We start from the raw sequence: 71,663 nt of genomic DNA, 5'->3' as shown, positions 1-71,663 counted from the left end.
GACCTTGCTCCCATAATGGGAAATTTGGTAGAGCAAGTGTTTGCGCCGGATGCGCTCCATGACGAAATGGCCATAAATTATATTTATACGGGGGAGTCCCTGAACCGAGCAACGGTGATTGTCGACATCAACTTTGCTACGAAAATTGCCTCAATCATAGATCTTGACCCTGAGCCTAACACGCTCGCTGATTGCAAGAAAAGGTCGGATTGGAAAGATTGGCAGCAGGCAATTACTGCCGAATTATTATCTCTCAACAAAAGGAAGGTGTTCGGACCAGTTTGTCGAACTCCTCCCCACATTCGCCCTGTTGGCCATAGGTGGGTTTTTGTTCGAAAGAGAGATGAAAATAATAAGGTAGTACGGTACAAAGCAAGGCTCGTCGCTCAAGGGTTCACTCAACGACCAGGTGTCGATTTTGAGGAGACTTATTCCCCGGTCATGGATGGAGTTACCTTTAGATACTTGATCTCGATGGCAGTAAACATGGGCTTGAAAATGAAACTAATGGATGTTGTCACTGCTTACCTGTATGGTAACTTGGATTCGAACATATACATGAAGGTTCCAGAAGGTATCCCTGTTCCGAACCATGATAGAGCAAACAGGGGTCTATACAGTGTTCAACTTCAAAAGGCACTGTACGGACTCAGACAGTCTGGTAGAATGTGGTACAATCGCTTAAGTGATTTCCTTCATGAGAAGGGCTACACGAGCAATAAAGATTGCCCATGTGTTTTTATACGGCGATCCCAAGATGGATTCTGTATAATCTCGGTGTACGTGGACGATTTAAACATAATCGGTACGCCTGAGGATATTGAGGAAGCGAGTTCCTACCTGATGTCGGAATTCGAGATGAAGGATTTGGGTAAAACCAAGTTCTGTCTAGGTCTGCAACTTGAACATTCCCCTGATGGGATTCTAGTGCACCAGTCGGCCTACACCCAGAAGGTGTTGGAAAGATTTGGATTTGATAAGGCATATCCTTCTAAGACCCCGATGGTCGGAAGATCTTTACAGCCAGACAAGGACCCGTTCAGGCCAAAGGAAGAGGGGGAGGAAACTCTGGGACCAGAGGTTCCTTACCTGAGTGCAGTTGGAGCACTCATGTACCTCGCAAACTGTACACGGCCAGACATTGCGTTCGCCGTCAGTTTGCTTGCTCGGTACAGTTCTGAACCTACCAAGAGGCATTGGAAAGGTGTCAAGGACGTCTTCCGTTACCTGCAAGGGACCAAAGATCTTGGCCTGTTTTATAAGAGGAATCAAGACCTATCTATTATAGGCTATGCCGATGCAGGGTACCTATCAGACCCGCATGATTGCAAATCGCAGACTGGATATGTTTTCCTTTGTGGTGGAACTGCGTTTTCCTGGAAATCGTCCAAGCAAACACTTGTGTCGACTTCCACGAACCACTCGGAAATCATGGCACTATTTGAAGCGTCAAAAGAGTGTGTATCGCTTCGGCGGATGATCGGCCACATTCAGCAGACATGTGGACTGAGCACCGTACAAACTCCTACCATTATCTATGAAGATAATGCTGCTTGTGTTGCACAAGTCCAGATGGGTTATGTGAAGAGTAACCTCACAAAGCATATTAGTCCCAAGTTCTTCTATGCACATGAGCTGCAACAGTTGAACGAGGTGAGAGTTTTGCATACTAAGTCCTGTGACAATCTTGCTGATATGTTCACTAAATCATTACCGGCATCAACCTTAGAGAGGTGTGTGCGTGGAATCGGTATGATGAGACTTAGAGAGATGCAAGGTTCAGGGGGAGAAACTTCACAAACTCGTCGCTAAAATCTCAATCCTGATGATCGAGTACTCAACTTGATGGTTGAGTGGATTGTACTCTTTTTCCCTTGAGTGAGTTTTCCTGATGTTTCTCACATGAGGTTTTTGACGAGGCAATTCGTGCGATACAACAATGTATACCGTGTGCTCTTTCTCCATATTTTTTTCCACTGGGTTTTTCGGAGTTTTGAGGCATGGATATACGGATAATTACCCAAGGGGGAGTGTTGGGAAACCGGGGCCACCGAGGGGTGGCGGCGGCCTCGTGCGTATCGCACGGGCTAGCCCCTCCCGTTTCCCCCATTTTACGTTAAGTGGGTACTTATCCCTTGACCCCCTACCCCCTATATAAAGCAACGAGGAGCCATCACTGTAACCCCTGATCATTGATTAATAAAGCTGGTCTCCTCCATACTTCTCTGTGTCATTTACTTTCGCGTGTTCGACTACTTCGTCTACGACGCTCGCCCTCACTCCGCAACCTCGGACCGGACTCGCCGGCGGAGTTGCGGAACAGAGGGTAGTTGAGAAGATAAGGTTGGAGGGGAGGGGATAGACAACGGTGCGACGCGTCGCCTGCGCGAGATGGTTGGTGTGGACACCCGAATGGGCTGGAATGGACACGGGAGCACTTGATTAAATTGGCCAGATTCTGTAATTAATAATAAATACCTAGGTAGATTAACTTTTTTTTTGAAAACACCTAGGTAGATTAACTAGGAACACGCTCCCTTTACCAATAAAATAGCTTGATTCTCTATATGCATGCATTCTTTGTCTTCTCCGAATCTACATGCACATATTGACTATATAGGTCATGACATAAGTTATCTCCGGGCGATTTTGGTTTATACGAGTGCATAATAAACCATCGATGCCATAGGCATCTACAGGTCATGTCATGGCCATCGAGTTTTAATCTCTATTCTGCTAATAAAGTGGCTATTGCTTCTGACGATATGTCCTGAAAATTGCCCCTGAATTTGCCATAAATTAACCACTACGCCACCCATAAGTAAGAAGAAATGATTTGATTTTTTCCTAAGTTGTTGCACCTGGATTTGCCTTAAGAAGCGACCCGCAAATGTACAACATTGATGAAGTAGCCCACTGGCTAGAGCGCCAAGCTTCTCCCTGAGAGACTCAGGTTTGAGTCCACACTATCCCCACTTTTCTACCTTTTTATATAATTTTCTTTTATCGGCCTGATTCAAATACGTTTTAAAATATTCACATCTTTTAAATTCTAACTCGAAATTTAACATACTATATATAGAAATTTCCTCAAAGAATGTGCAGATTTCAAATATGCTATTATCTTGCGTGTCAATCATTTTTAAAAACCCATTTTTTTCTTTTTTGTTTATTTTTTTATCGGGTAGATTATTTTTGTTGTCTAATAAATTGAAAACATCTTGAGTACATTTCAAAATCAGCCCACATTTATGTTTTTGTGCAACACCACTTATTATATTGTTTGTCGTGCAGCATCTTGAAAGATTTTAACGAATTTGCTGATGACGATGACTGGGTGTATTAGGAATGATTTTTTTCTCCCGGTGCAACGCACGGGCATGCTTGCTAGTAAAAAATAAAATACCTGAAGTGTTTCCCAAAAATCTTTTCCTATTTTTTTTTCTCCCTAATAATAAAGCACGGATTGACTTTGTCGGGTTCACCGTCACAATACGCTTCTTCCTGTGAATTTACGCTTTCAGTTTAAATTTAAAACATATATGCGAGGCGGTACTATTTCGGAAACCGTTTCATCTGTCGATTTTTGTGGTCACCAGCAGGCTCAACCGGCTGGGCCTCGACCTGAAGCGAGTACTTCCTTCGGGCCGCGTCCCTGTGGTTTTAGAAATCAACCCGCAGTCCACCGTAGCCCAAACATAAGTGTAAAAAACAGTTCGTACGCAGCCCTGACTCGCCCGTCGCTGAAATTGCTGCCCCGCACGAGGGTTTCTTCCGCCGCCGCGCCCCCATCCCTCCGCCGCCGCCGTCCCTCCACCCTGTGGTACCCGTCCTCGATCCGTGGTCACCAAATCTGGACGAGATCGGCAGGATCCGCCGCATGTCCCGCGACACCTAGCCGCAGCTGCTCGTCGGCCATGCGGGGAGCACGGACGAGCTGCTCGTCGACGTCCATCCCGCAGCCCCGCTGACGACCGTGCCCAGCCTCCTCGACAGCGCGCCTCTCCAACTTGCCGCATGGTATGTCTCCCTGTTGCATAGATGATTGACAAGCACCGGCACCGCCAAGATCTGTTGACTTGACCCCTACCCCATCTCCGCAGTTGTCAATGATTAAATATTTCTGATTGCAGCCAAATTTTAGTAGGGGAAGGATGGATACCGCAAGGCTTTCATATGTGTTTTGATTTTGCCGATAGGGATTTCTAATATTCTGACAAGAGTCAAACTAGCAATCGTGAAGATGGAGAATTCATGCAACTCCATCTTACTTCAACCCTCAGGTTTGTCTTTTCCCATCCTTAATCACATGTATTTTTTCGAGATTGATTAATCACATGTATGTGTTTCTACAATCTTGATCATGCATGAATAGAATTACTAGACGGAAGATGTTTGAAGTGCAAACTAATATAATGTTTAGGTTCAGATTTGGTGAGAAAGTGAGAACATGAACACATCAGAGATCAGACTCTATGCTCTGTAGCCAATCGCTTTTTTCATGTAATTATATTAAGAAAAGAGAAACCATAGCATGCAATGCCTACCAACCATCTGCTAATAAGCACCTTCCAGAGCTCCTGTGAATGTCTACTCTCAGCACACGGTCGCACTGTCATTGGGGCAGTCCTACAGTTTATAGATGGGGGCATGGGGCATAATTGCCCACTTAATACTATAGAAATAAATTAAGATTCCAGTTACTAATCTTTTGTGCATTATATCATAAAGCATAGACATCAGGTTTCAGTTTGACTCATGCATGAACAGATTCCCTATAGCTTCACTACACACATACTGCCACCACTGCGTACACCTCAGTACCCACGACTGGTCGATCAGGTGTCCACGAAGTACACAACGGGGAGCTCTCAGATTAACCTTAGGTTTCAAACTTCATGCCTGCATCTACCGCCCAGTTCTGGTTGCTCGAGATCACAGCCCGCACCTTGGCCCCCAGCCTGCGTGGAGGAATAGAGCAGTCTTGATCTAGAATTTCTTCCTGCGGTTGTGGGCCTTGTGGCAGCAGAATTTCAGTTTTTTCCGATTGTTGTTGGATCTTACAGTTGTAGTCCTTGAGTTCTATCTAAAGGTGTTTACATATACGTATGCATGCATGTGATACCTAATCAGAATAGGTTTTTAGAATTAATTCATAGTTTGTTAACGAAATTGGTATACCATTGCAGCCATCTAATTGGTGGTATGGTGTGCTTCTGATGGTATTTCACGGCGTTTGTACCAGCAGCATAGTAAAAAACTCCCGTCAACACGGCTTATTTATCGTTTCTGGAGGGCCTCACAGATGAACTATTCATCGGCGGCACCCTGCCAGTCATTTAGAGGATCTGCGGGAACAAATAAACAAGCAGAGCGTCATCAGTCAGGGACCAACATCCATGCCAACTGCCCAAGATGACTGCTAAGGCAATTAATATTCTCTCTCAATCTTCAGCCACCATCTGATGTTAATTGATCTTGATCTTCCCCACTCGCCAATTCTGAAGACACTTCGGATCTCACATTAACTTCATTCAGTCTTTAAGAATAATCAAAGGTATGTTGTACAATAATTTTACAACTAAACAAACCTTCCAAATGTATCGATATCATTTTCACTAATATGCATAGTCTTCTGTTGGTAGAATAGACATATGGATCTCAAAGCTATGGATCATGCGCCCATACAAAAAAGGACAACTGACTAGATTGATGATACGTTATGGCAAGAAGGCTATATATTCATGGTATTCTTAACCCTACTCTTGACATTTTAACCGATGCCCATAGGAAACATAATTAGGCATTTTCAACTATCAAAGTTTCTTTCAGCATGCTTTCCATAATATATTGAAATTTGACAACAAAATTGTTTTCTGTGATGTTATGTAATCAATTCAGAGTGTGTAGAAGATGTTGTCCTGGTTGTGTAGAGTATGCGGTGCGTAGCTTCTTGTGTGTGTGTGTGCATATATGTTAATTGGTGGCTGTGCATATATGTTAATTGGTGGCTGGTGTGTGTGCAGGGTGCAAACGGGGCCAGTGAGTAGGCGGCGAGTATACTACGCCGAGAAGCGATACAGGGGCATGAATCTTGAGCCGGTGTGCGCAACGACCTGCGCTACTGCACTAATAGCCTTGACAGAGCACTAGGGCCGGCTCGACAGGGCATGCAGCCCGCCGGTGGACGCCTGAATGTGCGCGACGGAGATGAACCCCGCGTCGTCGCCTCTGTAGCCTGGACAGAGCTCCGCCAGTGCTCGTGATGAACCCCATGTATGTGCTGGTGATGGCGCTCTCCGTCTACTTTCTCCACCGGCTATCAGAGAGTAGAGATCACATTGTGGATTTGTGCTTTCTTCAGAGATGTGCTCCTGTCGTTGTTGGTTGTCAAATTTGTGATGCAATCCGTCCCTATGTCGATGTCTTAACCACTTCGTACTACCGCACAATTAGCAGAACAGAGCAGATGCCGCAGTTTACCCATTGATTTCTTGGAGTGATTCAAACCTAGGAAAGCCTGCTACTTGTGCAAGCAACAGGGTAAGAAGTTTCACTTTTCTTACTAATGCACCTCAATTTGTAAGGTTAGAACAATGTCAGATTACTTTATGTTGGTTTTCAAATTTCTACATATTCCTTTCTTACAGACTTTGCCTTCAAGCAATTCTAATTATCTAGGTAGTATGGAAAGCAGGCAAATTATGTATCTATTTGGGTGTACTCGTGCTCTGCTATGTCAAATTGAGGAGAAATAATTATTTTATTCACCCATCCTATTTTTTATCTATAATGATGATCATTTTTCCATGTTGTGATCTTTGCTCCAGTTGTGCTAATACCATGTTTATCATGTTTACCATGTTTTATCTTAAAAATTGGCTTCTATTTTGTTTCTAACCTATATCTCAGCATGGTTACTTTCTCCAAACATGCTTTAGCTGCAGCATTGGTCAACTGGCTTGAGCACAGCTCACATGAGTCATCGCCAAATGACCCTTTTCTGAAATTCACTGAGAGAGGAGTTACTCCATGTCAGTATGTACATACAGATGCAAGCAATGGATAAACTCATGAAGACCATGTCTATTAGTCCTTCAGTATTTTTTGGAATGAGATGACACGTTGTATGCCAGGTAACAAGCAACTGAAGCAAGGGAAAGAATGAGCCCCTGAACCCAGGATGCATGGCGAAGGATCCAATATGTCAGGACCAATGAGGGAATTGCAGAGCTTCATATACATTTGCCTTCTTCAAGTGTCTAGATTACATGAAACATGTTTCTTCAAGTGTCTACACACTACAGGAAATAAGTTTCTTATGGAAGTAGTCTGGATACCAATTCATTGGAACCATTATATTCCTTATAGAAGTAATGCAATATATTCTCTCTCTTGTGCCTACTTGAAATACCGTTGTGGCTCTGTACTTTGCTTCTCATATTGCAAGGGTAACACATTGTATGCCTATTCTCTCTCAGCTGTAGCAAGGATGGAGCAGGAAAGTGTGGTGGACCTTCTAACATTCATATTGTACATGTACGAGCTATGGGCCATTATTGGTTATCATATGGATTGTAAATGTAGTGACACTGAAGTTTATATCATATCCGCAAATTTCTTTATTTTAAAAGTGATGATATACTGACACATTATGTTGATCTAAAAATCTGGTAGCCGTGACCTTGATATTCCCTGTAGAGCCAGCAAAAAATTAGAATAAAAAGGTTTATTAGAGAATTATTACAATTGGCGATTGAATGCAAGTGGCAGTGATTTTACATCTATGTGTGGGAACTTGATGAAAGATTACTTGCAAAGTATATATACAAGTGAAAAATAACATTTATTTAGATGAGCTATTACCGGAGCAGATATATTGTATTTCTAGCTGAAGTTAACATTGCTATGCTAAACTATTTCACTATGCAACAACTCCAGGGAAAGAAACATACATATAAGCCTAATCTTAAATGTATGGAAATGTTGAAGCTTCAACGCCGTGGTCCAGCTTTCGTGGAGGACTTGCACCATTTGGGACTTCTGTTGGATGAGGGGTTGGCCACGAACATAGCATAGGTCGACGGCGGGGAGGGGGTCTATGTTGGTGAAGAGGGTGACACTAGGAAGGAGGCCAATGGTGTGAAAGAGGGTGATGGAGGGAGGAGGACGACGGGAGGAGAGGGAGGCAATGGTGGGGCGACGACACAAATAGAATTGAGGTGGAGGGCTGGTGGCTGGACAGTGGTGAGCTTGTGAGAATGGAACAATGGCGACGCCATCGATAGCGCTTCGTGGCGGACTTGTGATAAGGAAACAATCCAACGTCATGGATAGTGCTTCGACGGGGTTCATGAAAGTTCATGAAAATGGAGATACACAAGTAAGTGTAAAGCCAGTTGGCGATGGCACTGTCATCGTAAATATATTAAGCTCTGTGATTTCGACTTCACGAAGATAAGCTTCGGCAACTTCACCAAATTGTACTATGAGAGGCCTCTGATTCGTGTAGTTGGTGAAGCATGGCGTTGAAGGAGATCCGAACAACCCCTAAACTAAAATTGTGCTCTTGGACATCAACATATCAAACTGAAAAAAGACTGATTGATGCGCCTAAGCAGTCAATGGTTAAATAAAATTTTGTAGGTCTACCTCATGATACTATCCATGCATTCCATCTTTAAGAAGTCATTCAAGTAACTTAATCATTTGTTCGATTAGTTTAGCTGCATTGTCACCCGTAGCAACGCACGGGCATATTTACTAGTTATATTATATTTATATATCTCTCCCTAATAATAAAGCACGGATCGACTTTGTCGGGTTGTATGGACAAAATCGTAATAAAAACGATATAAACGAGGTGGTACTAATAACTATCTATATATCCCCCGCTGTGTTGTTGTTTTCGTCCCTCTTCCACCGATTTTTTCGTCGGTTTTTTTACCCCGCGTATCTCACGTTGATCTGGCCCACGAGCGTACCTAGAAACCAAGAGACCAAGTCCAACAATCATGCCCTCGCTCTCGGCGCACATCGCTCTCCCTACCCCGGATGCTCACGCCTCCCTTAACCGACCAACACGGTCCAACCCCTCTCGCTCCTCCCTCACCCCGGTCGCCGGCGCCAACGCACCGCACTGCACACCGCCAATCCATCTCCCTCTATTCCGTGGTCGGCTCCGGCGGTGGTGACCATGGCACACGGGCGGCTTCCAGTCAACGACCACACCAGTATCTCTACTGCCTGCAACGTGTGGTGATGTGGTCCACAAGCATGACCGGCAGCCATGGCAGATCGTGCGACGATGAGGCTCCATCAATGGGTAGGCACCATGCCGCGTTGGCATCCCCATCCGCCTCAGTCTCCGCTGGCAACACACATAGATCACGCCGACCTACCCTCCCGCAGCCTCATGGTCCCTCACGGCCGTTGCTAGCGCAGCAACTCGATGCCGCCAGATCGGCTTGGCCGCTGCTTCCGCCCCAATACTTTTCGGGCAGCCAACGATGCACGTGTCATCGCAGACTTGTTGGCCTTGATGAACAACACTCCTTGCGCGGACGCGTCGGCCTCATCGGTCATCGCCCCACTGAACAACAGCATGTAAGACACCACGGCTACCGGTCTGGCATGATGCTATGGTCTGACGACGTCAAGGTACTGTATTATTTTTACTTGATCCAGGTACTTAATCTTTGCCTACTAAAGATGGGTTGATCCATGTAGTAATCTGGTTGGTTTGATCCATGAATTAATCTTTGTTGATCCATGTAGTAATATATAAGAGATCCGTGTAGTCGGATGGGTTGATCCATGTAGTAATCTGGTTGGTTTGATCCATGAATTAATCTTTGTTGATCCATGTAGTAATATGTAAGAGATCCATGTAGTCGGATGGGTTGATCCATATGCATGTAGTAATCTGTTAGCTAGAGATGTATGATCTTAGTATTGATCAGAGAGCCCGCCTGCATAAAACTGCTTTCAATTATATTCTGCCGGATTTGTTCCTCATAGGACTGTACAGGGATATTATTTGCAGGGGATACAGTATATACAGGGAGATCATCTTATAGGACAGGGAGATTATCTACCATTGTTCACATATAGCAGATATGCAACAGAAGAAGTTCCTCCACTGCTACTCCGAAAATTAAGCAAAAATGATCTCCATCCTTGGTAATGTTGAGAAGCCCAAAATATTATTTACCCGTCGTGTAACTATTATTTATTTGACCACTACATGTATAGATGCCAGGAGAACATGTATAGCTGCATATCTATTATATCTGAACAATGACAGATTTGACGATTACACGTAGGAGTATATAGCTGCCAGGTGAATTGGACCCAATCCTTAGGTGAACTCACATAGCCTGCCACGCTTCTGGATGGATCCTCCGCCCCGCCCTCGAGCTTCAGGTTGTATACAGTCCCCGTCAGAAGCCCAGTTGCTATATTGCTCCCGTACCATGGTCCCAGGCTGGCAATAGCAAGCATGTCAGCTACGGCAAGGTTGGAGGCAAGTTACCCCCTACATCCATCAGCGTTGTTCTTCTTTACAGTCTAAGATGGAATGGAATATATGAATGACACGAACTGCTCCATTGACTGATTGGAAACGTCCGACGTTGTAGGATAAATCAGTCTGAATTTTGAGGGCTCACCTCTGTATCTTTTGTTTACATGCAGTCTGAAACTTTGAATGTAGTACACATGCATCAAGCCTTGCCAAGGAACCCCTGTGAAAAGTGAGGCAGCGCCGAAGCAGTAGCTAGCATGGGGCGAGTCACGTCTGTGGTATTGTAGGCAATCACCACCATGGACAAGCTCGCTGGAATCAAGTCAGGTGACGACACCGAGCTTCCACATTCCTATTGTTTCTTCCAAATTCAGAAGAGAGAGGTTGAGTTATCATTTCCTTTTCCCAAATTATCTAACCGGGCAGTGAGATAATGACAAATGTGGCATCGATAAGTGATGATTCTCATGATCTGCCTTTTAGTGGTATCTTCTAAGGTATCCCTGTCTTTTTTTAGTTCTTATATTTTTATGATACATTTTTGTTCCTACAAATAGTTCATTTCCTAAATACGGATATCTTAATTGTGTTTGGCCGTAGGAGCGTTGACACCATTAAAATCACATCTTCATGAGATTCTAACCCTGAAGGTAGTGCGCGCCCCATTTTATTATACAGGCTCCAGAATACTAATTATATCTGACAAAATAATGCCTTTTTAGCACGAACATAAATTGATGGGAGGGTATGATCTTCATTGTCCTCAATGCTACTACTTTTTTGAAATATCAATGCTGCTACTTGGTTAGGTTAACAAAGGTTGCCAAAGGAATTTGCAACCTTGGTACTACATATTTGACATAACTGGTGTTGAACACAATACTTTGGCCGGCCCCATTGCAATGCACTGGAACATTAAGTGAGTACTTTTGTAAACTACAAAAACTATTCCATCACATATCATCTATCCTGGTTGGTGAGATTTTTGAATAGAGCCCTATAAACCGGAAGAGAGGTAGTATGATGGGGGTAGGATTCCTCGGCCAAGCATGCACAATTAAAGAAAACATGTTGATTAACGAATGGACTTGTAACAATATATGAGCTAATTAAATGGATCCACGGTGCATGCATAATTAAATGAGGAACATGCAGGATTATGAATGTATTAAAAGTGCCCCTAGGGGGATTGACTACCTACATCATTAAAAATCTTTGATCTATTTCTTTTTGTCATAAATTTGATGTCTCGTGTTGTACACTTTCTTGCATCATTTATTCTTAATTATCAATCTGTAGAATTGATGACATATTGATGCAATTTGCCTGAACTCGAATTGTTTTATTGGGGTCTATAAATTTTATGATTTTTTTGTTGTTCATCCGTTGCAACGCACGGGCACTTTTGCTAGCAATAATAAAGCGCGGATTGACTTTTTAAGTTCATCGTCACAATACGCTTTTTTCTCGTGAATTTACGCTTTCAGTTTAAATCTAAAACGTATAAGCAAGGTAGTACTAATAAAATTTGATACGTCCCGAACGAGCGAGGCGTAGATGCATCCTCATCCTGGCGACGACGGCATCCCCGGTAGGCCGAGCCACGACGGCATTGAGGAAGTCGACAAACCGAAGGCGCTGCTGCCGGCGTCCGCCAGGCCGTACTACATGGCGCTGTGGCAAAGGCATGGGCAGCCACCGCCAGCGCAGCTGCCGCGGATGGCGGTCGACAATCGACGGTACAGGTACGAGCGCGTCCCGGGAGAGTAGAGGACGAGGTTCCCATGGCTGATCCAGGCACCGCGGATGGGCCCGCGCCCGACCGGCAACGGTGGCTTCAGGACGAACACCACAAGGGTCGAGAGCGTCACCACGATCAAGCCAGACGAAGGCGGCGCACCTTACCAAGTGAACGTGCCGGTATCGGGCAACGGGAGCCTGTAGCAGCACCGGCACCATGATCACCAGGGGTCAACCATCGCAAATGCCGCCAGGACATCCCGCTAGACGCCGGGGAGGAGGACTTCGGAAAGGCTCCCCGGGCTTCCTCTCGCTGGAGGCAAAGCGCGGGCAGCTGCCGGCCCTGTTTCACTCTCTGCTGCATCGTGTTCTGGCTGGCGGTGGTCGTCATCGTTGTGGCCGTGCTCACCGTGTACCTCATCTACCGCCCGCAGCCGCCGAAGCTCCGGTGACGGATGCGTCCCTGAACGACGGGTATGTGGACGAGTTGACCGTCCCCAGCGGCCCGGCCCGCGGCCTCGCGCTCAACGCCGACCTCACCGCGCTGGTCGCCATCACACAGCCTGTATCGATCAACGATTCGTTGGCTTATCCTGGTTGCGAAAGTTTGATCAGCCCTTCCACTATTGTGCATCCATAGAATAGTCCCACCTCGCTTCATTAGATCGAATCAGTCCAGTTTATATACATGTTGCTTAGCAAATCAATAAGCAAGCTTGGAAATCAAACAAGTAGAGGGCAGAAAGAGGGATTGGTGTCCAGATGGCGAGCTTCCGGCGGAGGCCGGGGTGATGCAGCGAGGCGGGATGTGTGCTGCCGCGGCAGCGAGCAGGGGGCAAAGGTCAACGGAGGCCTGAGTGGGAGAGAGACAAGTTGATCAGCGGGGTCGGCTCGACGGACGGAGCAAGATGGAGGAGGCGTGCGGGAGAGAGAAGTCGAGCAGCGGGGGCGTCTCGACGGACGGCAGTGCTAACCGGCCACATGAAGCAGAGCAAAGTGGCGTCGGATGGATTTTTGCAGCCTCTGGCTAGCTGAGGCTGACTCGTGGGATTTTTTGCTCCTAATTAAACACCCACGCATGGCCTATGGCCAATCCGAACATCACATACATGTGTGTCATGGCTGATCTGAAACAGAAAAAATCTGGTCGTCATTCCAATAATCAATCAGGCATATATGAGCACGCATCAAATTAGCCTCATCACGTCTCACACGTTGGTAGCTCACCTGAAACGGTGTCCAGAAAAAAAGGTTTACCAGAGACGAACCCTAAATTGCATAGGAATTCTTTCTTAAATATTGGTTTTGTTCTTACCATTTTGTTCCAAACAGTGATTTTACTTTTTTGACTCATCATTTTGTGTTGTTCGACTGTCTTGGATCGGCTTGCTTCTAACCGCTCCCTTAATAAACACACCAGCTACAACGCTTTCAGGTACAGTATGTGAGACCAATTAATTTTACTTTTTTCATTTGTTGGAGATATATTTTAAGGCTAGAGGGACATCAAGCTAGGAGACAACGACTCTGATGCTTGAAGTGTATGAGGCTATCTTTATAGGACCAAAACTACCATGGATGCTTTTATGAAATTAGGCCATGTTGACATTGTAGCCCTTTTAGTTTCAATTGCATTTAAAAGTCCTCATCTCATTTTAGTATATAATTTCAAAGGTTTTTTTTATCTCTAGCACATCTCTATAGCTATTCTTGAGTCTTGAAAACGTGTTCATTTACTAGGAGGACGCGGCCATGCGGGGATAATATTTTTTCACTGCAACGCAAGGGCATATTTTAATTGTACAATTTTGAACAAAAGATTGTAACTTCCACAATTTTCTTCCTCGGTTCCTGATTTTAGCTCATTGTTCATTTTTTCCCCTTTTAGTGAAACTCTGGTAGACACGACAACAATTACATTATGTTCACACAATCACAAGAACAATCATTAGAGAGGAAAGTAGCATTTTTTTGCGGGATGAGTAACCATATTTGTTACTTTTTAAGATATGGAGTGCACTAGATTTTTTTTAAATTATTACCTTCCTTTATCCATATTCATATAGAATTTGTCAAGGTTGGACAGAAGAACGAGCGCTTTGTCAAAATTGACTTGAAGAAGGTGCGCACGAAGCAAGTTGGTGAAATGAACAAGCTTTAACAATTCTCACTAAATTTGAATTCACGTCAAAAAATCTCCCGTTGCAACGCACGGGCATCTGTGCTAGTACATGTACAATCCCCTTAATCCAATATATATCAAGTCCTTGGTCGATTCTTCTTAACAATCCAGCTTTCCACATTGCCTCGCCGGTATCGCCGCTGACGTCAAAAACATCGACCCAGGTATGTACAAATCAAATTTAGAATCAACAATGACCTCATGCTTCTAAGGACAACCATAGGCGTATATGGCCCTCTCCCCCTGTCCTGCTATTGCAATTTGATTAGAATAAAACAATTAATCGTACATTCTTAAAGAGTGATTACATGTTGATCACCGAAGGGATACAATCAATATAACTCAAAACTACTGAGAATATGCATGTCCTACCACTGCATGTTGGGTAACTCTTGTAAATACATGGATCAGATCATGGATTTTATATATTCCTAAAGATATCTACATCAGCATATAGATACGGGAAAGTGAACAGTCGGTTTCACAATATTAGATATCCAGTCCATGAAGGCTCCAACTGAATGAATGCATATTTAGAATACTGTTTATTACTTATAATCACTTCAAGGATTTTTTGATATCTATTCCAAGGCATGAACTGCTTAATTTCACTAACTGAAATGCAAATCAAATAATTCTCTTTTGAAGAAAACAATAGAAACGATAAGAAGCTTAAAATTTCCGCAGAGTTCACCAAGAAGATATCACTAATATAATTCTAAAATGAACAGAACAACACAAAATAAGAAAGGACCAAGGACCCTTGACTCTCTGTAGCAGTTTTCTTTCATGTAACTTGATAAATAATTATTTCCACCATTTTCTAGAGCTCGAGACCTGTGCTGATGCATATATCAATTTTAATTAGTTTATTCTTTTTATTAAATAACACATTAACCACTGTTGCTGATGCATATATCGATTCCAATTAGTTTCTCATTTCTATTAAATAACATATTCTTACACATTCCAAAACTACCGTGCAGGAAAGCCAATTGAGTTTCAATCTCCGTTAATGGATGCCAAGGAACAAAGAAGAAAAAGAGTTAGAGAGCGATATGCACAGATGAGTAATGAAGAAAAGCAGGAAAAACAAAAAAACAACGTGAAGCTTATCAGAGAAACAAGACAAAAATATGCGCACAGAAAAGGCAGAAATATGCAAATATGCAGACAGAAGCAGAGATGACCAATGAAGAAAAGCAGAGAAAGCAGGACAAACGCCGTGAAGCCTATCAGCAAAACAAAACCAAAAAAGGGCACAAAATAGGGAGCTATATGCAAACATGCAACCAGAACAAAAGAAAGCTAGAATACAACAAATTACAGCTAGCCAAGAGTTGAAGCGCAGCACACCAAGCAAAGATTCAATTAAGATGGAGAATACCTGGAGAAAGGCAAACATTGCTACACCGCCGTAGCAAAGAATTCTCGACAAGGCGGATGAAAACTGTTTCTGTATCATCAAAAGAAGATGCATCTATGACAGAAACCGGCAACGATGACACGGAACCTCTACAGCAACCAGAGGTCATGATTTATGGTAATACTCTAAATGTTATACAATACTTGCATTCAAAATAAGATCTTTATGTACGAATAACCATCGTTGTGCGTAGACATCCCCTCGTCAATGTTTCCAAGCATCAAAGAAGCAGATGCCACAACAGAAACAACCTACAACGACAATCACAGCAAGGTGGCTTTGTGGCCAGACATCCCCTCGTCAATGTGTTCAACAATCAAAGAAGTAAATGCACGAATACAATCATTCTATAACGATGATCACGGTAAGGCTATCAATATCATATTTACTTTTATGCAATAGACAAATAATATATTAAAAAAATACTACACAGATAATGATGAAGTCATATGTGAGAAAGACAAAACCATCAAAGAAGTAGATGGACCAAGACAATCAATCTACAACGATGATCACGGTAAGGTTATCAATTTCATATATGAACATTATGCAATACAAAGAAATATAAACAATAAAAAATTACAACATAGGTAATGATGAAGTCATATTTGAAGAAGATACAAATGAGGATGAATACATGTTCTTTGGTGAAGGTATGCTCAATACAATCTTAATATTTTTGCATCATTATATTGCCCCTTCACTAATTTTTGTATGCTACAAATCAAATCAGAAGAGGATGAGGAAGTGGAAATTGAAATCAAGGAAGACGAGGAACTTCACAATCCTGATCCGTATGATTTTGTCTACAGCAACATACCAAAGAACACACACGTGTAAAACGGAAGAAAATTGCAGGTTCTGCAAAGCAACAAAATTCAAGTATGAATCTAAAGGGTTATGCTGCAAGAAAGGGCAAATAAGACTAGCCAATCCAGATACACCACCTGAACTCATGAGACTTTGGACAAGCAACGATTCTGAAGCAAGGCATTTTCGGAACAATATAAGATTTTTCAATGGACACTTCTCATTTACTACTCTATACTGTCACCTTGACAGAGATACAACTGACATTCGAACAACTGGTATTTACACCTTTCGAGCTCATGGTCAGATCTATCACAACATACACTCATTTGGTAATAGTCACTCAGATCCAAAGCATATGGAGCTATACTTCTACGATGATGATCCAAGCTTAGAGCATCGGTACCGCCACTGTCGCGAGGCAATGTAAGAGCAAGACAGGCAGGTGATTGGAATAATAACAGACATTCTACGCAATAACCCATATATACTCTCAACAGTTTAGGAGTTTGGGACAAGCCCAAAACCTTGAGGACTACAGACTCATCTTGAACCTTGACCAAAGATTGGACCAGCGAACATACAACGCACCAATCAATTCAGAGGTAGCTGCAGTGTGGATTGAAGGAAATGAAAGAAGAAATACTTATGACAGGAATGTAATACTACATGGGAACAACAACGAAATAGAGCACATTCGATCATATTACGGGTGCTATGATCCGTTGTCGTATCCTCTATTCTTTCCAAGAGCTGAACTGGGTTAGCATAGGAAAATCCCAAAGAAGGATACACAAGAGGAAGATGTTGGTGCTGAAAATATCAATAATGATGATGATCCAGGTAATATTCAGAACTCAATTTTCATATATGCTTCACTACTACATATTCAACTAAGTTTCCATGATGCAATATTTGCACAGATTCAGTCAGTGGCCTGTGGGTAACCATGAGAGAATACTACTGCTATAAATTCCATACACGACCAAACATATTCAACCCAATATTGCACGGTGGACGGCTTTTCCAGCAGTTTGCTGTAGATACATACATCAAGATTGAAAGCTCCAGATTGGATTATATGTGGCATCATCAGAACAAAATAAGGGCAGATCTATACCAAGGCCTTCTAGACAGCATTCAAGCAGGAGAACAGAATGGAGATGCAGTCGGAAAACGGAGAGTACTTGCCTCATCGTTTATTGGAGGGCCATGAGATAAACTTCGCCGGTATCTAGATGCTATGGCTTTAGTTAGAAAATATGGAAAGCCGGATGTATTCCTCACAATGACCTGCAACCCCAACTGGGAAGAGATCACACGTGAACTACAGTTCGGACAAACACCACAAGATCGCCCAGACATTGTAGTTCGTGTCTTCAGGGCCAAGCTAGAAGAAATGAAGAAGCAACTATTTGAGAAGGCCATTCTTGGAAAGGTTCAGGCATATACATATGTCGTAGAGTTCCAAAAGAGGGGACTACCCCGTGCTCACTTTTTGCTCATCATGACCGGGAAATACAAATACACATGTCCGGAACAGTATGACAGAATTATCTCCGCTGAGCTCCCTGACAAGCACAAGTACCCGGAGCTACACAAAATGGTAGTCAAACATATGATGCATTGTCCTTGCGGTGCATTGAATAAATTTTGTCCATGCACAAAGAATCGTCCGTCATGCAAGAATAATTATCCAAGGCCATTTAACGAAACTACGATTCAAGGCAAGGACTCCTACCCACTTTATAGGAGACGCAATGATGGTCCGACTGAAATGGTCCGCAATTGCCAACTAGATAATAGGTGGGTTGTTCCTTACAACCCCTATCTGTTAAGGATGTTCAACTGCCACATAAATATTGAGATATGCTCAAGCATTAAAGCCGTTAAGTACCTCTTCAAGTACATCTACAAGGGTCATGACCGAGCATCTGTGTCAGTAACTGACAAAGTGGACGAAGTCGAAATCGACGAGATTAAACAATACAGAGACGCACGGTGGGTGACGCCTCCGGAAGCACTGTGGAGAATATATGGCTTTGAACTAAGCAAAATGCACCCACCTGTCTTGCAACTGCAGCTACATCTCCCAAATATGCACATGGTTTCATATCATGGTATGGAAAAAATAAAGAATGTTATCAACCGTGATGGCACAGAAAGATCAATATTGACAGCGTACTTTGAAGCAAACAGCTTATATGAGAAAGCACGAGGCATACTATACAAAGACTTTCCACAATATTATACTTGGCAAAGACGAGGGAAGTTTTGGCAAGAGAGGAAGCGAGCCGCTGTGTTCCAGGTTGGCAGGATCGTCTCAGCACACCTGGCTGAAGGAGAACGATACTATCTTCGAGTTCTCCTAAACCACGTGACAGGCGCCACCAGCTACGAAGACCTACGAACAGTCGATGGACAAGTAATGCCAACCTTCCGTGAAGCTGCAGAAAAACGGGGGCTCATTGAGGCAGACAACACACTAGATGATTGCATGACAGAAGCTGAGTTGTTTCGGATGCCATCATCGCTCAGAAGGTTATTTGCGACAATCTTGGTTTTTTGCGAGCCAAGCGACGTCCGTAACCTCTGGAACAATCACCTAGAGGCAATGTCAGAAGACTACAGCAGAAACTGCAAATGCAAGCACACGGTCAAACAGATGGTTCGGAAAAATATCAGACATGTTGCACTCAATGGGGAAAGACATAGAATCGTTTCCTCTTCCAGATATCGACAAACAGCATGAGACGACAGACGACATACCTAGGGAGATCATTGAGGAGACCTCCATCGAGGTGGACCCTGAGGACGCATCGTTGCATAAAAACCTCAACAACGAGCAGAGGAAGGCCTACGACGAAATCCTAGCCACGGTTGACCGCCAAAGAGGAGGTATATTCTTTGTCGATGGGCCGGGAGGCACAGGAAAAACTTTTCTTTACAGGGCGCTTTTGGCCACAGTGCGCGGACAAGGCAAGATTGCTGTGGCGACGGCCACTTCCGGTGTTGCTGCTTCCATAATGCCTGGAGGGAGAACCGCACACTCGAGGTTTAAGATTCCACTAAAAATAGACAATGGAGCTATTTGTAGGTTCACAAAACAAAGTGGGACAGGAAAGCTACTCCAAGCAGCATCACTAATACTCTGGGATGAAGCATCTATGACTAAGAGGCAGACAGTGGAGGCGTTAGACAAAAGCATGCGGGACATAACGGACAGACCAGATCTTCAATTTGGTGGAAAAACTATTGTATTTGGGGGAGATTTTAGACAAGTGCTACCTATTGTCCGGAAGGGAACCAGAGCCCAAATAGTAGATGCATCACTGCGCAGGTCAGAGCTCTGGAATTGCATGCGTCAATTGAAGCTTGTACGCAACATGAGGGCTCAAAACGACTCTTGGTTCGCAGAATACCTACTACGCATTGGGAACGGAACCGAGGAGACAAATGATGATGGTGAAATACTACTACCTACAAGCATATGTGTGCCAAATAAGACGGATGATAATGGCCTCGATAGACTCATCAACAGTATCTACCAAACAGGCAATGCTTCACTAAAAGATCCAAAGTACATCATATCAAGAGCAATTTTATCCACAAGGAACGATTGCGTAGACAAAATCAACCTAAAAATGATTGATCGCTTCCAGGGGGAGGAGATGGTGTACCACAGCTTTGATTCTGTAGAAGACGACCCACATAACTACTATCCACCAGAATTCCTAAACACCCTAACCCCAAATGGACTGCCTCCGCATATGTTGAAGCTCAAAATTAATTGTCCAATCATACTACTCAGGAACATCGACCCTGCTAATGGACTCTGCAATGGCACGAGGTTGGTCGTACGTGGTTTTCAAAAAAATACAATTGATGCAGAGATTGTGGTGGGACAGCACTCTGGAATGCGAGTTTTTCCTACCTCGGATACCATTATGCCCCTCTGACGATGACATGTTCCCCTTCAATTTCAAAGTTCCCAGTCAGGCTCAGTTTTGCAATGACAATAAACAAATCACAAGGTCAGACGATACCAAATGTTGGGGTCTATCTGCTTGAACCGGTTTTCTCACATGGTCAACTATATGTCGCGCTTTCTAGAGCAACCGCGACATCAAACATAAAGGTACTAACAGGTACACATGATGACAATAAACAGAAGAATAAAAAGACAAGTACAGGCGACACATACTCAAAGGGTGGGAAGAAAAAGAAGAATAAGAAGACCAATACAAGCGGGACGTATACGAAAAATATTGTCTACACTGAAGTCCTAACCAAATAGGTACTGCAACCTTTCAATTTCTTGTTCAAATTTTCAGTTTCTATTTATATTTCACATTGCATTGCTTATTTTCTAACCTTAAATTTATTGCTTGGATTCTACAGAAACATTATAGCCAAGTGACAACTTCGCAGTTAGAATTCAGAACTTTATTGTCTTGAAGGACACTACCTCATTTATGTATATACAAATCAGTCATGATATAATTACTAAACCACTAAATCATTCATGGAATTTTTTATTATGTGTTCACTAACTCATTCATGGATTTTCTATAGAAATAATTCTATGTGTATATGCAAATTTAGCACCAAACTGTGTAACTAAGGGCAAAAGGAGACTTGCAAGTCAAAATAAAAACATATTTCTCTCCCTGGAAATGTTGCTGCTGCACTAATTTTTCGTAACATCACATTCTCTACCTCCCCTGGAACCTGAAATATATCTGTCCAATTTTGTAAAAGTACATATAATTTCATAGCTAAAGATAAACAACCAAACAAACCAGAAAACTATATATATGCACATTTTAGAAAGGATCTAATAGAAAGGGCAGATGAATATAATCCGGTGGATATACTATATAAAATGGAATAACTAGATGGAAGTATACCTAATTTTAATAGTCTCAAAAAGACCCGTGGCCTTCACTGCTGTAGCAATACAAACAGCAGCACCAACACCAATCACAGGTGGATCAACTCCAACTGCAGCTGCTAGGGATCTTGGTGCACAGGTTGAACACGGTGGCAAGGGAACCAGACGACAAGGGCATGTAATTCTGAACTAGGCAACAAGTAACCAGAATAAAAGCTACATCTACAACTATGAAGAAACAGGAGACACCCAGCCGGGAACAGTGACAAGTTTTGTCCTCTCATATTACAGTTCATCTCTACACTCTACATTTTATTCGGAAAAGCATACAAAGAAAGGCAATCCCCAAATGTAGTTTAATCATGCAACAACTAACTGTACTTCCCAAAAGTTAAATAACTGAACCTTCTAACCAGTTCCTTGCACTCTGCTCTGCAAATCTATGGTTCAGTTAGTCCTAAACTTCGCATCTAATAAAATGTTAATGGACGAGGGTATGTTATTGCCCAGATTAACTTCAGTAATCTTTTGTGTAGATTGGTACTAAGTTCGTTGCTGCAGTGCAGTACATGGAAAGAGAGGACAGGGGCGAGAGTGGGGGTGGACCTCCATGGCACCAGCAGCAGTACGTCGGAGGAGCTCGGAGCAGTGGAGCCGTCTCCTCGCCCCTCGCAGGGCCTCGTCGGCGGCGAGCAGGACCACGCCGTGGAACAATCTGCATCCAACTCCTCCTCTACCGGCCAGGAGCCCGCTGCATCCGCGCGAGGAAGCGCTGTAGGCGTCGGACAGGAGCCACCGGGGACGCCGAAGCCGCGCCGTCGACGGTGGCGCGGGCGCGGGCGGAGCTGAAATAAGAGGGAGCCGCGCAAGGTCCCGTTGATAAGCCGGCGCAGGTGGAGGGCACGACGGTACAGCCACATCCTTCGTGCCCTCATCCTCCGAGAACGACGAGAAGACGGGAGGCGGCGGCGCCGCCGCTTGGCCAGCACCAGGAGAGAAAATGGGGAACGGGAAGAGATATCGAGTTCGTGCGTCTCCTTTTCCTTTTTTTAGGAGTAACGTCTCTGTTGTTTTTTTAAGAGTACGCAAAAAGCGTACCTTAGCTTTATAGAAAAAGAGAGAGTATATGTATAAGATATTACAATGGCGAGATAGCGATCCCACACCCCTCCACTCCGGTTTAACTCAGGCGATTACTCACAATATCGATGAACTCTCCCTCTTGCAAGTGCCAATTGCCGGATTTCGGTGAATATAAGCTCCACCATAGCAAGCACACTACAAATGCTTTTTTGTTCTTTTTTGAGAAATTCTCTTTTGTTGTTTAGTAGTAGACATATTATGTTTTTTTAGGGGTAGCAGACATATTTTCTTTTGCTTGGGCCAAGCCAAAAAACAATGCAAAAATAAATACAATTGAAATATACTTTTCCAAGAAAATTGATCGTCAACAAAAAAATGATTAATTTTTTGAATATGTTCTGAAAAATTACAAAAAAAACTTTTCAGAATGTGTTTTACTAAAAAATCAACTAAAAGACTATTCATGCAAAACTATTATTTCATCGGATGATAGTGCGGAGGTGAATTAGGTCGTGACGAACGTCGTCAGGGTGGCTTCTTAATGTCCGAAATTTATGGTCCAAACTGTTATGCTAAAAAAATACAATTGAAATATACTTTTCCAAGAAAATTGATCGTCATAAAAAAATGATCCAATTTTTTGAATATGTTCTGAAAAATTACAAAAAAAAAAACTTTTCAGAATGTGTGTTACTTAAAAAATGAACTAAAAGACTATTCATGCAAAACTATTATTTCATTGAATGATAGTGCGGAGGTCAATTAGGTCCTGACGAACGTCGTCAGGGTGGCTTCTTCACATCCCAAATTTATGGTCCAAACTATTATGCTCAGTGTAACCTTATTTCTGATGATAGCCAAAATTAGATATAAGAAGGGTTGCGTAATATCATGTGAGCATGTATAAAAAAAATTCGCCCGTTGCAACGCACGGGCATTTGTACTAGTTATTTTTTTTAATAATAAAGCATGGATTGACTCCGTGGATTCACCGTCACAATACGCTTCTTCCCGTAAATTTACGCTTTCAATTCGAATTTAAAACATATATACATGAGGTGGTACTAAATATTTCGTCCTTCCAATTTGTTTTCACAGCTTCGTATCACATAGGGCCAGAAAATTTGCGTTGGGCCACGGGCCGCCGCCTACCCGGCTCCAGCCGAACGCGCGCCGGCCGCTCTGGCACGGCGGCGGGTTCAGCCTCGGCGTGGACCTAAACGCTTCATTTTTACGAAAAAAAAACCTATCTTTGTTTGAAATACAGTCCGCAATCCTCTAATTCATCTTATCCAAACTCCTTCCTTTCCAGCGACGGCGGAGCACGGGCAGGTGACGGGCGGCGCCCTTGTCGTCGGACGGCTACAACCGCGGTGGAGGAGAAGGCAGACGTCGTGGGTGCGTGCTTGGGTAAGGGAGGCCACCCTTGCTGTGCTCGTGGGCGTTCATGGAGGATGGAAGGGGGGACAGCTTCCTGTGGGTGCGCCGGCTGTGCTCGTGGGCGTTCATGGAGGATGGAAGGTGGGACAGCATCCTGTGGGTACGCCGGCCGTTCGCCGCCAGCACCGGCCGTCCGCAGCCGCCAGTCCTCTCCGGACTCCTCTGCCGTATCCGTCTCAACCTCCGACTTACTGCTGCTGTGTTGTGATTTGGATAGGAAATTGGAGGCCTGACCTGTCCTTCTCCAACACAAATTGATGGAGCGCCCGACCTGGATTTGATTGGCTGCTATTAGTAAGGGTCCTCGGCCGGAATCTCCATCAGGTCGTGCCCTGGGACCATAATCTCCATCATCCCGTCGAAATTGCAATTTTTGACCAAACGTCCAATGTCACCGCCAAGTTCGCCGGAGGAAAAAGCGCCGAGTTCGCCGGAGGAACAAGAACATCCGTCGAGCCGTGCAATGTCTCCTATGGAGGCTACACGAGAGGTACGTATCCCCTTGAAAGCTAATCACTCGATGGTATCCCCTGTTTTAGTCATTGTTTCTGTCCCATCACTCGAGGGAGTACTAAACAACTTTTCTCTCTGTAGTTTCTGGGGTTGTCCAACATGTGTTTCTCAGATTAATGCCTTCAACACCCCTCTTTCCACATGCATGCATGTAGTAGCAGATTGCCTGATCTGTTGGCCTAAATATTCTCTTTGCAGTGCTCTTATTATTAGTTCAGACTTGCAGACCCATGTTTTTTGCTCAAATCAATCTGTCAAAACTCCATTACAGTTGCACAAGACCTGATATGCAAACGTTTGCGTGGAGCTAACTTCTTTGGGCATGCGGCCAGTGTGTATGTGCATATTTTTCAGTAGAATTAAGTGCCTGGTGCCACTTGAAAGAATAAAATAATGATCAGCTATTTTTTGTTACAGTTACGATTTAGTCAACATTGATGTCCTTCTGCAAAAAGCTTATTTTGATCTGGAGTTGCAAAGATTTTTTACAAGCATTTGTAGAATGGGATGCGCCGTCGCCGCCGCCAGCACGGTCCCAACAGCTGCCGCGAGTCTCCACGATCGACGTCGCCGTCCGTCTGTGCCCCGAGCTCGACGGTTCTCCGGCTGACAAGCATTCGTTCATGTCCCCGCCAGTGTTAGGCGTTGCTCGCCACCGCCCCAGATCGCTTTCGTGCGTCATCGCCGCCCCAAGCTCCATGAGCTAATTGAAGAGGGAGTGCTTGGCCTGCTTCATGTATTGTCTCAAAACAACTTGCCGTGCCATATTTCTGTGCTTCATGTATTGTCTGAATACTTGAGAGTTTCAAGGATCCCAGATGTTCCAAAGGATGAGCAAAGTCATGAAACGCTTCGAATTGATGATTTCCTGCCAGTTTGGAGTATGCCAGTACCACACCAAACAACTTTGCTGTAGGACACTGAATGAATAGACGAGAGCAAGTTTCTGTGGCTTGGAGACACATGGGGCAGATATCTGAATCAAGTATGGTCTTGTGTAAATTTCGAAATGTGTTCATTCTTCCGTTATGCAGTAGCCATCCAAAAAGAATACATTGTTGGGCACCCTTGAGGACCAAACCAGAGAGAGACTGGGATCATCAATTCGTTGGTATCTCTATCCCCAACCAAACTATGGATCATCCAACCTTCGGTCAGGTTCACTATCTTCAATCTTAGTGCTGCATATTCCTATTTGAATGATACTTGGTGCATAAAATTAGTGATTCAGAAAAAACATTTTTTCTTTGTTACGAACAAATATGCAACTCTCCCAGATAGAAGATTACCACTAAAAGAGAACAACTATTAGTCATGGTAGGTGAAGTCAGATTGTGTACTGGCATTGTTGTAATCTCTGTATCCTATTTCTTGCCACTGTTTGTGTTATTTTGCTTACACAGAATGGCCATGTTTATCTTAAATTTCCTTTGTCAATTGCCTTTAAACTAACAAATCAGGGTAATAAATAGAATGTGTTTGTTCCATTACACAAAACTGTACCATTATCTATTATTGAATAGTTGGATCATAAACTTTTCATAATCTTTTGTTGTAGAAGAGCAATGTTCTACCTACTTATAACTATATGTTATTCTTGAGTTGTTATTTGTAGAGTTAACTACCCATATCTTTTATAACTATACATTATTTGCTTATAACTATACATTATTTGCTTATACTTGCCAGTAGTGTAGCTTTCTGCTGGACCATATATCCTGCCAGGAGAAGTTTCAGTGACCAATGGAAGCTTTGATGTATTCTTTTCAAGCAAAAGTAATTGTCTATTACCCATGTCAGGTTTCGACTCAAATTGTGGTGCTTCTGTTCTATGCAATTTTATTTTCTTACTGATGCTATGTTCTGGCATTCCTTATCTTTTATGCGTGATGTGTGTCTTAGTGCTAATAAGACCTATTCTTTTCCCAATGGTAAATCCACCTTTTCCCCATCATGTGACTTAAAACTAACCTGTTTCGGTGTAGTTTTTCTTCTCTTTCTTTTACTGTAACATAGACCATGCTCACATGGTCGCAACTTGTAAACAGAGATGGAAACGTGCATACATATCTCTCAAGCATGCAATATTTTTCCAGGGTGACAATTTTTTTACATGGCTTCATATCTGAAGACACCTTTTGGTTGGCTCTATTTGTTGTATATAAGTTATATCTGAGTATTCCTTTGGATGCTTATACCATAACTGATGGCCCTGGATAAGTTATATCTGAAGATACCTTTGGTGACCCCTTTCTATGTTCATTGTTGAATAATAGCGGAAAAAACTTGAATGAAACCATGAGACGACATAGAGGAAGACTACTTGGGGCAGTACAATGTTATAGTAGTCGCTTTGTTGAGAGGTGAGCAAATACATAAAGCCATCAGAGCGAGGGTGGGTGAATCATGACTAGCTCTGATTTACTTTGATGTCTCAGTGCTCAATTTATCTTTTCTGTACGATTATTTTCCCTGCTCTTGCAATTCTCACACTTTATGTGACAGAAGATCCCACAAGAATTATCATTGTTTGTGTTTAAGAGAGCCATAAGATTTTTATCCATATCATGGTGAGGCATTGAGTTACGTATTTGCTATAGACTAGATGACTGAATCTCAGTCAAGTTTTTCAAACATGCAAATTATATCACCGTTCATTCTTCATTCTTCAGCAAGGGAGACAAGGGGACTACATGGAGCAACAACACCAGAATCTTTTTATGCATTTGCAAGATAACTGAATCCCGGGCGACTTTTCAAACATGCAAATTATGTTACGGTTCATGTTGCAACGCATGGGCAATTAAATGAAGAGGGGCAATTATTCGTTTACTAGGGATAGTGAGATGGGGAACGGGAAGAGAGACAACGTGGGCAGTTCTTCTCACAATGACATTGTCTTCTTTTTCTTACAGCGTGCGTGTTTGTGTAGGCAAGTCCTTATGTTTGGGCCAAGCCCAAATAGTGCAAAAAATAATTACAAATAGAATATAATTTTCAAAAAGACAAAACATTATTACAAAAACATCTGTTAAAAATTCCTTTTTAAAGAAATGTTCCAATTTAGTAAAAATGTTAACTATTCTTTAAAAAGTGTCCCGATTTTTATGTAAACATTAACTTTTATTAAAAATAAGAAAATTCCCATATTTAACCTTCTCATCGACAATTATTAAAATTGGATATAAAAAATGATGCATAATGACACATGAAGCAGGTTTTTTTAGGCTAACTACACGCTCTATTTATTGCTCAATAATGTTTGAAGGAACACACTTTTTTTTTGCACATGAAGCATGTTGTGCCTCTTTTTTCGCCCGGTGCAACGCATGGGCATTTGTACTAGTTTTTTTTAATAATAAAGCACGGATTGATTTTGTCGGGTTCACTGTCACAATACGTTTCTTTTTGTGAATTTATGCTTTTAGTCTAAATATAAAAGATATACACGAGGTGGTACTAATTGGTTAGTCCCTAATTTTTGTCCTTATGGGCCGTGCGTAACCAAAATTCCCCGCATGGGCCGCACATAGCTTATTTTGTGCATCCCCGCATGGGCGAAGGTGGGCCTGGTCGGATATTTTGGCAAAAAAATAAATTTACTTGCGTCAGGAATTGAACTGGCGATCTCTCAGACCATACCATACACACCTACCAACTCGCGAATCTCGCATGTGTAGTCAAGACGTTTACTTTTCTTATTCAATAGTACCACCTCGCCCCCTTACAACTGAAAGCACCAACATATATACGTCTTAGAGTTACACTTTATCAACCACCTCAATAAGTCGGCTAAGGAAGGAAGGAAAATGAGTCCAGGAAAGGAAAGATATATACATCCATACTATGTGGGCTAATTAAAATGAAACGAAGGAAGAAGGGAAGGAAGAAAATTAGTGGGCAAATGAGTCCTGGGAAGGAAAGACGAAATTCGGGCTAATTAACTTGTGGGAAATTAATGAGATTCATAATGCCATGCTTGCTGCATAAATTTAAAAGAGGGCGTTTAAGAAAACAAGTATTAAAGGAGATTAGATGAAATTGCTAATTGATGATTGTTCAAGAAAAAAACAAGAAACCCCCTAATTAAAGGAGAGTTTTTTAAAGGCACCCAAGTGTATTTGTGTGGAGGGCCTTCCTGTAATTGGCGTGGAGGGCGGCCGCTATCCGGCCCTGCTTGGATCCTAACCAAATACAACTAGATCGGGTAGGCGCGAGGGTGCCGGTCCGAACGTTTTGGTCAAGCGTGTAATGTTAAGTTAGTAGTAACCCAGGCTGCTATTCCGACGATAAGAAGAGGCAATGAAAGCATGATATTATCACCATGTGTTTAAATGGGACTAACGTATGAAGTAACTGAAGCTGTAAATAGATGGCCGATAAAATGCACCTAAAAATACTGGTATTCGCTTAATATCACCTATTCATAATGCAGCCTCAGAAACCTCCAAACACCCATCTATGAAGTTGTTGTATATATAAATAAAGATAAATATTATATCTTGAGTGCGTGAGGTAAAAGGGTGCATGTCAAGTTGTTCTAAACAAAACAAACTACAAAATAGTGACGTCAGGAGTTGATTATAAAGTTATTAATTGTAAGTACGCTAAAACAGAATGAAACGAAACCATATCAATAAGTTAAATGGAGACGAAGATACAGCAGGAAGTCAAATGGAAATAAAGATCTAATCAGAATCAAAATGATCGAAGCAAGTACTGCCCCTTACCTAACACAAGAGCGTAGAAAGCATCATAGGAGAGTAAGCATACACGGTGCAATGCATTTTCAGCTATGATAAAAAACGAACTACCGAAGAACCAGTCGGAAGCACAGCTTGATCATATGCAGATCCGAGCAGGTAATCTGCCAGTGACCCCAGCCCTTGGTAAGCCCATTGACCCGCAAATTCCTTTTTTCCACCTTAGCCTTCAGATCTCTGATCTTCCTGTCTTTCTCGTCGACACTGCCCGACAGGTACTTCATCTCGGTCTTAATTTTCTGCATTTGAGGGCAGTCAAATTCAATATCCATGGTGGCCTGAAGATGCTCCAAGCACCGAGGAGCAGCATTTTGCATGGCCCATTGGCATCCACAGCTGGGTCGCCATTGATCCTCATATGCTCTGCCGCTGCAGATGAACGCGACTGTGATGGAGTAGCCGCCACACGGCCACGGTAAGATGCGCAGGTCTTGTACTTCACCTCGGGTAAACCATCTTCAGCAAGAACGGCGCTAAGCATAGCCTTCGGCCTAACCGTGACAGAATGCTTCATCTATTAAAATATGTAGAGTGGTAAGTCATTTACACATAGTACAGACCACAACAGGAATACGCGGAAATATCATGCTACTAAAGCAATAGAAACATGGAAATGCATTAGCCTTTATCGGTGACGGGTTCAGGACAAGCAAAGCAAACGTGCAACAGAAGCCCGAAAAACAAACCAGAGATCTGCAGCAACACAACGACTATGTAAACATGCTTTTAAGTAAGGCAGGGCACATTCTTTAAAGGCAGGTCACAAACATCAATCGTGTTGTGTGTTGATCATGATTGGCAAACGCAAGCAGGTAAACTACAGAAGCCAAACGGCATGATACACGGGAGACCACAGATCAAGCATGAACCCGGTAAAAAAATGGCTATTCACGGGATCTAAAGAATCTGATACACAGTGGACTGCACAGCAAGCATCGACAGAGTTAATACGACCATTCTACTACAAATCACATATAAAAAATATGCTCTGCGTGTCGTTGATCAACGACATGCCCAATTGCATAAATCTCGAACAAGTCTAGCACATGCATGTTTTAGAGTTGACCAAGCAAATGGGGTCTACCTTGCTAGCTGGTGACGGTGTGGAACGGAGATCACGGTCATTGTTCATCGCACCAATGAAGAAGAGCTCCCTCCGTGTGCCTGATGCCATCGCGCGAAGAAAAGCTTGGGTGCCTGGGTGCCCAGATCAACGGTACTGTAAGAACATCTCCACGTTATGGACTAAATTCGCGGAAGCTAGGGATTTTGAGAGATAAAAAAGGAGCAAGGATCTCGCCTTCTACAGAAGAGGAGGGGAGAGCGCCGCCGTATATATGAACTTGAAATACACATCTAAACAACCTAGAAAAACACCGAAGAGGGAAGGCGAGAGGAAAGAATCACCTGCAAGGAAACCAGTGAAGCAACTTCGAGCAGCACAGCCCAGGAGCCAAGAGAACAAGCAGACCCCAGCCAAGACAAATCAACCAGCAAACCTTAGACAAATCCCTAAAAAACAACAAATCCCTGGATGAGCGCATGTACAGCACAAACGAGAAGACAATCAGAGGAGCGAAGAACCACCTCAGCCATCTCAGAAGCCTCTCCGGTGTACTCCCACTCCGGTCAACTCGCAAGACAGCCCTTCCGGCACGCCACCGTCCCAACTGCGACACATCCAGAAAGATGAGGAACACGGGAAGAAACAAGCAGAATAAAAGACAGGACCCATCCACGTCCGAATCAAATCATACCGGCAAGGCAAATATTCATGCACACCTAGTATCAATTGGCTCAACAGTACTACTGCAAATAGAAAGTGTCACTGTTAGAGCATGTCCCTATTTTTAGTGCAGCCAACAAATCAGAAAATATGGTAGTTCATGTAGCTTTGAAGCTTAGATTAAAGAAGATTTTATTACACGGATAATCTGATTAGCAGTTCATGTGGTCTTACTTAGAAGTACAATTTGCAACCCAGCATATAACTCACCTACTTATTGCCATCTGGCACAGTGCAGTAAGTAAATAACCAAGGGGAAAATGTCAATTTGGTACTACTTAGTCCAGACCAAACCGTTGTTTTTAACATAATTAAAATCAAATGTATCTTTGCAGTATTTTTGAAAAATGTGGGCACAAAAGCGGGTGGTTACGACCACTCAACACTGTAATTGTTGATACCTGCACCCGTGCCTTCTGATCAATAAAAATGGAAATCCAGAGAAATAATCTCTGAAAAACAAATAATTCAAACATGTGGTGGTCCATCGGTGCTTGAAGTAGGCAATATAAAATCAAACTTACGCCAATGCAGGTTGTAGGAACAAAAGAAAGTGAATGGTTAGTGGCCACAAAAGAGAGAGCTGGGTGCATAGTGTTTGTTATTCTTGGAAGCATGAAACCATACATATGAATATTCCAACTGTAATGCAGATATACAGATCGTTTTATTAGAAAATCGACACTTGATACATGCATTTTGAAGTACAAAGGCAATTCATACCACACAACACAAACAACCCTACAGCCGGAGTCTAAATTCAGACATCCAATGAGAGATGACATATATAGAGAACCACGACATTTCAATAGTAAGTAATTTGACTAACAATGAATATTAGAGCACTTAGTCTGAAACTCACGTAAGCATATTGTTACAATCAGCAGCTCAACTACTACTAATAATGAATAGATCTAGTTTGAACTTCCAAAACTATATATCCCTGATAACACTATCTAATTAAAATAGAAGGGACATAAATATAGACCATCTCATTATTTTGGCAGGAGATAAAATAAATGGTTCATCTGTTTATTCAGAATATCTCATAAAGGGATAACCTTAATTTATATGGCTAATAGTTAGTTAAAAATACAAGGATTTTTTTTCCAGAATATCTTTGAAAAAATGAACGGCTCAGAGTATGATCATCCATCAACTTACAGTGTTCCCTGGCGCATATCTGGTTCATCGGTTTCTATTGAATCAACAAGTCTTGACAAACCAAGATCTGCAATCTTGGGGGTCATAGTTTTATCCAGCAAAATATTACCAGGCTTTAAGTTCAGCTGGTAAATATGCCTTTCCTGGGAATTGTGAAGGTAATTTATTCCCTCACAAGTCCCTTTAATATCTTGTAACATGTGGGCCACTCAAGCCTGCAAGCTTCATCTGTGATTAGTAGCAAAAGACGTATAAAATAAGCTGTTGAATCACTCATCTTGATAGGCAAACTAATATATGTAGGCAATTGTCAACCATATATATTTGAAGATAAGGGAAACTTCCATTGATTATTTGAGCAGTATCAAGATGAAACTGTCGGGGAACATAGTAATTTCAAAAAAATTCCTACACACACGCAAGATCATGGTGATGCATAGCAACGAGAGGGGAGAGTGTTGTCCACGTACCCTCGTAGACCGAAAGCGGAAGCGTTAGCACAACGCGGTTGATGTAGTCGTACGTCTTCCCGATCCGACCGATCAAGTACCGAACGCACGACACCTCCGAGTTCAGCACACGTTCAGCCCGATGACGTCCCTCGAACTCCGATCCAGCCGAGTGTTGAGGAAGAGTTTCGTCAGCATGACGTCGTGGTGACGATGATGATGTTCTACTGACGCAGGGCTTCGCCTAAGCACTGCTACAGTATTATCGAGGTGTACTATGATGGAGGGGGGCACCGCACACGGCTGAAAGACCAAACGATCAATTGTTGTGTCTATGGGGTGCCCCTTTCCCCCGTATATAAAGGAGTGGAGGAGGGGGGAGAGGGCCGGCCCCTATGGCGCGCCCTGGAGGAGTCCTACTCCCACCGGGAGTAGGATTCCCCCCCTTCCAAGTAGTAGGAGTAGGAGTCAAGGAAAGGGAAGAGGGAAGAGAAGGAAGGAGGGGGCACCACCCCTCCCCCTAGTCCAATTCGGACTAGTCAATGGGGGGGCGCGCGGCCTGCCTCTCCCTCTCCCCTAAAGCCCAATAAGGCCCATATACTTCTTCCCCCGTATTCCCGTAACTCCCCGGTACTCCAAAAAATACCCGAACCACTCGGAACCTTTCCGATGTCCGAATATAGTCGTCCAATATATCGATCTTTATGTCTCGACCATTTCGAGACTCCTCGTCATGTCCCCGATCTCATCCGGGACTCCGGACTACCTTCGGTACATCAAATCACATAAACTCATAATACAATCGTCATCGAACTTTAAGCGTGCGAACCCTACGGGTTCGAGAACTATGTAGACATGACCGAGACACGTCTCCGGTCAATAACCAATAGCGGAACCTGGATGCTCATATTGGCTCCCACATATTCTACGAAGATCTTTATCGGTCAAACCGCATAACAACATACGTTGTTCCCTTTGTTATCGGTATGTTACTTGCCCGAGATTCGATCGTCGTCTCAATACCTACTTCAATCTCGTTACCGGCAAGTCTTTTTACTCGTTCCGTAATACATCATCCCGCAACTAACTCATTAGTTGCAATGCTTGCAAGGCTTAAGTGATGTGCATTACCGAGTGGGCCCAGAGATACCTCTCCGACAATCGGAGTGACAAATCCTAATCTCGAAATACGCCAACCCAACAAGTACCTTCGGAGACACCTGTAGAGCACCTTTATAATCACCCAGTTACGTTGTGACGTTTGGTAGCACACAAAGTGTTCCTCCGGTAAACGGGAGTTGCATAATCTCATAGTCATAGGAACATGTATAAGTCATGAAGAAAGCAATAGCAGAATACTAAACGATCGTGTGCTAAGCTAACAGAATGGGTCAAGTCAATCACATCATTCTTCCAATGATGTGATCCCGTTAATCAAATGACAACTCATGTCAATGGCTAGGAAACATAACCATCTTTGACAAACGAGTTAGTCAAGTAGAGGCATACTAGTGACACTCTGTTTGTCTATGTATTCACACATGTATCATGTTTCCGGTTAATACAATTCTAGCATGAATAATAAACATTTATCATGATATAAGGAAATAAATAATAACTTTATTATTGCCTCTAGGGCATATTTCCTTCAGTCTCCCACTTGCACTAGAGTCAATAATCTAGTTCACATCACCATGTGATTTAACATCAATAGTTCACATCTTTATGTGGTTAACACCCACAGTTCACATCGACATGTGACCAACACCCAAAGGGTTTACTAGAGTCAGTAATCTAGTTCACATCACTATGTGTTTAACACCCAAAGAGTACTAAGGTGTGATCATGTTTTGCTTGTGAGATAATTTTAGTCAACGGGTGTAAGGGCATATTTATCCCTAAGATGTTTTGGTGATTGATGACAATGCTTTTGCGGACTAATCGTGTGTGTTGAGTGTTTTTCAGAGATTCATCCTTTTGGCACGAGACGATTTCCTCCCCTCGGAGCTTAAAGCGAAGACGGTGTAGTCCTTTCGGATTAATTTGGTGGACTAGTTTCATAGGGATCACCGTACTATCAAGAGGGGGTCCGTTTTGGAAAGGCTAGGGCGGAATCATCACGTACACTTCCTTTGCCCCTCCCTCCGAGCCTTTCCGTTTCGATGATGGGCTTGGTTCTCCTCTCTTTGTGCCCTCTCTGGTCCCTGCGGTAGTACCGCTTGGGTGCTACAAGCGGTAGTACCGCTCTGGAGCGATAGTACTGCCCAGAGCAGTAGTACCGCTAGTAGCCCCCATGTGTGTACTAACTCTGGTCCCAGCGGTAGTACCGCGGGACGGAGCGGTAGTACCGCTTCGGTGCCACAAGCGGTAGTACTGCTCTGGGAGCGGTAGTACCGCTCCAGAGCAGTAGTACCGCTAGTGGCCCCAAGCCGTAGTGCCGCGGTGGTCTCGTGCTAGTACCGCCTCGATTCGAGGGCTCCTTTTTCGTGTCGGGTTTTACGGTACTGGCCGCGGCTGTGGGGGCCGTAGTACCGCTCCTGTGCGGTAGTACCGCCCTCCCTCCGCGGTAGTACCGCTGTGGGCCAAGCGGTAGTACCGCGTTGTGTAGCGGTAGTACCGCTTATAGTGGCAAGCGGTAGTACCGCTGGCACAGCGGTACTACTGCTCTCTTCGGGGCAGAAGGGGGGTAACGGTTGGTTTGTTCCCCCCACTATATAAAGGGGTCTTCTTCCCCAAAGTTGACCTTACCTCTTCCCCAAAAAGCTCCATTGTTGCTCCAAGCTCCATTTTTGCCCGATCTCTCTCCTTAGCCAATCAAACTTGTTGATTTGCTCGGGATTGGTTGAGAAGGCCACGATCTACACTTCCACCAAGAGAAATTTGATTCCCCCCACTTATCCCTAGCGGATCTTGTTACTCTTGGGTGTTTGAGCACCCTAGACGGTTGAGGTCACCGCGGAGCCATAGTCCATTGTGGTGAAGCTTTGTGGTGTCGTTGGGAGCCTCCAATTAAGTTGTGGAGATTGCCCCAACCTTGTTTGTAAAGGTCCGGTCGCCACCTTCAAGGGCACCAATAGTGGAATCACGGCATCTCGCATTGTGTGAGGGCGTGAGGAGAATACGGTGGCCCTTGTGGCTTCTTGGGGAGCATTGTGCCTCCACACCGCTCCAACGGAGACGTACTTCCCCTCAAAAGGAAGGAACTTCGGTAACACATCCTCGTCTTCACCGGCTCCACTCTTGGTTATCTCGTTCCTTTACTTTAGCTAGTTTACTTGTGTTATATCTCGTACTTGCTTGTGTGCTTGTTGTCGTTGCATCATATAGGTTGCTCACTTAGTTGCATATCTAGACAACCTATTTTGATGCAAACTTTAATTTGGTAAAGAAAAGCTAAAAATTGTTAGTTGCCTATTCACCCCCCCCTCTAGTCAACTATATCGATCCTTTCAATTGGTATCAGAGCCTCATCTCTTATTAAGGACTTTACCGTCCAAGTATGGTTGACGTCGTAGACGGTGCGGAGGAGCACTCCGGTGAGAATCCAGTCTCGTCTACGGGAGATGGGGGAACCGCGGTCTCTCGTGAGGAATTCAATGTGGCGTTGGACACATTGAAAACCTCCATGACGACCAAGGTCGAAAGCATGTTGAATAAATTCTTAGAAGGGCTTAAACTTACCACCGCACCGTTGAAAGTGGGTGATCCCGCTAACAAGGTGACGGATGCTACCTCCGACAAGGGGGAAGCTTCGAGCGAGAAGGCTCCTTGTTCTAGTGATAAAAATGGGACCGACATCTTTGCCCATGTGGAACCTCCACCTGTCTATGGTGGACCGCTCCCTTCCACTCATTTGAATCATGCCGGCCCGGCCCCTAAGATTGAGAAGAATGTAGATTTTGATTCTTGGGTCTATTGTTTTAAGTGTCATTTAAATCATGTGAACACTAACCTTTGGAGAATCATTGAAGAAGGTTTTTATCCGCATGACCGAAGTAACTTCACTCCTAGAGAAGTTGTGGATCATCAATTCAATGAGAATGCTCTCTTCATCATCCAAGAAGCAATCCCACCCGAAGATCTTCCTCATCTCCGGCCTTACACCGTGGCCAAAGATGCTTGGCTCCAAGTTGTTTCCCTCTATCGGGGAAGCGCAAGCATTCAACGCTCCAACTATGAAGTGGTGCAAGATGAAGCCGACGAGTTTGCAATGAAAGAAGATGAAGAACCTCGTGAGCTTTTTCGGAGAGTAACCAAACTCGCGGTCTCTCTCCGAGATCATGGAAGTAAGGACACGGATGACAATTGGATCAAGCGCAAATTCCTCAAGGCAATGATGCCCTACCACAAAGCCATGTCCTCCGTAATTCGTCAAAGGCCGGACTTCCACACCTTGTCATCAAGTGAAGTGTTGGATGAGTTTGTTGCTATGAGCATCTTGGACAAGACCGCCGACAATGCGGTTCTTCGCTCTCAAATAATAAAGAAGCCCAACCTTGCTCTAAAGGCCAAGGTTAGTATGGAGGAAGAGGATGAAGAGGAAGAAGAGGAGGGCAACCTCGAAGATACGAAGTATGCCTATCATGAACACATGGCTCTTGCTTCAAGGCAATTTTGGAGCAAGAAGAACACGAGGCCAAACTTCAACAAAAGCAACTCAAGTGGCGCAAAGGGCAAGCAACGGATGAGGACTTGCTTCAATTGTGGCAATGTGAGCCACTTTGTTGCGGAGTGCCCTTACGAGAAGAGGGAAGACAATGGTGGCAAGCTCATTAGAAAAGACAAGGCCAAGTCGTTCCCCAACAAGAGCAACTTCACCAAGAAGACTCCTCCCAAGGCGTTGGTGGTTCAAGAAGAGTACAATGAGGATGATGACGATGATGAAGATAGTGAGTCGGTTGCCATGGCCTCCGTTGCCATTGCGAAGACTCCACGGGTGTCTCTCTTCGACTCACCCAATGAGAACATCCCCGCCAAGTGCCTCATGGCTAAAGCCACCAATAAGGTAACCTCCAACATCAAAACTACTATCATTAATCATCCTTCTTCGACGGATAGCATTGATGAACATGAGGGGACAAATGTGGAGGAAAATGAGTTTGAGATCTTTATGGGTAAACTCAAGGGTAAATCCAAGAAGCACTTCGTTGCTCTCTTGGAACAACTTGGTGAAGCCAATGACATGATCGAGGCTCACGAAGATACCATCTCTAAGATGGAGGGGCATAGTCGTGACTATGCCGATGAGATTTCGGATCTTTCCAATGCTCTTGACGAAGAGCGTGGTCTTCGTTTGGCTCTTGAGGAGTCATACAACGATGATCATGCTAAGTTAAAGAAAGATCTTGATCATGCTCTTGTTGTGTCTCGTGTGCTAAACTCCGAGAAGGCAAAACTTGGGGTTGATCTTGCTAGACTCAAAGAGGAGTTTGGCATTCTCGACAAGGCTCACAAAGTCTTGAAGGGTGTTCATGCTAGCCTCAAGGAGTCTCATGATCAATTCCAAGTGAAGCTAACAAAGGAGAAAGCCACCTTTCCTCATATGGTGTTAATTGATAATGCAAATGCTACTAACCCGTGTTGTGAGCATGTGCATCTTGTTGAGGAGAATGCTAAGTTGAAGGAGCAACTTGAGAAAGGCCTTGTGTCATGCATACAAGGTGAGAAGAACCTCAACGACCTCTTGAGCAATCAAAAGGAAGTTGTGGCCAAGGAGGGGATTGGGTTCGCACCCAATCCTAAGAACAAGAAGAAGAATGACAAGACCAAGCGACCTCCTCCTCTCAAGCAAACTTTTGTGAAGGAGGGAGAGGGTGCTTCCAAGGAGAAGAAGAACAATGCGAAGGGTGGCGGTGTCAAGAAGAGCAATGTCACTCCTTCCAACAAAGCCGGCGACTTTAATCCTTCTTATGTGTTATGCCGTGCTAGTGATGGGCATGTTTATGCCAAATTCGTTGGTTCTCCTCATGAGTACATTGAATGGTCTATTTGGGTTCCTAAGACCCTTGTTGCTAACATCAAAGGACCCATTACAAAATGGGAACCTAAAACCAAGCATTGATCTCTTGTAGGTGTTTGCTTCCGGTGGGGGATCATGGTTGCTCGATAGTGGAGCTACAAATCATATGACCGGAGCGGTACTACCGCTTATGTGGCTAAGCGGTACTACCGCTGAGCAGGCACGGTACTACCGCTGGATGCCCAGTTCCATTGTTTCCTACCACATGTTGATCCATCTTTGTTGTGTTTATTTGGTTTTGATCGTTCCTTCTGGTTGTTTCTTGTGTCCGTGTGTTTGGTTCCAGGTGATGAACATCCTGAGCAGCAAGTCCGCCGTGTCAACCCCGGGCGTTCAACGTCGAAGCGGTACCGCTCATCTGAGACTGCAGGTGGTTCTTCCAGTGCTCCACAGCTGGCAGGGGGTGCTTCCTCAAGTGCTAATCCTCCTCGCAAGAAGAAGATTGCCAGCCGACCAAAGCCAAGTGGCAAGAAAGTGACTGAGATGTCTAGCAAGGAATTCTGGGACAGGCGTCGGCGCAACCCCTATGAGGAAGACCAAGAACCCAATCTTGTCAACCGCCCGTTCTGGAACCGGTTTCAGTATGCCACATACTTTGATGTGATCAAGGCTAAGAAGAATCTCTTTGTCAATGTTCATTCCATCAACACGGATGCTATGGAGAAGGACCTTGAGTACTTTGGTGATGCCCTACAGATGTGCTCTCAGTTGAACATTCTCAGGATCATGCAGTTCAACAAGGACTTTGATGCAGATTTGCTGGCACAGTTCTTTGCCACTGTTCACCTAGGAACTGACGCAGACAGGACTCTGACTTGGATGACAAATGGAAAGGTGCTAGCTGTCAAGTGGCAGGCCTTCATGGGGCTGCTTGAGGTGGAAGATCAAGGGCTCGAGACTCCAGTTGGTTTTCGTCCTCACCAAAATGTCACCTCCACTCACAAGCAAGCCCTCTGGCCCTACTGTACTCGGAAGGTCCACCCTGAGACCAGGAAGGAAACCTATGAGTTGTCTACCTATCTGGACATCCTTCACCGTGTCTTCCGCGAGACTCTCTTCCCTCGTATTGGGAATCTGGACATGGTACACTCTTACCTTGTGGACATGCTTCTCTTCTGCCAGCGTGAGAAGGACGCAAACACCGGCGAGTCCCTGGACATCTCTCACGTCATGTGGTCTGAGCTTCTGGCGGCTGTTTCTGAGCGCAAGTGCCCAATTTATGGTCCGTTCATCATGTTGCTTATTGAGAGGGCCTGGAGACATACCTATCCTGAGGAGCAGCTGGAAACTGGAGAGTTGGTCTCTCATGAGATCAAGCGTCTGAGGAAGAAGGATAATTGGGGTAGATCTGGAGCTCCATCTTCTGCTGCTGCCATGGAGACCGAGGACGAGGCTGATGCCGGTGATGATGATGAGGACTATGTGCCTCCAGGGACAGAGCCTTCTGCAGCAGAGCCCTCTTGGGCAAAGAAGCTCAAACGCAAGATGAAGAAACTGTTTTGCATGGAGTCTCATGGTCAGTACATGACTCATGTGGCTGAGAAGAAGGCAAGAGGACGTCACAAGGAGCTGATGCGTCAGATGGGTGCGACAGTCACCAGCGGCTCTGAGGGTCAGATTACTGAGGAGGAGGAGTGGGTCCAGCAGCACTGTCCGTGGACCGACTCAGATGCCGAGCAGTTTCCGGGCGAGGACGGCAGTGCAGATGATCACGCAGAGTCCTGATGTTCGAGATCCGCAGCATGCTCTCACCTGGAGCCGTAGGGTAGCTCTTTGCCCTTTTGGTGTCTCGATGCCAAAGGGGGAGAGAGTTTAGGGATTTGCGTCGTTGTGTTGCGAGTGTGTCTTTGCCTTTGTGCTTTCGTTATGTGCTACTGTGTGCTTTGCTTGGACCTTGTGCTTTGCTTGGTTTTGTGTTCAGTGAGACTTTAGTTCGAGTCATATGGTGTGAGACATATGCTACCCTATCATTATCATATCTTCATCTTTGTCTCTAGTCATTTGATATCTCATGAGTTATATGCTTCATTATGGTCTCTAGTCATATGGTCTCTCGCTTAGGTTATTGGTCTCTAAAATACAGGGGGAGTGTTGATCCTAGTATGTGTGTCGTGCAGTTCAAAGCACTTATCTTGATGGCACACATCTAGGGGCAGCCCGTCTATATTTTAGAGATTTGGGGTTTGCTTATGTCCTTTGTTTTTTTTCCAGTTGTGCAAATCCCGTATTGTCATCAATCCACCAAAAAGGGGGAGATTGTAAGGGCATATTTATCCCTAAGATGTTTTGGTGATTGATGACAATGCTTTTGCAGACTAATCGTGTGCGTTGAGTGTTTTTCAGAGATTCATCCTTTTGGCACGAGACGATTTCCTCCCCTCGGAGCTTAAAGCGAAGACGGTGTAGTCCTTTTGGATTAGTTTGGTGGACTAGTTTCATAGGGATCACCGTACTATCAAGAGGGGGTCCGTTTTGGAAAGGCTAGGGCGGAATCATCACGTACACTTCCTTTGCCCCTCCCTCCGAGCCTTTCCGTTTCGATGATGGGCTTGGTTCTCCTCTCTTTGTGCCCTCTCTGGTCCCTGCGGTAGTACCGCGGGCCAGAGCGGTAGTACCGCTTGGGTGCTACAAGCGGTAGTACCGCCCAGAGTAGTAGTACCGCTAGTAGCCCCCATGTGTGTACTAACTCTGGTCCCAGCGGTAGTACCGCTTGGGTGCCACAAGCGGTAGTACCGCTCCAGAGCAGTAGTACCGCTAGTGGCCCCAAGCCGTAGTACCGCGGTGGTCTCGTGCTAGTACCGCCTCGATTCGAGGGCTCCTTTTTCATGTCGGGTTTTACGGTACTGGCCGCGGCTGTGGGGGGCCGTAGTACCGCTCCTGTGCGGTAGTACCGCCCTCCCTCCGTGGTAGTACCGCTGTGGGCCAAGCGGTAGTACCGCGTTGTGTAGCGGTAGTACCGCTTATAGTGGCAAGCGGTAGTACCGCTGGCACAGCGGTACTACCGCTCTCTTCGGGGCAGAAGGGGGGTAACGGTTGGTTTGTTCCCCCCACTATATAAAGGGGTCTTCTTCCCCAAAGTTGACCTTACCTCTTCCCCAAAAAGCTCCATTGTTGCTCCAAGCTCCATTTTCGCCCGATCTCTCTCCCTAGCCAATCAAACTTGTTGATTTGCTCGGGATTGGTTGAGAAGGCCACGATCTACACTTCCACCAAGAGAAATTTGATTCCCCCCACTTATCCCTAGCGGATCTTGTTACTCTTGGGTGTTTGAGCACCCTAGACGGTTGAGGTCACCGCGGAGCCATAGTCCATTGTGGTGAAGCTTTGTGGTGTCGTTGGGAGCCTCCAATTAAGTTGTGGAGATTGCTCCAACCTTGTTTGTAAAGGTCCGGTCGCCGCCTTCAAGGGCACCAATAGTGGAATCACGGCATCTCGCATTGTGTGAGGGCGTGAGGAGAATACGGTGGCCCTTGTGGCTTCTTGGGGAGCATTGTGCCTCCACACCGCTCCAACGGAGACGTACTTCCCCTCAAAAGGAAGGAACTTCGGTAACACATCCTCGTCTTCACCGGCTCCACTCTTGGTTATCTCGTTCCTTTACTTTAGCTAGTTTACTTGTGTTATATCTCGTACTTGCTTGCGTGCTTGTTGTCGTTGCATCATATAGGTTGCTCACTTAGTTGCATATCTAGACAACCTATTTTGATGCAAACTTTAATTTGGTAAAGAAAAGCTAAAAATTGTTAGTTGCCTATTCACCCCCCCTCTAGTCAACTATATCGATCCTTTCAACGGGTCTGTCACATTCAGATCCGTAAGTATTTTGCAAATTTCTATGTCTACAATGCTCTGCACGGAGCTACTCTAGCTAATAGCTCCCACTTTCAATATGTATTTAGATCGAGACTTAGAGTCATCTAGATCGATGTAAAAGCTTGCATCGACGTAACTCTTTACGACGAACTCTTTATCACCTCCATAATCGAGAAATATATCCTTATTCCACTAAGGATAATTTTGACCGCTGTCCAGTGATCTACTCCTAGATCACTATTGTACTCCCTTGCAAAACTCAGTGTAGGGTATACAATAGATCTGGTACACAGCATGGCATACTTTATAGAACCTATGGCTGAGGCATAGGGAATGACTTTCATTCTCTTTCTATCTTCTTCTGTGGTCGGGTTTTGAGTCTTTACTCAATTTCATACCTTTGCAACACAGGCAAGAACTCCTTCTTTGACTGTTTCATCTTGAACTAATTCAAAAACTTGTCAAGGTACATACTCATTGAAAATCTTATCAAGCGTTTTGATCTATCTCTATAGATCTTGATGCTCAAAATGTAAGCAGCTTCATCAAGGTCTTTCTTTGAAAAACTCTTATTCAAATATCCTTTTATGCTATATAGAAATTCTATATCATTTCCAATCAACAATATGTCATCCACATATAATATCAGAAATGCTACAGAGCTCCCACTCACTTTCTTGTAAATACAGGCTTCTCCAAAAGTCTGTATAAAACCATATGCTTTGATCACACTATCAAAATGTTTATTCCAACTCCGAGAGGCTTGCACCAGTCCATAAATGGATCGCTGGAGCTTGCACACTTTTGTTAGCTCCCTTTGGATTGACAAAACCTTCCGATTGCATCATATACAACTCTTCTTCCAGAAATCCATTCAGGAATGCATTTTTGACATCCATTTGCCAAATTTCATAATCATAAAATGCGGCAATTGCTAACATGATTCGGACAGACTTAAGCATTGCTACGGGTGAGAATGTCTCATCGTAGTCAATCCCTTGAACTTGTCAAAAACCTTTTGCAACAAGTCGAGCTTTATAGACAGTAACATTACCGTCAGCGTCAGTCTTCTTCTTGAAGATCCATTTATTCTCAATGGCTTGCCGATCATCGGGCAAGTCAACCAAAGTCCACACTTTGTTCTCATACATGGATCCCATCTCGGATTTCATGGCCTCAAGCCATTTTGCGGAATCTGGGCTCACCATCGCTTCTTCATAGTTCGTAGGTTCGTCATGGTCTAGTAACATAACCTCCAGAACAGGATTACCGTACCACTCTGGTGCGGATCTTACTCTGGTTGACCTACGAGGTTCAGTAACAACTTGATCTGAAGTTCCATGATCATCATCATTAACTTCCTCACTAATTGGTGTAGGCATCGCAGAAACCGGTTTCTGCGATGAACTACTTTCCAATAAGGGAGCAGGTACAATTACCTCATCAAGTTCTACTTTCCTCCCACTCACTTCTTTCGAGAGAAACTCCTTCTCCAGAAAGATTCCGAATTTAGCAACAAAAGTCTTGCCTTCGGATCTGTGATAGAAGGTGTACCCAACAGTCTCCTTTGGGTATCCTATGAAGACACATTTCTCCGATTTGGGTTCGAGCTTATCAGGTTGAAGTTTTTTCACATAAGCATCGCAGCCCCAAACTTTAAGAAACGACAACTTTGGTTTCTTGCCAAACCACAGTTCATAAGGTGTCGTCTCAACGGATTTTGATGGTGCCCTATTTAACGTGAATGCGGCCGTCTCTAAAGCATAACCCCAAAACAATAGCGGTAAATCAGTAAGAGACATCATAGATCGCACCATATCTAGTAGAGTACGATTACGACGTTCGGACACACCATTACGCTGTGGTGTTCCGGGTGGCGTGAGTGGCGAAACTATTCCGCATTGTTTCAAATGAAGACCAAACTCATAACTCAAATATTCTCCTCCACGATCAGATCGTAGAAACTTTATTTTTCTTGTTACGATGATTTTCAACTTCACTCTGAAATTCTTTGAACTTTTCAAATGTTTCAGACTTATGTTTCATTAAGTAGATATACCCATATCTTCTTAAATCATCTGTGAAGGTGAGAAAATAACGATATCCGCCACGAGCCTCAACATTCATCGGACCACATACATCTGTATGTATGATTTCCAACAAATCTGTTGCTCTCTCCATAGTTCCGGAGAACGTCATTTTAGTCATCTTGTCCATGAGGCACGGTTCGCAAGTACCAAGTGATTCATAATCAAGTGGTTCCAAAAGTCCATCAGTATGGAGTTTCTTCATGCGCTTTACTCCAATATGACTTAAACGGCAGTGCCACAAATAAGTTGCACTATCATTATTAACTTTGCATCTTTAGGCTTCAATATTATGAATATGTGTATCACTGCGATCGAGATCCAACAAACCATTTTCATTGGGTGTATGACCATAGAAGGTTTTATTCATGTAAACAGAACAACAATTATTCTCTAACTTAAATGAATAACCGTGTTGCAATAAACATGATCAAATCATATTCATGCTCAACGCAAACACCAAATAACACTTACTTAGGTTCAACACTAATCTCGAAAGTACAGGGAGTGTGCGATGATGATCATATCAATCTTGGAACTACTTCCAACACACATCGTCACCTTGCCCTTAACTAGTTTCTGTTCATTCTGCAATTCCCGTTTCGAGTTACTACTCTTAGCAAGTGCACCAGTATCAAATACCGAGGGGTTGCTACGAACACTAGTAAAATACACATCAATAATGTATATCAAATATAGCTTGTTCACTTTGCCATCCTTCTTATCCACCACATACTTGGGGTGGTCCCGCTTCTAGTGACCAGTCCCTTTGCAGTAGAAGCAATTAGTCTCAGGCTTAGGTCCAGATTTGGGCTTCTTCACTTGAGCAGCAACTTGCCGTTCTTCTTGAAGTTCCCCTTCTTCCCTTTGCCCTTTTCTTGAAACTAGTGGTCTTGTTAACCATCAACACTTGATGTTTTTCTTGATTTCTACCTTCGTCGATTTCAGCATCACGAAGAGCTTGGGAATTACTTTCGTCATCCCTTGCATATTATAGTTCATCACGAAGTTCTACTAACTTGGTGATGGTGACTAGAGAATTCTGTCAATCACTATTTTATCTGGAAGATTAACTCCCACTTGATTCAAGCGATTGTAGTACCCAGACAATCTGAGCACATGCTCACTGCTTGAGTTATTCTCCTCCATCTTTTAGCTATAGAACTTTTTGGAGACTTCATATCTCTCAACTCGGGTATTTGCTTGAAATATTAACTTCAACTCCTGGAACATCTCATATGGTCCATGACGTTCAAAACGTCTTTGAAGTCCCGATTCTAAGACATTAAGCATGATGCACTAAACTATCAAGTAGTCATCATATTGAGCTAGCCAAACGTTCATAACGTCTGCATCTGCTCCTGCAATAGGTCTGTCACCTAGCGGTGCATTAAGGACATAATTCTTCTGTGCAGCAATGAGGATAAACCTCAGATCACGGATCCAATCCGCATCATTGCTACTAACATCTTTCAACTTAGTTTTCTCTAGGAACATATATAAAACATAGGGAAGCAACAACGCGAGCTATTGATCTACAACATAGATATGCTAATACTACCAAGACTAAGTTCATGATAAATTAAAGTTCAATTAATCATATTACTTAAGAACTCCCACTTAGATAGACATCCCTCTAATCCTCTAAGTGATCACGTGATCCAAATCAATTAAACCATGTCCGATCATCACGTGAGATGGAGTAGTTTCAATGGTGAAGATCACTATGTTGATCATATCTACTATATGATTCACGCTCGACCTTTCGGTCTCAGTGTTCCGAGGCCATATCTGTTATATGCTAGGCTCGTCAAGTTTAACCTGAGTATTCCGCGTGTGCAACTGTTTTGCACCCGTTGTATTTGAACGTAGAGCCTATCACACCCGATCATCACGTGGTGTCTCAGCACGAAGAACTTTCGCAACGGTGCATACTCAGGGAGAACACTTATACTTTGGTAATTTAGTGAGGGATCATCTTATAATGCTACCGTCAATCAAAGCAAGATAAGATGCATAAAAGATAAACATCACATGCAATTAATATAAGTGATATGATATGGCCATCATCATCTTGTGCTTGTGATCTCCATCTCCGAAGCACCGTCATGATCACCATCGTCACCGGTGCGACACCTTGATCTTCATCGTAGCATCGTTGTCGTCTCACCAATCTTATGCTTCTACGACTATCGCTACCGCTTAGTGATAAAGTAAAGCATTACAGGGCGTTGCATTGCATACAATAAAGCGACAACCATATGGCTCCTGCCAGTTGCCGATAACTCGGTTACAAAACATGATCATCTCATACAATAAAATTTAGCATCATGTCTTGACCATATCACATCACAACATGCCCTGCAAAAACAAGTTAGACGTCCTCTACTTTGTTGTTGCAAGTTTTACGTGACTGCTACAGGCTTAGCAAGAACCGTTCTTACCTACACATCAAAACCACACTCGGTTCAACTAAAGTTGGAGAAATTGACACCCGCCAGCCACCTGTGTGCAAAGCACGTCGGTTAGAACCAGTCTCGCGTAAGCGTACGCGTAATGTCGGTCCGGGCCGCTTCATCCAACAATACGGCCGAACCAAAATATGACATGCTGGTAAGCAGTATGACTTATATCGCCCACAACTCACTTGTGTTCTACTCGTGCATATAACATCAACGCATAAAACCTGGCTCTGATACCACTGCTGGGGAACGTAGTAATTTCAAAAAATTCCTACGCACACGCAAGATCATGGTGATGCATAGCAACGAGAGGGGAGAGTGTTGTCCACGTACCCTCGTAGACCGAAAGCGGAAGCGTTAGCACAACGCGGTTGATGTAGTCGTACGTCTTCACGATCCGACCGATCAAGTACCGAACGCACGGCACCTCCGAGTTCAGCACACGTTCAACCCGATGACGTCCCTCGAACTCCATCCAGCCGAGTGTTGAGGGAGAGTTTCGTCAGCACGACGGCGTGGTGACGATGATGATGTTCTACTGACGCAGGGCTTCGCCTAAGCACCGCTACAGTATTATCGAGGTGGACTATGATGGAGGGGGGCACCGCACACGGCTAAAAGATCAAACGATCAATTGTTGTGTCTATGGGGTGCCCCCTTTCCCCCTTATATAAAGGAGTGGAGGAGGGGGGAGAGGGCCGGCCCCTATGGCGCGCCCTGGAGGAGTCCTACTCCCATCGGGAGTAGGATTCCCCCCATCCCAAGTAGTAGGAGTAGGAGTCAAGGAAAGGGAAGAGGGAAGAGAAGGAAGGAGGGGGCGCCGCCCCTCCCCTAGTCCAATTCGGACTAATCAATGGGGGGGGGCGGCCTGCCTCTCCCTCTCCCCTAAAGCCCAATAAGGCCCATATACTTCTTCCCCCGTATTCCCGTAAGTCCCCGGTAATCCGAAAAATACCCGAACCAGTCGGAACCTTTCCGATGTCCGAATATAGTCGTCCAATATATCGATCTTTACGTCTCGACCATTTCGAGACTCCTCGTCATGTCCACGATCTCATCCGGGACTCCGAACTACCTTCGGTACATCAAATCACATAAACTCATAATACAATCGTCATCGAACTTTAAGCGTGCGGACCCTACGGGTTCGAGAACTATGTAGACATGACCGTGACACGTCTCCGGTCAATAACCAATAGCGGAACCTGGATGCTCATATTGGCTCCCACATATTCTACGAAGATCTTTATCGGTCAAACCGCATAACAACATACGTTGTTCCCTTTGTTATCGGTATGTTACTTGCCCGAGATTCGATCGTCGGTATCTCAATACCTAGTTCAATCTTGTTACCGGCAAGTCTCTTTACTCGTTCCGTAATACATCATCCTGCAACTAACTCATTAATTGCAATGCTTGCAAGGCTTAAGTGATGTGCATTACCGAGTGGGCCCAGAGATACCTCTCCGACAATCGGAGTGACAAATCCTAATCTCGAAATACGCCAACCCAACAAGTACCTTCGGAGACACCTGTAGAGCACCTTTATAATCACCCAGTTACGTTGTGACGTTTGGTAGCACACAAAGTGTTCCTCCGGTAAACGGGAGTTGCATAATCTCATAGTCATAGGAACATGTATAAGTCATGAAGAAAGCAATAGCAACATACTAAACGATCAAGTGCTAAGCTAACGGAATGGGTCAATTCAATCACATCATTCTCCTAATGATGTGATCCCGTTTATCAAATGACAACTGATATCTATGGTTAGGAAACATAACCATCTTTGACAAACGAGCTAGTCAAGTAGAGGCATACTAGTGACACTCTGTTTGTCTATGTATTCAAACATGTATCATGTTTCCGGTTAATACAATTCTAGCATGAATAATAAACATTTATCATGATATAAGGAAATAAATAATAACTTTATTATTGCCTCTAGGGCGTATTTCCTTCAGAAACAACTACAGAAGAGTTGAACTCCCACTACATATAAGATACTTAAATCCACACTGATAGTCCTACCTTCAATGTGTTTATCAAGGCTTCCGCCATGCATATATTCAAAGCAGAGCACCCGCTCCATAATTGTCGCGAAGACAAACTCCCCATTATGCTTCATGTATTTGCCTATTTCCCACCCCAGATTCTAGTTGCTAACTTTGCCTATTTCAGTTGCTGATTCTAGAATGCTTCTGCAGGAACTGGGATAAACTCCCCATAAGCATATTCAGACAAAATTACTCATTTTGGTACAAATAAATCAGATAAACTCATAAGAACGGGAACTGGGAGAGAGAGAGAGAGAGAGAGAGAGAGAGAAAGACCTGGACGGAGTGGATAGATGGGGGCGGGGAGGCTCCAGCACCGTCTGTTGCGGGGTCGTCGTCGTCGCCGGGGAGCACGCGGCGAGCACCCCGAGCGCCAGCGCGACCTGCTCGGCGGGGATCTATAGCGCCTCCGCGAGCACCGCGCCACCCACGTGCCCGGCCCCGGCGCCACGAGCTTCGCTAGAGTTTGCATGAAGGTCGGCCTCCGATGCGCCGTCCGCTGCGGGGGCGTCGTCGTCACCGGGGAGCACGGCGGCGAACGCCCCGAGCGCCAGCGCGGCCTGGTCGGCGGGGATCTGCAGCGCCTCCGCGAACATGGCGGTGGGAGATGAAGGGGAGGAGATGCGGGAGCGTCGCGGCGGCTGCACGAGAACGAGGGAAGGGGAGGAGGCGGAGCACGCGGGAGCGGCGGCGACGAGTGCGGGGAAGATGGCGGCGCGATGGGGGAGGACAGGAGCGAAGGAGAGGGGCGCGAGTGGGGGTGGAGGCTAGGGGTCTGAACCAATCGGGCACTCTCCTCGCCCATACGTGAGACCCAGCCATCCACACCACGCCACGCACGACCACACAGGTGAAAAGACGGAAATGCCCTCGGCGGGGCATGGGAATAACGGCGGTGGCACGAGATCTTTACAGCGGGGGGTGAAACTGTTCATTGTAGCAGTGTCGCGGGCTCGATCCGACGGCTGAGGCAATCCGAGGGCAACATCCAACGGTCCAGATCGCATCAAGAAAACGATCCGACGGCCGAGAGTCGCTGAGCTCTGAGAACGCTCATGTTCTCCCAACTAACATAGTAGTCTGATGAAGAACGACTCTTTTGTAGTCTTTTCAGTTTCCTCCTTGGTGTGTACATGTGTGTTGCTGTGAAAAGCTCAATCTCATTAAGTTTCCTATAGCTAGGTACACGAGCTAGGTTCTGCATATGCCAGCTTGATCTGCATGCAGATCTTATAGGAAAGCAACACTGGATCGATTTATCCTAGAACTGTGTACATGTGTAAAGTTGTGCAAAACTGAACACAACATAGTTTCATGTACCTTGGTTTGTTGGTTCTGCATGTCAATGTTGATGATCTCAAACAACTATTTAGTTCTGATTGTTGATGTTACAGGATGGATGTGTGCACAATGAGAGTGCATCATGGAGATAGCAGAAACTAAAGGCCTAATTTGCCTCCACACATGGTTTTGTCTTGTCCAATTTCACAGCTTGACTGGTTAGTAACTTACTATTTTACTGGTCATGGAACAAACTATGTATAGGTCTAGGTCAAGACGAGGTGGATTATTCATCTGCCTAAGTTGGGTAGGGTCCATCAACAACACGAAACTGCTCGGTAAAAGAATATTTCAGAGTTGCGCCTTCAAAAATCAAGCCATGAAGATACTGTCAATTTCTCTGTTTTTTCAAAGGCCTTTGAAAAAACATTATCTCTTTGTGGCACATATTTACCTCATCTTCAACGGTTTCCATGTTAACTGGACCCCATTAAAGATTACATCACGTAGGCGCCAACTCAATATGAGGGCGCTCAAAAACAAGCCGACGAACTTCCACACTTGAGAATTCAAAAAAAAAAAGTTTCATGTCTACCACACTGCACAACCTGATGCTCGTGCCCTGCAAGCTATGTTACTTTAGTTGAAGGAAGGATAATGCAGGGATGCTATTTTCTCCCGTTACAACGCACGGGCAATTTTCCTAGTAAAACAAAAGTGATAAAGAAGGAAGTGCAAGCTAAAGTTATATTGGATTCTCCGTTGATTTATAGACGGACTTGTAGTAGAGGCAAATTATTATGGACACCTTCCCGCAAAAAAGAAAAGAAGAGAAATTGCTATGGACAGAAAAGAAATTGCAATGGACACCAGGCTCGTTGGGCGTTGTGCTATCCGTGTGCAGCTGGGTCGCCGTTTAGGGTTAGGGAAACAAACTCTATCTTCTCTGCTCGATCTGAACTCGGAGTCGATCGGGCCTCCGCCGAAACCAACGTTAAATAGCCACCACCCTCCTCCGTCCGTCCATTGATCCAACACGTTCGCTCCGGCTCCGCTCGCAACTCACGAAAACAACTGCAAGCACAGATTGTATGCTTCGGTCGCCGCCTTCGCATCCATCGCTCGCCGTCGCCGCCGCCGCCGTCAAGACAGGTCTCCCGTCTCTCTCGACAACAACGAGACCGCCGCGCACTTTGATCCTGAACGATGAAGCTCGTCGGAAAAAGCCTCGCCCGCGACGGGCCCGGCTCCGTCAAGCTATTGCCGGAGGTGGATGACGACCTGTGGGACGCGTACAACCTCATCGCCGCCGGCGACGCCGTCGAGGCCGTCACGGTCCGGAAGATCACGAGGTCCGGAGGCCGCGACGCGGAGCGCATCAAGCTGACGCTGGAGGTGGCGGTGGAGTCCACGGACTACGACAAGGACGGCTCCGTCCTGCGCGTCCGCGGCAAGAACCTCTCCAAGAACGAGCACGTCCAGATCGGTCAGTACCACACCTTGGGATAGCAGCGGTCCTTCGTTTTCCCATGCCTGATCTCGACGACATAGAGATGTGATGATAATTGAGGGCTATGCTTATTTTTCTTCTACTACCACTAGGGTGTACTACGCTCTCTGTTTCACTTTTACTTGAACTATGGTTTTAGATGTCTCGAATACACAATTTTGACCACTTATTTCTGTTATGCCATATAAATATTTATGTAACCAGGCAAAGTTTATACATTGTGGAGGTGTTTTTTCCATGGAAAATATCAATGCAGAAATCTACCAAGTTAGTAAGCTCCCAAGAATTGCTGACTCATGGCTTGGTAAACCTAGTGTTGTGGCAGTCTCACCGCCCGCCACGCTGCATCGAGCATTTCTCTCTACGCCGACGACGTCGTCGTGTTTTGCCACCCCTCCCCCCGTGACCTACGGGTCATCCGTGAGCTACTGCGAGTCTTTGGGGCGGCATCCGGGCTTTGCACTAACTTCTCGAAGTGCTCGGCCACGCCCATTCACTGTGGGGAAGAGGAGATCGCACACATCCAGAGCGAGCTGACCTGCGCCGTGGTGAGCTTCCCCATCATCTACCTCGGCATCCTCCTTTCCGTGTGGAAGCCGTCGTCGTCTTCCTTGCTACCCATCGTCGAAAAGCTGTCCAAGAAGCTTTCAACATGGCGCGCAACTCTCCTCTCCTGTGGTGAACGCCTTGCCCTAGTTCGCCATGTGCTATGTGCAATCCCCTCACACATCATGGTCGCCATCGCCATCTGCTCTCCGGTGCTCAAGCAGGTCAATCGCATCATCAGAGAGTTCCTCTGGCACGGCAGGAAGGACACCCAGAGTGGGCATGGCCCCGTCAACTGGCAGCGCGTCTGCCGCCCTCTCGAGCTCGACGGCCTCGGCATCAAAGACCTATACCGCCAAGGCATTGCACTGCGTGTGCGCTGGTTGTGGCTCCAACGCACTGACCCCTTCAGACCTTGGGCACATCTTCATCTCCCGAGCGACCCCGACGCCTCCGCTATCTTCCGGGCCTCGACTTCCTGGGAAGTCGGCGACGGCCGGACCTGCCGGTTCTGGACAGACCACTGGATCAATGGCCAGACTGTGTTTGACGTGGCCCCTTCCCTCCTACCCCTTGTCCCACGACGCCGACGGAAACGCACGGTCGCGGAGGCGCTCCACGATCGCAGCTGGATCGCCGATCTCCGCGGCGCCCTGACCCCTGGTGCACTCGCCGACTATGTGAACCTGTGGAGAATGCTACAGCCGGTTGCACTATCCAGTTCCCCCGACTGCTTGAAATGGAGGTGGACTGCGAATGCCAAGTACTCGGCCAAGTCTTGCTACCTGGCCTTGTACGCTGGCTCCACCCCGGCCCCCTTCTGGCGCCTGACATGGAAATGCTGGGCTCCCCTGCGAGTCAAAATCTTCACTTGGCTCGCCGACCTCGACCGGTGCTGGACCGCAGCCAGACTTGCCCGGCATGGCCTGCCGCACAACGACCGCTGCGTCCTTTGCTATCAGGCCGAGGAGACCATGCAGCACATCATCATTGGCTGCCCTTTCTCGCGGCAAATCTGGCATGATGTGCTCGCCTGGGTGCGTGCGACTACCCACCCTCCGTCTGGAGACGAAGACTTCCTCACCTGGTGCACGACGGCCATCGCTGGATCCCCCCATGGCCTTCGCAAGGGCCTTGCCACGCTAGCCACGCTTACCGCATGGTGCATATGGAAGCACCGCAACCGCTGCGTGTTCGACGGCGATACCCCCTCCATCCGGACCTGGGCTTGAGCTGGTGCTCGCGGACTCAACCTTTTGCTGGCATAAGCGTGTATGTATGTAATATTGTGGGCTGAGCATCCCACCCTCGAAAAGGCTCTCCTGTACCCCCTTCCTATCAATGAAATGATACGCACTTTTGCGTATTCGCGAAAAAAAAAGTGTTGTGGCTGTATGGACTTTGGTCCTTTAAACCTAGTGACGCACGGCAACATCACATGTCAGGTAAACACACACTCAGAGGAATGCGCGCACACGCCACTGGTCCACAACAAAGACACAACGTGTAAACGCACCATATAAAGACACAAAAATAGGTGCACGTTATCCTCAATGAAACTACTAGGAAAACCAAAAAGAAACGGACGCAGTGACAACCGATGAAAATGGTCTGCCCAATTGCAAAGTGTTGTGGGCGATCTACCACATGACACATGTGGTAAGCAATCCAAATAATTTTTTAAAAAAGTGTCGTGGGCGATGTCGTGATATTGTTATCGAGACAGTCGAGGAATAGTGAGCAAACATGCACTCACCCCGATAGCTAACCCATATTCGCAAATACCCGTGCCTTCCTCCCACCGTTTTTCACAAGGTTCTAGAACCTTCCTTGAATCGGGTTTTTTATTTGTGTTTTTATTTTTTTATTTTTTTCTTTCTTCTTCTTACTTTTCTTTTCCTTTTCATTTTTGTTTTTCCGTTCCAAAATTTGGAATAATTTTTTAAATTCATGAGCTTGTTTTTGAATTCATCAATGTTTTTTGATTTTTTGCAATATTTCTTAAATCCATGGAAACATTTTGGTATCGGCGAACATTTTTTGAACCGATGGATATTTTTTGAAATTCGTAAATACTTTTCTGACTTTTAAGAAAATAATTTGATTCGGCAAACTTTTTTGTATCGGCGATCATTTTTTGAATTTGGTATTACTTTTAAAATTGTAAACATTTTTAGATTTATGGACAGTTTTAAAATTTGGAACATATTTTCAATTCATGAATATTTTTTATAATTAAGAATATTTTTAAAATTGTGATTTTAAAAACATGAACTACTTTTGAAATCTAGGAACATTTTTCTAATTAGTAAACACCTTTTTTGAAATTTTGATTTTTTAAAACTCGAGAACATTTTCTGAAAGTTTAAAATTAGTGAATATGTTTATATCTTAATTTTTTTAAAGAAGCAACAAAATGAAAATACAAAAAAAAATAGGGGCGTCCACTCCATATATGGGCAGTTCAAAAGCGCCCGCGTGGGACGGATGGGGGGGGGGGGGGGGGTGGGTTGAGGGTGTGCTTGTATGGGCGTCTTGCGTAGCCTCACGCGCGAATTGCGAATTGCCACTAAATCGCGCTGTGGGCCGAGCCCAGTACATCGCTTGCCTCCAAACAAGCACCAACTCCTCACTCCTGATCTGAAATGTTCACGGATTTAAAAATTCTCTTGAATTTGAGAAAATGTTCAGGAGTATGAAAGAACGCTAATGAATTTAGAAAAATTTCATCAATTTGAAAATTGTAAAACAGTTTTTAAAATGGTCACAAATATAGAAAATGCTTGTAAATTTAAAATATTCATGAATTTGAGAAAATGTTCGTGAATATCAATTAGCACAATTTCCTGCCGTACTAGATGGGCATTCATTAACTATAATTTGACATGATAGTATATCTCAATCCAACTCCGGCCTCTGCGCAAAAAAAAAAAAAACTCTGGCCTGTTCATGCGCATGCAGTTGCCATATCGAGTGCAAATCTTCGAATACAGCTGTTGTGAGTTAATTGCAAGGAAGTACCACACTTGGGGCGGTTGTAACGGAACAGTATCACTATTCAGATTTTTTTCAAGTCAGTACCACGTTTGAGGCTAATCGTTGCAAAACGGGCTAAGCGCCATAGAACGATGTATTGACACTGTATCTGACAGCGCGGCCCCACCTGTCAGGTGGCATATTGTTTTTGCAAATAAGACCCCCGCATTGCACTTAATCACACAAATGCTGCCGCAAAGTTAAAAAAATGAAATTGTGCAAGCAGGGATTTGAACCCGCACCCTCCCTGTTTTGATGGAGAGGCCCTGCCACTACGCTAGGCCCAGTGAGTTGCTTAATAAGGATATTAAGTTCTTATATTATTAGACTGTTAAATAAATAAAACGAACCCAAAAAGTAGCGATCGTAGAGAGGGCGCGCCGCAGACGGGGTTCAAACCAGCGACGAGGGCGACGCAGTGCGCGCTCACTACCGCTGCGCCGCGAGTGTTCCTCTGTTTACATAGCACGCGTAAATATTTTATACTGTGCTTCGTTCTCTTTTTCATATGGTAACAAAAAAGATAAATAGCGCGCGCCGTACATAGTGTGTGTATTGTATATTGTTAAAAAATTACATTGTATACAAAAAATGTAATTTATAAATTTTAAAAAGTACATTGTATAGTAAAAAAATGTTCAATGTATATAACAAAATTGTTCATTTATATTATACAATAATTTTCAATGTATTTTTATGGAATAATGTTCAGTGTGTATTTAAAACCTTTTTTGCAACTAAACCTATATAAAAAACTGTAAAAAAATTGAAAACATGAAAATCCAAAGAATACCAAAGATCTGAAAAAGATAAAAGAAATCAGAAACAAAAAAACACGTACAAAAAAAGGAATTTATGCATTTTTAAAAAAGTTCATCGTATATTTATGTTCAGTGTGTATAACAAAATTGTTCATCGTACATTATACAAGAATGTTCAGTGTTTATTTATATAATAATGTTTAGTTTGTATTTACAAAAAATATTGCATACTAAACCTATATAAAAAGAAATGCGAAACAAAAAACATAATTAAAAATGAAAAATGACCAGGACGTGTCCAAACTAGATAAATGTAAGAATGCCACTAGCCTAATGCGGACATCTTTCTACTGCAGTGGCTGGCGCGTTCTTTCTTTCAGTCGCAGGCGCAGGTTCGAATCAGCGCAAACGCGAGTTTTTTCCGTTAGTTTCATTTATTTAACGGTCACATAATATATGAACCTACTATACTTCTACAACTTCCTTTTTTTTAACATCGCGAGGGCATTTGCGTCATTAAGTGCAATGCGGGGTCTTATCTGCAAAAACAATATGCCACGTGTCACCTGACAGGTGGGGCCGCGTGGTCAGATACTGCGTCAATACGGCGTTTAGTTCGTTTTGCAACGATTAGCCTCAAACGTGGTACTGACTTGCAAAAAATCTAAATAGTGATACTGATTTATTACAACTGTCGCAAGTGTGGTACTTCCTTGCAATTAACTCAGCTGCCGTCGACGCATGGTACTGTTCAATTTAATTAATTACCGCGCGCGGTGGCAGAAGCTTTGCACTGGTTAGGGCAGGTGCCGCAGTTCGTCTTGCCGGAGAGCAGGTCCATGCAGCGCCCGCGGCAGCAGGTCCGGCCGTGCTTGCACGCTCTGTTGCAGCCGACGCAGTGTTGGGCGGTGGCGACAGTGTCCACGCACCGGCCGCTGCAGCGCGCCGTCCCCTCCCGAAGCATGCCTGGCCAACTCCTGGGAGCTGTCGTCGTACGCCGACAAGCAGCAGGAAACACGGCTCTCCTTGCCGGGGACGGCCGGCAGACGGAACCGGCAAACCAGATCTCGGCGACGGCTGGTCTGTTGGCCGATGCTGATTCGCATGTAGATCCGCCAATTCGAGGAGAGGAAGTTAGACGCTCTTTCATCCTTGCCGGGCTACTCTGGTGCACACGACACCACGGTTTGTTCCACGTCCATTTCGCGCCAGCTTTGCCCATCACCATCTGCTATTTTGGTTGTGTTGTCAAAAGAAAAGAAAAAAGGATACAAAAGGTCATGCGCTCACGCTTTGTGCATGAGTCCATCGACACCGACCAACTAGTCTAAACGAACATTCATCCATTTCCCCTCGCCAACGTTTTTCGGTTGTTTTATTAGCTCGAGCTGGTTCTCGTGTGGTGTCGTATGAGTTGCTACTTGCTAGTCATCCGCAAAAGAAAAAAAAAAGCTAGTCTTGTACGAATTTGTTCGCAAAAAGTGTAAAATGTTGTTGTCTCCTATGGTTGGCGAGGTTAGGTCTTAAGACTTCGGGTTGCGCGTGTGCAATGCCGAGATTTGGTGTCACCTACTTCAAATCTATTCAAGGGTTCAACAACGACGATTGCGGTTGCACGGCGCTAGTCCGGCAAGTGCACGAAGACTTCTCGGCTGTCACCCACAAGGTGAGGCTGTCTCCGGTAGAAGAGCGGCAACAGCAGCGCGTTGGCAACTCGTTCTGGTGACGGTAGTTCTCATTTTATGGTCTAAGGACCTTGGTATAATTTTAATTATGTTTTAAGGTACTTTGTGATTTTGGTGAAATTTTATAATAGATCCGGATACTTTACGAAAAAGCTAAAAACTATTAATCCTTCTACTCCTATTGATCCTTTACTAAACTCGTTCCTCACTATTTTTCTATACAACTCGGTGCATCGGTATCTTTTATAAGCTCTCGTCAAACTCTCACCTGGTTTTCGTCTTAGATCACAAACGAAACGTTTTCTATTCAAGTGATTTTCGTCCAAACAAAGATAAGTTAAAAAAGGCTACGCACAATTGTTCCCATGTATTAAAAGTACTGAGCGGGTAAGTTGATATCCATAACATTGCGAGTTTTCTTCCTTCCTGAGAAAGAAAGGAAAGGTGATCTCGCCAAGAGAGACCAAATTTCCAACGCCGTCCTTCGGCGGCTCCCCTCCACCGACAACCTCTCGGTCGTCGGTGGTGAGGGGGAGGGGGGTTGCCGGATCCTAAATGTGCGGATCTGTAGCTTTAGGTAGCTTAAGTTTTGGGTCGCTCGACGTCTTGGCTTCGGCTACACGGTGCTGAATAAAGCAGCTCCATATCCTTTCTCGACGAGGCGTTCTGCTTTTTATGGTTGCTGATGGATTTGGAAACTAGTCTTTTCAGGCAAGGATGGCGTGGCGGCGACGACATTTTTGTGGTTAATTTGTGTCCTCGGACTCCGCCGTTGCGACGACGTGCACTCTGGCGTCGAAGTGGAGCGTGGAAAGTAGTTCAGGAGTGGGTGTCGACGGTTATCTATGTCAGTGGCAGCTAGCCGGAAGACGATGAATTCATGGTTGAAGGCTGGTGGGTCAGGTTTCCTCCTCCAATGTCGTCGCATGGGGTTGTCAGATCTGAAGTTCGATGGCGTGTTTAGGGTGCTGCCTCCACCAGATTCTTTCGATGGCAATGGCTTCGTGTTTTACGAGCTACTTTGGAGGTTCGAAAAGTTGTATATCAGCGTTGGAGCCACATTAAGCTCGGGTAAAGAGCCGTTATGTCCTCTTTTCATTTAGGTGACTATTGTGATGGTGTCGGAGGCGGGTGACGGAGCTCAAGGAATTCATCGGTCTTGATTGTAATTTTTTCCTTGACGGAGAGTTTTTTGGGCTATTGTTAGAATTCTATTGTCCGTCTAATTTGCCGTGTGGATGACTACATGGCATATTTCTCTTTAGTGATATGTATTACCTCAACGTTTCTCTTTGGTGATACGTATTACCTGAAAAAGAAACGGAGCCCTTTTTGAGCTAAAGACGAAGCAACTCAAACAAGTATACCGAAAGCTACTAGGCCACTCACTCAGAGGCGCACGATCTAGATCTAACGGTTGAAAGTCTGGCAGCTCACCCAACCCAAAACGAATACAAGGCATGGCGTACAAGGCAGCCGCTGCCGCCGCTGGACTACTTCGCCCTCGCGCCGCTGCCTCCCGCCCCCGATTCCCCTCGCGACTGCTCTGACTGCACTCTCGCAGATCTCGCCGGCGACTCTACCCGACACGCCCCGCCCCTGCCCGGCGCCACCGCGCCCAGCCCGCAGCCGCCCAGTCCGCACTCGGCGGTAGGCGGCCGGCGCGCGGCGTTGTGCAGCTGCAGCAGGCCAGCAGCCAGCCGCCCAGCCCGATTTGAGGTACGTTTGATGGGATTTCTGCCTGTTCCCCAATTTCTGTCTACTCATCACTCATTGCTCGTCGTGCTACCAGCTGCCGGTTCCTCTCTTACGAATTCAGGTGTAATAGCCCGCATGAGGAATTCAGAGTACTACACAATTTCATCAGCTATCCTCACCTGTTACAGCCGTGGGCAGCCTCTGAATCTTGATGCACATTCCCTTCGTCAGGGCTGCCGGCCATGACATTTGCTTGCCGTGCTCCTTTGTACAGTAGATTGTAATGTACCACTGCTGAATTCTCTCCAGGAATGTCACTACTTACTACTGAATCAATTGTTTCAGTTTGGGTCAAACAATTGATACACTGTTCTCATTTTTCGAATCAATAAATGTCAGTGTCATATTGAAGAACATAATGTCAATCAGGACCACACGACTACATATTATATGCATCAAATGTGGAAGACTGAACACATGGGCTGTCTTCTTTGAACTTTTCAAGGCATGTAGGCTTAGTTTATGCAAAATTAAGACTTATTTGAGAATTTTTCATATGTTCGTGAGACCATATTGATCAATTTCTATTGTGCTATTGGTGATTTTTTTTCAGGGTGGACCACCCTGTTTCCAAATCCTAGATCTGCCACTGGTGATGATGGCCATGACGCTGCTCGCCGGCGCCGTGGGGACTGCCGGAGCCGTGTCCCCTCAGCCTGACTCCGACGCAGGGGCTGTGATGGCTGTATTCAAGTACAACTTTGGTGCGCCTCTCTTGCCTCCCTTTCCTTCGAGGGTTACTTCTGGCTCTGGGTGCTTGGTTTTGGGGATCTAAAGCTCAGTGCTCGGGTTTGTAGCGGCGCAGTTCCTTTCGAGGATCATCCCCTTCCTGTACAACGGCTGGTTCGTGCGCCAGCTCAACGCCGACGACTGCGCGGTGCGGATCTCCCCTGCTCCCTCCTTCCCCCCTTCTCAGTTCAGTGCAGCGAGCAATCGATTTGTTTGATTTCATTCCTCGATGTGGAGCTAGCTAGTTCCATGATGACATTTGGTGCTTTGGAGTTGAAATGCAGTGTCAAGCTTAGTAAGCATTAGTGCGCATTCCATGTGAATTCTAGTCTTTATTGTGGTTAAGTATGACAGTGTCCTCAGTTCATGCCTGCAGTTTTGGATCCTGGCCATGACATGGTTGGGTGGGACTGGAGCTCTTCTGGGAGTGCAAAAGTTGGATGTCTGTCCTAAAGTGTGGATGTGTGGGATGGGATCTGTGTGAAGTCAAGTTCTAATTCTAGTTGCAGCGTGTGTTTGTTTCTCTGTGAATTCGTGATAACTGACGGCACCCCAAACTTTGTTCTTTGAGCTACAGAAGAAAAATGATGCATCTGTTCGACCGCATACTGCCATAATCATAGTGGTTGCTTTCAGTTATTTGAGTCATTCATGTACGTGCATTGTAATGGCTCCCTTGCTATTTTTTGGTTTCTTTACTTGCTAGGAGTTGCCGGATCTTTTCATTTTGGTGAACATTGAATTCCCATGTTATTATTTAAGACAGATCCCGGTTGATCCTTCGTTGTTTGTGTAACAGGCTCAGTATAGTTATCAAATGATGATTGTGCTAAACGGACTTAGTTTTTTTTGGATAGATATCTTTACTTGGTGATTAAGGTTTTAAGGCAGACTGCTTTGGGGACGTGCATCTTCTCCATTAATAATTAAGCATGACTGATTCAGTAAACACGAACACATTGAATAATTATCCCTCTGTTCAGGGTTTGGAAAACCAGCGGCTATCGTTTGGTAAACCACAACCGGACTGGGTATTTCTTTTTGGTGCACAGTATTGGTTCAGTTAGTTCTCTCCCCCACAGCCCAACCGACCCCTCTTTTAAATCTGTGTGTTATACGGACAAGAGTATAGTGGCATGATTTATGATCCATACGCCGAATAGGAAAAATGCGAAGTTCATAAATAAAACATGGAAAACTGACTGGTCTTAACCGGTCTTCTCTGAGAATCGCAAACCCTCCGTTTTTTGCTAAAAAGAAAAGATTTCCTCAGTACCCTGCATCTATGCTTACAGATGTTTCTCGTTGTTAATGGTTTCTAATATGTTTATCATTATCTGGCAGGCATATGCATTGCAGCTTCCACTTTTCATCAATTGTGTCTTATTTTTAAGCCGGGAGGGGTTTCGGCGTGCTTGCTTGCGTAATAATTCTGGGAGGTATTGCAAAATTTACAAACTTTTGAGCTTCATCCATGTACTTTGATTAATCAACAACACTGCAGTTATATAGAATACACAGCACATGTTTATTTGGAGTTTTTCTTTGTCAAATGAGCCACCGAAAGAAAGACACTGCAAATTGCGAAGTGCAAAAGCTCCTCCCACAGTTTTTTTTTCTTAATGCACTACAACATAGATCTACGGAGTACTACATGGCAAGAAGCATGATGTCCATTTGTTACATGAAAAACTTGACCTCTAGTGGCACTCGTGCATTCTTTTTTGGCTAGAAAAAAAATACCGAGAGAAAAATGATTATATCATCTGGCAGGACGATGCAGAGGGGTATTAAGGAATATAAATAGTAAAGATAGCGAGGGAAAATGTGCCCTCTAATAGATGTGGTATATTTCTCATGAAGTTTATAGGGCAAGAAGAAGAGAAAAGGTTATGTTGAATTTTGATGCCACAATTGCCCAACAAACTAAAATATGCAAGTTTAAAATTATTAGGTAAATATTTCATCTGATGCTTTTGGAGCACCCAACACCTATTTGGGGACAGTCTTATACTCCCTCCGTTCCAACTAAAACCACGACGAGTAATTTGGAACGGAGGGAGTACATGCTTAGCACTCGCCTGGGCCATCCTCACTTCGTCCAAGAGGGTTAATCCAGAGTTATTAGTTTTGAACCCTTGTGTATAATGTGTTAGCACTATTTAGTTTAAAAACAAAATGTTGTACTATGGCACCACCACTACACATACAGGCCACATGGGCCACCTCCGAAGTAGTTCATGTGTTTAATAGTGGTATGATAGTCATACATTGTAAGTTGAAGGTGAGTAGAGCTAGCATTTAATGCTTTTGGATGCAAATGGATAACTTTGGATTAACCCTTTAGGAGAAGTGGGGACATAAGCCCAAGTGAGCTGCTACGTGTGAGCACAGCCACATCTAGGGGATGGGCATTGACGAATTGTGTGACAGCTTCACTGTCTGAACTCTGAAGCAATAATTCTTGGATACTTCTCAAGTCCTCATAGTTCATCATCACCAACTTGAAGTGGGGTACATGCAAAAGAAAAAAAATCTTTTGTGATGATGTGTGCCGTTCCTCAGTCGTCACTGCATTCTCATTTTTTGTGTCTGTTAAACTCTGTTGTTATATTCGCATTAAAATTTATGCCAGTTCTGAACCATGTGAAGTTTTAGGAAAACTTTCTCTGATCTTGTAATATTTTTCCTTATACTTGCTCGTTGGAGTATTTCTCAACTGATGATTTAATACTTATATTACAGTGGTGATGTGTTAAGTGACGAAGAGATACTGAAGGTAGCTTGGATGATCATCCCGTTTGGCTTGTTTGTGACTTTTATCGGCAGTCTATTTGTGTTGAGAATAAAGAAACTGAAGTTATCTGACCCTTATGCAAAAGCTACATTGATCATCGGTAAGTCTTCCATGAACCATAATTTACTAATAAGTTATTTGTATATTTGTCCCGAGCAAGATAATTGATATTTCATTGAGGACACCTCTCCAAGAGTTAATTTGTCTGTTAGTTGATTCAGTTTGATTGAGTAGGGGAAAATAACAAGCCTCATTAAATTGTTAGAGCCACTGCAATATTATGTCTTATACAAAAAAGTCCAGTTTTGAACCCTGATCTATTGCAAAAGTTCACTTTTCAACTGTGAACTCTAATACCATTTGAACTGCAACTTTGAAGTACTGAAGACCATCCAGTTTCACCTGCTGTGATCTCCCAAGTAGTTTAGGGTGATGTGTGTGCCACGTCTCTGGTGTGCCACCAAATTTGACTTTTTTGTCTGTTTCCAACATAAAAAATGATCTGAATGGCAGGGTTTCTTCTTGTCATGTTTGTTTGTTAATGGCAGTGACATGGTGGACACATGCATAGTTGCATACATGTCATTTAAAGTCACTTGTGAAGCCACCTGTGGGTGAAAAGTGGATTGTTTCAATTGTTCAAGGTTGCAACTCAAATGGTTTTTTAGTTCAGGGTTGAGAGTGTTTTTTTTTCTGTCTTAGATTAAATGTAAATGCTGAACACCGAGCTCTTTATCTATAAAATGGACAAGCATTTCATGCTGTCATGCAGCTAAATGGAGCATCTTGTAGAATTGCATGCACTAACCAGTTCTCCCAAAAGCTCAAGCTGATGGGAAAAGGTGGGCTATATGCATTTATACTTCAATACATCCCGTATAGATATCCTGCTATTACTCCTACACTAGAGTGCCTTCTCATTTAAATGTTTTGTCCACTTCCCTCACATTGAGATCTGATGTATTTATCTGGTCCAAAATGGCAGGATTGGCATGTATGTTGGAGCTACTGGCAGAACCTTTGTATATTCTTTCCCAAACAAAGAAATACTACATAATAAGAGTGTATACCGAACCTACAGCTACTCTGCTACGTTGCCTAACAACTTATATCTTCATAAAAGGACATATTAAAGTGGTAATGCCACATTAGCCTTCTACTCCAGTTTATTACCGATCACATAAAATGCATACACCCACAATGTTCTCATTGTTTACACCTGATATTTGGGAATCTACGTTGCACACAATTGCCTTGTAATTATACTTGAAAGGATCACAAATCATTCTGAAAAAAGTGACCATTTAGTGCAACTATCTCAATCTCATTATCTTTTTTTTTTGCAGTGAAACCATCTCATTATCATCACAAAGTAAAATATAATTAGTGCAACCATCTAGATGGTCCAACTTTGTGACAAACTAATAATCCAGGACGTTCCAATAGCCAGTCCATACTGTATATCGTATTATTTTGGTATGTGTACCAAGGATAATATTTCTATATATTAGAAGATTTCAACTAATGTATTTTTGTGGTTGGTTAACAAATACAACTGCCCTAATTATAATAAGATAAAATATCGGGAACACTTCCCTTCGCATTCTTTTGTCCTTTGTTGTACTCATCCATTTTAAGTTTATATCTTAAAACATAATAGAGCTTTCCAGGACAAACAGTATAATTTTGCCAAGTAACGTATCCAATTGATAATATTCTCTTCTGTTCACATACCCATTCATGCTTTCCCATGGCATTTTAATTTGTATTACATTTGTTGATCAATACAGTACTATAATAGTGATTTTTTTTGCAGGAGAAGCTGGTCGTATTTGCTTTGTCTCAGGTCATTTATGCAGCCTGCATTTTCATTGGATATTGGACATATTTTCTTTTATTTGCTAATATCAGAACTTTTGATCTCCTTCCATTCAGGTTTCTTCTTTATTTGTCCTGTTAATTGTCTAATTGGGCATGAGTTATCACAAGTTAATTATATTTCCTTGTTGATGCCAAAACATGCACATTGTCAGGTTGTCAACCCTGATGGTCTATGATAAACAGTTATTGCACATGTGCATATTGTTTACAGGCCAGACTATCAGGAAGCTGATCCTCCAAGAAGGCGAAAAATTTGTTCTTGTTTGGTTTGATACTCCATTTAACCAGGCTGCATATGGTCTTGTGGATAAATTAGGCAAGTATGTCAAGCACCTTCTGTTTCAAGTGCTTTTCTTAAGATAAATGGGAGTTGGCGAGGCATGGTTCATCAATGCCTGCATCCTCCCTTTCTCACCTTGCTAGAATATCTCCAACAAAAAATAACAAATTAAGTAACTAAAAATACGACGAAGCTACCCAAAATACTGACTAACCACCTTCTAAAAAATCTCTAATGATCTTCTAATTGTTTGCAGGAAGTCTGGTTGTTAGAATAGTTTTCCTGCCATTTGAGGAGAGTTCTTATGCTACATTCACCCAGTTAGCATCAGGTTTCTCTTTTGCATGAATATAAAGTTTCATTTTGCTATGATAGCTAAGTACAATTGCTTATCATCTGTTTGGCCTGAAAGATTGAATTTCATGCATTTGCATCATTGCGGTCTACTGATCTGGAGAATCTGTCTGTAAGATTTGCTTATTGAGCATTTCTGTACTTGATTAGTCAAAGGAGGTTAACCTATGTTGTGCTGGTATCAGCTAAACAAAAACACCCATGAGATATAATTTTCCTTTCAAATCCATTTGGTCAGCTGAATTGATTATCTTCTTGTGAAGCGACTGCTTTGTGTATTGGCTACTGGTCGTTTGATATTTCTGCCCACTTTTGGCATGTTTGCTATTCTCATTGTTCAGTATTTGAATTACTCATGACCTGCTCACAGGAAGTAAGCCTCTTGCAAGTACTATGAATTATTATTATTGCTAAGATAAGCATTGCTGCCAATGCAACAAAACTAGATTACCTTCCGCATATTCCTTGCTATCTTAGATTGTAATGTTTAACACAATTCTGGCTTATAATGCTGCTGCTGTCCAGTTGTTAGAGTTTAGATATGACCATTCCTATATCTCAAGCCATCTGAAATTAGAAGTTTTGGCATATTTTCAGTTTGCTGCTGCTGTTTAATAACTTGTCCTTGCAATTATAGTTGGCCAATATTATTGAACTCTTAGCAAAATTACTAAAACAATATGTTGTGTGCATTATCTTTGGATTTATATTTCTCTGAAAGAGCTAATGATGGATCCTTATCCACAGGGCAAACTCCTGAGAATGTATCCAATCTGGAAGGTTCTTTGCTCGGAGCTCTTAAACTTATTACGCTGATAGGTACGCTGTCCAATACTGAATGATTGAATGTGTATATTAATCTATTTATCTACATGTTTTAGTTGCTGTCAACTTCAACCTCCTAGTTTTCTGTGGATATTAGATGCGTTAACAGCCCTTGAATATAATCATCCTCTAACAATGCAGGTCTCGTGGTCATTTCTTTTGGTCCAAGTTATTCATACACCCTTCTGAATCTACTATATGGAAGTAGATATAGTGATGGCGAAGCTACAGCTGTCCTCCGTTACTATTGTGTTTACATAATCTTCTTAGCAATGAATGGTTTGTATTTAGTACTTATATGCAGCAGCTCTGCGTATATTCATTCTATAATATTGCAAAGTAGATTTTTTTTAATAATGTTAAGAATATTTCACTGATGAATAGTAACTCTGCACTGTACCTGTCAAACCTAAATTATGTATTTGATTTTAAACTAGTTTTTGCAAACCCATAATTTGGAACATTGGGCATAACAGCCCCAGTTTCGCCCTTTCTGTTTTTAGATTTGTCTTCAGTTATGATGCATGTAGCACAGTAATATATCCAACTTGATACGAGGAACAGTTATAATTTCTTTCCAGCCATTTAATTAGCAGTTACGTTCAGCCAAGTTATGACTTGATCTCTCCTTTGAAAGCTATCAGTTGTTCTTCGATATCTCATCCTGCACAACAATGTAGCTGAAGAAAATCTTTATTGAATGAAAACTAACTATACCATGCATTCTCTCGACAAGATTTTGACCTTTTCTGGATTAATATTTTTCAAACAAGAAATATGTTACTGGTGGTGCTGATCGTTAGATATACCTGAGCTATTTAGTATTTGGTTAAATGTGCATATTAATTAAGTTCTGCACAAATGACTTATGCCCTTCGATATTTTCAGGCACTTCTGAAGCTTTCCTTCATTCTGTTGCCAATGAAAACCAGCTTAAGCAGTCAAACAATATGTTGCTCCTTTTCTCAGCAATTTATACTGTTCTAAATGTTGCTTTTATTAAATCCGCCGGAGCTGTTGGGTTGATCGCTGCAAATTCTGTCAGTATCCTTTGGTAATGACTCTGCTATCCTTGTTTCCTTCAAATCAATCTTTTCCTGGGAGCACTTTCTTTGCGCCTTGACTGTCTGTAAAGATATGCTACTGCGAATCTCATATTCTGCAGTATTCATCAACGAGTATTTTAAGGTAAAGTTTCTTGAATGTTCCACCTTGGGATTTTTTCCTTGTATAAGGATTGCATTTGTAAAAAAAAACTGATGACATATTTACAGGGCTCATTCTCCTTCTACCGCTGCTTGCCAGCGGGCTGGGGCGTTCTGCTCATTTCTGGTCTGACCACAGCTTTCTCCGAGAGGATGTTTCTGAATAGAAATAGGTTCAAGCAGACCCTTCCCATTCACATGGTGATAGGCATCATGTGCCTGGGCTTCTCATTGCTTGAGATGTAAGCTCTACATCACCACAGAATGATACTTTGCTCTGTTCAGATGCTCCCTTCGTTCCAAAATGTAGTGCATAGTGATTTTTTTTTAAACAAACTTGCTAAGCTTTGACCAAATTTACATGAAATTTATCAACAATTAGAATACCAAATCCATACCATTAGATTCATCATGAAATATGTTTTCATATGCTAGATATAGATGATTTTCTCCTTAAACTTGGTCAAAGTTTATGAAGCTTGATTTTTGAGAAAACCAATGTGCACTGTATCATGGAGGGAGTATTATTAATCATCCTGACACGGCTTGTTTCTTGAGCAGATATCGTGGTGAAAAGCAGTTCTTGATGAGCATCGTCAAATCGTTGAAGGGCCACGACAAACACACATGAACTTATATATTTGGGACAAGTGAATTTACCCCAGATATATAACTGATATTGCCATACAACATACGTGTTGCAAATACATGTATACTGGGTAGAGTACCCAAGAAAGGAGCTGGACCCAGCAGCTGGAGAGGCTTCTTAAAGAACAAATCAAATTGACCGAAATCATAGATCGCCGCTCTGCAGAATTGAATTGCTGTGACAAGTTATAGAGGCGACATAAAGCATAGATCATCTGGGTAGATAGGTGATATATTCTGTAACTTTTCTACATCGGACTTGTTAAGATTAAATTGCCGCATGGTTGCCAGAATTTACCATGTTGTGCCAGTCAGGTTTATTTACCTGAGTTTCGATGCAGAACTTTACAAAATTTTCTTAATTGTTTAACTAGTCAGCTGGGAATGAATTGTGTGGTAATGATTTTATGTCTGACGATTGTGCAATTTCAAGTAGTTGAGTGGATCAACTCCTTAATTTCATAATGGACATGTTATATCAACAACTATTGTTCTTGGTGTTGATGATGTGCCCATGGCTGGCATGGCCAGCCCTTCTTCGTCAGAATTGGATGCTTTGGATTTGTCAGTCCTTCACTAAGGTGAGCAGTGGGCATGAGCCTCTGGGTGCTTGTATGGCTGCTCTTGTAATAGAACTATATAGGAAAGAACTTGAAGGCCGATACAGTCGTAAACGTTCTATACATAGATAACTAATTACACACATGTATTACCAATATAAGCATGTAAATACTGGTAGGTCTGGTGACATGTTTTATCAGTTAGAAAACTAAGATGTTCCAGTATATGGAGGGAGTACTAAATAGTACTTGCAAAAGAGGATGCAGGGAAGTTACTGAACATGTGGTTACCATTTTCTACTAAGCTAGTAGAGTAAGTAGGATTAGAACTTTGAACCTACATTGCCAGGTTATCTCCTTGCCCCAAAGAGCACGATAAGCAAATCTACTTTACCACATCCTTCCAGATGCAAGTATGCAACAGCATTTATATTTGGAATCTGAAAATCAGTGGTAGCCATGATATAAATACATGCTGTTTTTTTTTCATTCCTACCTACTATAGGAAAGAAGACTATAGTAACATAGGGAGAGGAACACCAAAATGCCAACAATGAAATGCAGCATAAAAAATCATTAATTGCATAATATTTTTTTTGCGGGGAACATCAATAATATATGGTAGTACAACTGTCACCGATGAATCAAAGGCAACATAAGCGAGCACGACATTTTGAGGCTCGGCCTCCATGGGCTTTAAAAAAATCTGAAAAAATTGTACCTTGAGAGGCTCGGCCTCCATATTTTTTGGTTTTAAAAAATCTGAAAAAATTGTACAAGTATACAAGGATGTGATGTGTATGTGTTTAAAATTTTAGGATGAAATACCTTGAGATGCGATCTGTGCAAAAAGAACAAATTCATGGACTTTTAGGATGAATCGTATCATGGGTTGAAAAGCCACAGATTTGTCTTTTTTAAACAGGCCTCATTTCAACGTATTTCGTCCTGAAAATTTACGCACATGTGTGTTATGCCTCCATGTATGTCTGTATATTTTTTCAGAATTTTTTTAAATGTAAAAAATATGTATTTTTTAAAATTTAAATTTTTTCAAAAACCGGCCTTCATGGAGGCGGAGCTCCAAAAGCAATTTTTGAACATAAGCGTACATATAGTTGAAACTGAAACATCAAAAGTCTGCAAGTAAAACAATTTGTGCTCCAGCTATTACCTAATCCAATTAATGGCTGCAACTTTAAGGCCCTAATGTCCTAATGCAAGATGCACAAAGGCTAGGCTTCACTATACCTACTAAATCAGCACAGTTTAGAGAGTTCTTATGGCCAAAATTACATCGGTGGTTGACTTGAGTTGTATATATTCAGAATTTCAAAGTATTTGAAATGTGATAACTAAGTTTTTCTTCCAAAATAAGGAAATGTTTTCCTATATAATTAAGAAGAATATTTCTCAGTTAATTACAAAAAAATGGCAAAAGGAAAAATTAAAATAGCACACGATCTTGCCAAGCTAGACCCAAGGCACCACAAACCGGCACGGGCACGACACCACAAACTTGACACATCGAAAGAAGAAACCTCAAAGGAGATGCCACAAACGTCATTGTCATCACCCACTGTGAAATGGTCCAATTGCTTCGAAATCACGATCGATGAGCATCGGCGAAACTCTTCACTGCAGACGCAGCAAGCCCACGCACGCCAAGTCCACGTACCCGACCATGTGCCAGCGACATGTAGTTTTGATTTTGATGACGAGCTTGGAAGGAATAGCAAAAATTGCGTTGATCCGATCAACCACATGTCCTCTACAATGTCATTGTCACTGCACAAGCGACACCACAACAGCTCCAAATCCAACTCTAGGGGACACAAGAAAAATAGAGCACAAAAATCCATGACACACACCAAAGAGCCGACTAGGAGGCCCTTGCTGCGACCCAAATGATCAACTAGCTCCACTGTGGTAAAAGCAACCCTCATGAAGGGTTTAGGCACCTCATGATTTTTTTTAAAGAAAAATCCACTTGTTTTATTGATTCATCATAATGTTTGTGGGAATCATAATTACATCATGAGGAATAAGAGGCCAAATATGACGACCTTATTCCAAAGTTAGAGCATAACGAGTTAGATTGTGGGCTCCGGTGTTCGACTTCCTTCCTTCATGGACGAAACATGTTTATGTGAAAGCTTGAGAACATGATTTAATCTCCCTCACAATACTCACGCGATTCTCATTTGTGCCTTGGGCTATGCTGCAAATGCAAATCTGCAGCCATTGCTAGAGGATGATTTGATGGTCTTGCCGTTGTGCACAGTTTGAGGGTGTAACATGTAAAGCCACCGCCCCATGCATTCGTTTGAGGGTTAAATTTTTTTAAGCCTTGTATTAGTTATGCGTGGTTCATTGCATCCCGTGTGTTAGTTATGCGGAATTAGTGCTTTGGTGGAGCTTAGCTTACTTTGCTTACACTTAGTCCTGCGACAATTTCACAGCCATTCTCTGTTCTTGGCTATTCTTGTGAACTGGTTGCTTAATAAGTACGTGGAGTATTGATTGATCAACCTTTAATTTAATCATTCTGAAACCTCCACACTCGGTACAAACGGTGTACCTGAAGTGTTTCG

The 71,663-nt window shown here is 43.7% G+C and overlaps 3 protein-coding genes and 2 long non-coding RNA genes across 10 annotated transcripts; 4 read left to right on the top strand and 1 right to left on the bottom strand.

Moving 5' to 3' along the window:
* The first annotated feature begins 9,034 nt into the window (after window positions 1-9,034).
* LOC123145856 (uncharacterized) lies at window positions 9,035-10,590 on the top strand. 2 transcript variants are annotated; one of them, XM_044565362.1, is made up of 3 exons: window positions 9,035-9,660; window positions 10,031-10,182; window positions 10,326-10,590. In XM_044565362.1, exons 1-3 carry the CDS (start codon window positions 9,055-9,057, stop codon window positions 10,333-10,335), a joined length of 768 nt encoding a protein of 255 aa, XP_044421297.1. In that variant the 5' UTR covers window positions 9,035-9,054; the 3' UTR covers window positions 10,336-10,590. The 2 variants fall into 2 exon arrangements, with proteins under 2 accessions (XP_044421297.1, XP_044421298.1); XM_044565363.1 differs by having other exon boundaries at window positions 10,046-10,182; window positions 10,326-10,587.
* A 5,264-nt stretch (window positions 10,591-15,854) lies between these two features.
* LOC123145857 (uncharacterized) lies at window positions 15,855-16,747 on the top strand. Its single transcript, XM_044565364.1, has 5 exons — window positions 15,855-15,990; window positions 16,067-16,237; window positions 16,307-16,390; window positions 16,464-16,526; window positions 16,607-16,747. The coding sequence occupies exons 1-5, from the start codon at window positions 15,891-15,893 to the stop codon at window positions 16,711-16,713; spliced, it is 525 nt and encodes a 174-aa protein (XP_044421299.1). The 5' UTR covers window positions 15,855-15,890; the 3' UTR covers window positions 16,714-16,747.
* A 7,157-nt stretch (window positions 16,748-23,904) lies between these two features.
* On the top strand, window positions 23,905-26,725 carry LOC123145855 (uncharacterized). 3 transcript variants are annotated; one of them, XR_006472482.1, is made up of 3 exons: window positions 23,905-24,181; window positions 24,318-24,590; window positions 24,695-26,725. It is a non-coding gene; the product is annotated as an uncharacterized lncRNA (long non-coding RNA). The 3 variants fall into 3 exon arrangements; XR_006472483.1 differs by having other exon boundaries at window positions 24,318-24,948; window positions 25,031-26,725; XR_006472481.1 differs by having other exon boundaries at window positions 24,318-26,725.
* Window positions 26,726-29,517: 2,792 nt separating this feature from the next.
* On the bottom strand, window positions 29,518-30,907 carry LOC123141985 (uncharacterized). Its single transcript, XR_006470491.1, has 3 exons — window positions 30,784-30,907; window positions 30,461-30,573; window positions 29,518-29,890 (listed from the first exon to the last, which is right to left on the bottom strand). It is a non-coding gene; the product is annotated as an uncharacterized lncRNA (long non-coding RNA).
* A 28,588-nt stretch (window positions 30,908-59,495) lies between these two features.
* On the top strand, window positions 59,496-68,997 carry LOC123145853 (protein RFT1 homolog). Of its 3 annotated transcripts, XM_044565358.1 has the most exons (17): window positions 59,497-59,751; window positions 59,825-60,010; window positions 60,130-60,235; window positions 60,344-60,494; window positions 60,588-60,667; window positions 61,864-61,958; window positions 63,265-63,416; window positions 64,302-64,453; window positions 65,133-65,251; window positions 65,350-65,513; window positions 65,734-65,808; window positions 66,579-66,650; window positions 66,798-66,935; window positions 67,545-67,700; window positions 67,792-67,844; window positions 67,931-68,103; window positions 68,423-68,997. In XM_044565358.1, the coding sequence occupies exons 2-17, from the start codon at window positions 59,973-59,975 to the stop codon at window positions 68,490-68,492; spliced, it is 1,794 nt and encodes a 597-aa protein (XP_044421293.1). In that variant the 5' UTR covers window positions 59,497-59,751; window positions 59,825-59,972; the 3' UTR covers window positions 68,493-68,997. The 3 variants fall into 3 exon arrangements, with proteins under 3 accessions (XP_044421295.1, XP_044421293.1, XP_044421294.1); XM_044565359.1 differs by having other exon boundaries at window positions 59,825-60,235; XM_044565360.1 differs by lacking the exons at window positions 59,825-60,010; window positions 60,130-60,235 and having other exon boundaries at window positions 59,496-59,751.
* The last annotated feature ends 2,666 nt before the right edge of the window (window positions 68,998-71,663 follow it).

The sequence above is a fragment of the Triticum aestivum genome, chromosome 6D (genome assembly GCF_018294505.1).
Source record: "Triticum aestivum cultivar Chinese Spring chromosome 6D, IWGSC CS RefSeq v2.1, whole genome shotgun sequence".
Lineage (NCBI taxonomy): Eukaryota > Viridiplantae > Streptophyta > Magnoliopsida > Poales > Poaceae > Triticum > Triticum aestivum.
This window is presented reverse-complemented; position numbering and strand designations above follow the sequence as displayed.

Bases quoted from the DNA above. Each gene is read 5' to 3' on its own strand.
- LOC123145857 (XM_044565364.1), top strand. From the start codon at position 15,891: ATGAAAACTGTTTCTGTATCATCAAAAGAAGATGCATCTATGACAGAA. The intron at 16,238-16,306 runs GTAAGGCTATCA...AATACTACACAG, and splicing joins ATTCTATAACGATGATCACG to ATAATGATGAAGTCATATGT. The intron at 16,527-16,606 runs GTATGCTCAATA...AAATCAAATCAG, and splicing joins ATACATGTTCTTTGGTGAAG to AAGAGGATGAGGAAGTGGAA.
- LOC123145853 (XM_044565358.1), top strand. From the start codon at position 59,973: ATGACATTTGCTTGCCGTGCTCCTTTGTACAGTAGATT. The intron at 65,514-65,733 runs GCAAGTATGTCA...AATTGTTTGCAG, and splicing joins TGGTCTTGTGGATAAATTAG to GAAGTCTGGTTGTTAGAATA. The intron at 67,845-67,930 runs GTAAAGTTTCTT...ACATATTTACAG, and splicing joins TCATCAACGAGTATTTTAAG to GGCTCATTCTCCTTCTACCG.
- LOC123145856 (XM_044565362.1), top strand. From the start codon at position 9,055: ATGCTCACGCCTCCCTTAACCGACCAACACGGTCCAACCCCTCTCGCT. The intron at 9,661-10,030 runs GTACTGTATTAT...AGGACTGTACAG, and splicing joins TATGGTCTGACGACGTCAAG to GGATATTATTTGCAGGGGAT.